Genomic DNA, 72089 nt, shown 5'->3' on the forward strand with positions numbered 1-72089 from the left:
GGCCCTGTATAATGTGTCACCTGCTATTACTTGTTCAGTGCAGAAGCATTAGGTGGATTTAGAAATTTTCCCTGTGTGTATTCTGTGCTGTTGTGTAGTAGGGCACTGTATATGCAGAGAGTCACAGGACATACCTGTATCTCCTCACTGAGTGATTAAGTTAGTGGAGATATCTGGAGGTAACCTCCTGCCCTCACAGCAAGAGATGCACAAATCTGCCTTGTGGCAGTAGTGGTGGTCTGAAAAGTCAGCGATGTGAACTTTAGTTTGTTAAGAAAAATTACTTTTGTGCTCAGGACTTTGATGGCTTCACTTACTTGAGTGTTGAGTGAAAAGGGGCACTGTCTTTTCCTGCTTCAGCTGCACTTTTTGCATGGCTTGCTTTGGTTATGTTCTCAGAGTGTGCAAATATAAATACAATCGACCTCGTGGTAGTAGGAAAAAACTGATTAGTGGATTCTAGAGGCAAAGGCTCAAAGAAGGACCCATGTGGTTAGCTTGTCCAAGATATGGGCAGTTCTAAATAAAGCATTCAAAGCAGATCTAAGGTACTGTAAGGCTCTGCTAAGGTACTCCAGACTAGGCAGTGACTAAGAAGTGTTGCTAAATAGCTAAAGGCAAAGTGCTTTTTGGGTACCTAGCCCCGTAGTGGACTACTTTGATAAAAGCTGGAAAAGCTCCACATTCTAGAATACTTGGAGGTGAATGGATTTCTTTAAGCTGTAACCTAAACTAAACTTTAATTTGGGACTACTCTTATGTTGAGATAAAATTAATCAATTTTCAGGCTTTTATGGCCTTGACTTGAAGGGCTCCTCACAACAGTGATTAGTGCATGAGCTGGAGCAGAGTGGGAAGCCAGCTTCTGGATCTCTGCTAATAAAATCAAACAGTGGTCCTGCTCTTGTGAGTGAATACATTTTCCCTACTCTCTCCAACAAACTGTCTTTAATAAGTTTCCTTCTGTTATTCACACTTCTTCTGAGTCACAACATTGCAAGTAAATTATTTAAAAATCAAAAACCTCCACCACACTGTGAAATGTAATCTGAGTTTTTGAAATTTGGTTGGACATTTCAATTTCAAGATTAAACCTGGCAATCAAGCAGAGGAGAGATGATCATAGATAATGCAAAATTCGCCATTTCTGTGTGGTGCTGAAACCAGGGAATGCATTTATCCTGTGGGACTTTCATGTATAAGCTATTAACTTCAGGTAAAAATGTAGAGTTTAGAAATATTTGTCTCTGCCATCCATCAATGCCTACTTCATTAAGGTATTCAGAAGGATCTTTATAAATAGCAACTTATCTCCTTGTTGCATATGGATCTGAGGTTTACGAAGAGGCTCTTTTTCAGGTGGTACATTCCTTTTAAGTGTTGTATTATTGTTTGAAATGAAAGCTGCGTGTTGCTGATACGTTGACCTGAGGAAAGGAATCCTTATTAGTGCAAAAAAACACAGTTTGCAGAGCTGCACTGAAATGACCGAGCTTGCGTAGGAGTTCACCTAGGCAAAGGGGCCTTGTGGGGGCCAGTAGAAGCCTTTCCTGTTGAGAAATTGGGCTAAGCTGAAGCAAGGCAGATAATGATATGTCCTTGTGCATAGAAAGTCCTCACACCACCATTTGGAACGCGGACATGGCTTGTTTTAAATGCTGCGTTGTGTAAGTTTTGATTTTCAGTGCTCTTCCAGGAGCTGCTTTGTAGACCAAGCGGATATTTTTGACATTTTGTTTCTTGCTTCCAAGGTTTCTTTGCATTTTTCAAGAAAACTACTCAGCTTGCTGTATAAAATGAAGGGCTAGAAGTTGAAGATTGGGCTGCTGAAGCAGGAACAGGACCAGCACTGAATGTGGCTGAACCTTGGGTGCACAAACACATGAGCTGAGAAGATGGGATGAGCAAGAATCTGAGAGTGCACTGAAAATAAAGTTTTCTAAAGTGAATCCACTACCTTATCATGATTACAAGTCTGCAGAAGAGTGTGATGGGTCTGGCTCATACTCCAAGACAGACCTCTCTGCTGACTTGGAGCATCAGCCTGAAAAGCCCTTCTGATGACTTGCAGCTCATCTTTCCTTTGTACCCTCCTCCTCTCCAAAAAGTTAGTGGAAATGGTCCTTTTTCATGAAATGCACTCAGAAGGCAGAGTGACATTAGCCATCCTCACGTAAAAATGTTAGCAATTGGATTCAATTGTACAGTAAATTGCCATGAAATAAGGTGGAGAAACTAAAAATACCAAAAAAAAAAAAAGGCGAAATCCAGACTTTAGCAAACACAAAAGAAAGCTTCAGCCATGGGTCTACTATAAAAGAAAATTAACTCTATCCCAGCTGAAACCAGGATAGTATGCTTATAGCACACTGTAAGCATGGTATGTTTATTTCTGCCCTATCCGTATCACTGAGTTACAAAATTATTTTCCATACGGTTCCCTAATTTCACAGGCTAAAAGCAGCCTGGTAGGTTTAGAGTGGGTAGGTCCAAAGTAGGAACAGGAGGACAGAACTCAAACTTTCTTCCTAAAGGAGGTAAATTGAATCTGGGGCACGTAAATTTTGGGCTATTTTATTATCATGGTTCTGTTTTAATCATAATTTTTTAAACTTTCTTTGAAATGTGCTTGATGGCAAGAAGAATGGTCCTGTTAGTATACAGCAGTACCAATCTGAATATGTTTTGTTGGATCAAACTGTCAGAGATATGGGCATAGAAATGTTGAGCCTTAATTAGATTTAGGTATGGCTGAGCACTGAGCTGCTTCAGTATTGTGACTATTCTTTCACATGTGCAGAGGTAATTTAAAGTCTGAGAAACTTCACCTCCAACACCAGCTAGAGCAGATGTCTTCAGAACTGCAGGGCTGGAGGCAGTGCCTGAAGCCTGATTGGTTCCCTTTTGTACCAAATGATTTCTGCAAATGTTTTCTCTTTGTGGACAAAATTTTTTTCCTCTACTTAAATTTGTGATGTACGGATGCTTGACATGCATAAATCATGGGCAGAATTTACTTTTCTGTTAAATGAGGATGTGGACCCAAGAATAGGAAAATAAAAAGGTGAACTAAGGGCAGAAAACAAGATAGAAAGGGATGGGAAATTTGGCTTGGTTTTAGTGAAAAAATTGTGAAAGTTGCCTGTAGCTGTTTGCTGTGTCCTTCAAGTGTTCACATAGGTGCTTAGCTCGGGTGCTGGCTTCCTGGCTGTCTCATCTGTGCTCCTGTGCTTCTATTGAGCAGCTCATCTTCTGCCAAAACAGCTTGTCTTGGTGGTTTCAGTTTTTCTTTTCATGTAACTGCCCATTCAAAGTAGTTTATACCCAAAAGGACTCAAATCAGCAGTGGTAATGCAAGGTAAAGGAATTTGTCTAATATTGTGAACTGGTGGCAAGGTCCCTGGCTCTTTTGGGACATTTTTTGTCCAAAGAGGTCCTATGGCCTCTCAGGTATGTTTATCTCATCTAGCTGAGCCGTTCCATGAAACGTGAACTGTCGTGGTCCTCCCTCAATTACATGCTTCAAAACCCAGCATCTTCAGAGGGCTTGCGAGTAAATAATTGATGTGCATTAAGCTTTGTAAAACTGCTTTGAAAATTCAATGAAACAGCTGAAATGTTCCTGACACATTCAAGAGCTCATCAGGGTTTGATGGCGGTGTGCTATGGCACTTATCAAGTAAAGTTTTTGTTGCCATTAGTGTCTCAATCTTAAAACTCACCTCATTTCATGACAGAGACAAGGATCCTGAATGCGCTTGTTGGTAGTACCTGAAAAATTGTTGAACTTCCTAAGCATTTTTGAGCATAGAAAATGCAGCAAGTAATATCCATAGATGGCATTAGTTCCATTCTGTTCTGACACCAGGCAATATCTTCTGGTGTCTTATTGAAGTATACTGGAGGAAAAAGATCATTACTCTCATTCATGCCCATCTGCTCATTGTAAACTCCAAATGGAAGATCCTTTGGTGCATAAAATAAATCTCTTCTGCCTGGCATCAGTCAGTGAGGGTTCAGTACAAATAAATGAATGCAAATAATGCTTACATGTTCTGCTATAGTCTCAGATTTGCCTTGCAGATTTGTAGCAGACAATCCTTTGTAAAACCCTAAAATATTCATGATTTGGGGTTTGTTTGTTTTGTTGTTGTTGTGTTTTTCCACACTGAAATACCTTACAATTCTCTCTCTACCTGTAAGCAGAGTCCTTTATTTCCTTTACCATCAACTTAACTAAATACCTTCAGAATAAAAATGAAAGTGGAACTGGAAGAGTATGGCAAAATAATGGCCTCAGGCATGCCACCACTGCAAACCATACATGCTTCGATTAGATGTGAGTTTTGTGTGCTGCCACATTGGTAGGAAAATCATTCCTAAAATACAAATATACCCAATTCTCTTATTGCAACAACTTGAATTTGCAAGCTGGTTGTCAGGGCTAGCTTAATTTTCAGATACTGTGTAAAATGCATACACTTATTTTTAGCACTCATAAGGATGCATTAAGAACTCATTAAGCTTTTTAAACAGGGAAAACATTTTGAAACAGTACCTTGAGTTGAATCTAATGTCCTTAGCTGGAAAGAGAGGAAGAGATCTCTTAAGCTGTCAGTAAAATATGGGCTTGTTTTACGATGAATGAACAGCAAAGATGAGAAGGAAGAGCAGAAAACTTAAAGGGACCCCTGAGCTTACTGAGATGCTGCAGACACAGTACAAGGCTTGACTGTCTGGCTCAATAGATCATCTATTCCAATAGAATTTCCTTTCTAGCAGCAGGATAAGGAAGTGGAACAACTCCTTTTCCCCCAGCACTGGGTCAAGGCCTCTGGTAAACATGGGACCTGTGTCCACAACTGGCAATACAGGGGTGGACTGGGCTGAAAGCTGGTGCTCCAGCCCTCTTTCATCTTTGTGGCTCTCCTTTGGACCACTCCAATTCCATGCCTTTCTTGTACTGAATTTTCCTTGATCCCATGTTAACTATACTCATTTTGCACTGTTCTGATGGCTATTTTAGGCGTCTATGGGATTAAAGTGATATCACATCTACTTTAATCAGATTTTTTTTTCTCAAACTGCCTTACAAAACCTTAATACTTGTCTTATTTGGAAAGTGGAATTTGTCTTTAGTGAATCTGAAAACCTCCTACTTTTAGTGATGTTGAACATTACACGTGTCACTGTGGAGCTGCAAAATTATTCCACTGTGGCTAAATTTCTGTTTCTGAAAATGGAATTGTAATCTGAAGAATGCCAGAAAAGGAAAGCATGTACTTGAAAAAAGGCCAGATACTGAAGTAGCCTCAGCAAACAGTGTATAAGGATGCAGAAATGCATCAGGTAACATAGAGGAAGGTAAAAGCAGAACACTGTGTGTCATATGTCTCCACAGTTTATTAGCTGATTATTGGGAGTTTCCTCCAGAAGAGGCTTTCCTTCAAGACAAGATCACATCACAGTGACCAGTACAATAATAAACCCATTGAGTACTCTTAAATGATGTGTGGGAAGGGAAGGGAGGAAGGGAACTTTGTTCTTTAAGTGGTGATTTCTTAAACAAAATACCAAAATAATAGGGAGAACTGATTGAATTTAGACAGCTGTTAAGTCGCCATAGCAACAATACATGATAGCACCACACTGGAAGTAACTGGTTTTTTTTCAGGGATTATGATGTTGTTTCTTTTTATTTGAGAAAAAGAAAGAAAAAAAGCAGATGTACCAAAGTCTTGCATTTAAAGGAAGAATTAGTTTTGTTTTCTTCTAAATATTGTGATGAGCAGAAAAGATGTTGATGCTTTGTGCACTGCATTGGCAGAGTTTCCTATATGGCCATATGTTATCTTCAGCAGGAGCATAGAGAAAGCAAAACAATTGCACACTGCCTAACTAGGAAAAAAGGAAGTCTTGACAGCCATTACTATTTTTATTTATTTATTTATTTATTTATTTATTTATATTTAACCTTTTACACTTAGGGGTCATGGACCTAAACCAGCAGTCAGTTAGGCTGGACTCTTTCTACTGACTTACTGTGTTTTCTTTAGTTAGGTTAAAAAGCTACGGCTAAGCTACTCTTTTTATGATGCGATAAATGGAATAAAAATGTCGCTGATATTTAAAATGTTCCTACTGCTACAGTGAGCTATGGAGGCATCAAGAGTCAGAAAAGGGCCCAGTAAACTAATCAAATGAAAATGCCTTACCTAATTTGATGTCTTCATTTGAGGAAACTGTCCCAGAAATTGGGTAGTAATAAAGTGTTGGCAGTGGACCAGTATGAGACAATTTCACACATCTGTCTATTGCCTATTTTTGTATGACAAATGCAGTTCTTACTGCTGGCAGCAAACACTGGTTTCTTTACAGTATTTTAGTAACTTTCGTCTAGACTAGGAAAAATTATTTTAATACAGAACAATAACCACTTTTAATCAGCTGTATTTATCTTCTAGAGAGAAAACCTTTAGCAGTTACTTTTGGAAAGAAGACTAAATCCTTTATAGCTAAGAGGTATATTTGTATGTATTTTGTACTGTAGTCAGAGCAAATGCTCCTTTTTTTTCTTCACTAAGCAGGTTGTCACAAGGCTTTTTGAGCAGCATTTATAAAGAATAACATGAGAGAATAACTTTGTAGCAAGGTCTGGGAAAAGGCTGTTCAGAAAACCACAGTGGAACTTGGAGGGGCGCTGTGGGCTCCCCTGAGGATGTACAAGCTATTGATACCACTGAGCAAGACAGAGCAGAGCTAGGGGCAGGGAGAAGTCATGGTTCTGCTGCTGTAATGTTAAGCCTTTTGCTACCAAGCTTTGCTTCACCGCAATGCCATGCTGATGCTCTCCTTGAATACCACATTTGGCGGTGCTGGAGTTAGAGAGCTCTGCTTTACGGCACACAGTGTAGCCAATGCCTGTGAGACCATGGGCATGGTGTTAGCCAGACCAGCAAAGACAGCTGCTGATCGTCATTTGGAATTTCATGTGCTCTGTCGTTTGGGAAATGGACCATCGTGGAGATGATTAGGGGTCTCAAGTCCAGCCATGTCTGAAAACGTTGTCTGTTTACTTTAGCATCTTCATTAATAAAACATTGATACTAATAACAGGCTCCATCAGTGGGTCACAGATAAAAGGCAATCCCTGAAGCTTTGTATCTTCTTTCAAAATGCTCCCTCTGTCTCTGAATGATGGATTAGTTGCTGTACAGCCCTGTCAGTGCTACCTAGCAGTGAACTGATGATACCGCTTCCCCACAATAAATTCAAGTGTTGCAGCAAGGCTGACCTCGCTAATTAATGTGAAATAGCATTCAAATTACCACAAGTATATTAGCTATGGTCCATCTATCAAATTGATATCTCCTCAATTTAGAGACAAGGATGTCATATCACTTTGCACAAGTCGAACACTTTGCACAATCCAGGTAGATGACGTCAACTGCTCTGCCCCTGTCCATCAGCTCTGTAGCACCATCATAGAAGGCCACCAAATTGGGATGTTTCTCCCATGCAAAACACAGTATTCAGAAGATGATTTTGTGTTAATTGTTTAAATGACATTAGCCATAGGTGATAGCATGCAGGCACCTATGTAACAAGGTGAGAGACACCCTGTGAGCAAATACTCATGTGCGATTTCTCACTCTCATCCATTTGACTGGATTTTGCTGTGAATTTCTGGCAATCTGTATTTTTGCTCACAAAACGGACACAAAAGATGTTATCATCTAATAAATGCATTTGACAAAATGTGTGAATCAATAGGAAATTTTAGCAAGATGAGGGAAGTTGCTAAGTGAAAAGAGGTAGCTTTTTTGCAGGAGAAGACGGGGAGGTGGCTTTATTTGATTTTATTTTTTCCATTGCATCTCTAAAGTCTAACTACTTTCCCAATTGCTGCACCAAAATAATCAATCCAATTAATTAACTGCCTATAAATCCCTAATGTTTAACTGGATCAATAGTTTCCCATTTGCTGTCTGTTTTCACAGCATACCAAACACTATGATACCAACCTGTAAAGACCATCTGAAAAAAGCAAATGCCAGTGAGAGAAAACAGTATAATACACAAGTGATTGCTCTATGACACAGTGTTTGCTGTTGGTCTCTTAAGGGCTTTCCAGCTGCCCCTCAGCCATTCCTTACAGCTAATCTAGAGTAGCAGAGATTTCATCCACTGGCTCTTTTCTTATGTGTCCATAAAACCCACAAAGGTGGGGGGTTTCCCCTCAGCTTGCTTCTTTCCTTTCTCTTCAGTGATCTCCTTTATTCGAGATATAAAAACATTAGTGTGGGAATGGGAGAATTACTTTCTGTATGAGTAGCTTCAATAATTTTTAGATTAATATATTATGAAGTGCTACCATATGAACATAGAATTTTTTAGTATACCTTAACAGTTCAAGGGAATCTTATCTTGAATTTCCAGGAGACTTGAATCATGTTGCTAAGAAATACTAATTTTTAAGTAGCAGAGCTGATACTTTTTTGCAGTGATTCTTTCTAATCATCAATTGGGCAAATATCCTATTTAAAAAAAAATCAAACCAAAACCAAACCCATAAAATTGTTCTTATGCATAAATGAAACTTGTCTAGAAGGCTTCAAAAGTAGTTTTCATCATTAAAATAATTTCTGTATGCCCAGACAAATGTTTGATGCCTTTCTGTATTCGAGGCAGATACTTTAAGCTGGTGTTTATTTCCTGTTTGAAGTTTGGGTTATGGTATTTTTTCCTTTTCTTCTTTTTCAAAATTCATTGTGCAGAATGATAAAGAAGATGCCCTGGAGTAAAGCTTTTGTCCCTGTTTTTTTTCATTCTCATTTTGGCTGGACTAATCACTACATGTATAAGGGTGATTTACTTGTTTATTGTCAGGCCATGAAGAATGAAATTCTCTTGAGTATTTTCTTTTCAAATATGATGGCTTTTGCAGCAGCAACAGAAAGGCCTATCCTGAAGAGTAAACAGTGTTTAGTTTGTTAACACAATGATAGTGACTACAGCAATCATGTTTTATTCTTATCTGTTGCAGCCATCACTGAAAGTGCCTACAAGGCACATTGGCGTTAGGGAAGCAAGAACCTCTGCTCCCCGTATGTCTTTTTGGACATTCCCTATTAAGGACTCTAGCAAGTGTGAGAGACTGATCTGAAATCAGACTCCACTATCCATTGTCTCAAAGATTGGCCTGAGAAGCTGAGATGGAAATCCATCTATCTTTTTTTTCAGAGATGGGTGGGAGGAGTTGAGATAAGACTCCAATATCCATTGCCTAGGAGAAGGGTATGAGGAGCTGAACTGGGACTCCACCACCTGTTGCCTGAAGGGTGAGTGGGAAAGAGCTAAGACTCTTCTGTCCATTACCATGAGGACTGGTGTGAGGAATTGCTACCCATTATCCCAAGAATTGCTGCAGACACCTGTATGTGTGCAAACACTTGCAGCTGAAGAGCTGACTGCAAGACCAGGGAAACTGGTCTACCAGGAACATGTAAGACATGACATGAAGAACAGCGATACTTCCCCCACAACTCATTCTAAAATGGGAAAAAGGTAATCATCAAGAGACATTGCCAGGGAGCTATTGCCATGAGGATGACTCCAGAAGGACACCTCCATGAGCACGCTCTCCGCCTACAACTGCTACAGACCCTGAGAGACACCTTATATGAGACATGGCCATGAGACCAACTCCACGAGACACACTCCACGGGGTACCTTCAAAAGGACTCCAGAAGGATGCCTCCAAGAGGACACCCACCTCTGAGGGACTCTTAGGGGACATTCTGCTTCTATACCAACTACAAACCCTAAAGAACTCCCACCTATGACAATGACAACACATGACAACACATTCTTTCCTTGACTATGACAACACATCCCTGAGACACTGCTGGATCCACAGTGGTGACGCTCTCTTTCTCTCTCTCTCCGCACCCTGAATCCTTGCTTCATTTTCTACTTTTTTCCAAACTGTCCTATCACTATCCCCTTTATTACAATAATTTCCCTTTTTTTATAATAACTGTCTTTTTGTAATTTGTAACAAACTGTCCTATTACTGTACTTGACCTCTTTTGTGTCTTAATTTCACTCTTGGGATCACAAACTGAAACAGGGTCCAGCACTGGGGTTTTCTCTAATCGGACCCTGACAGCCTGTGAGGGCTTTTTTCCCAAATGCTACTGTGCTACAACTGATGCAAAGATGTCCCATATTGCAGTGCTCACTATGGTGCTCAAAATCTTGCATTTATAAAACTCACAAAATGCTGAACACATGGCCAAACTTTCCTGCTCATTGCAAGGAATTCCCACCCTTCCCCTGCTCTGTGTGTGCATTGGGCTGCACAGTTTTTCTGGGCAGCCCCCTGGGCCCTCCTTGGCATCTGCCTGAAAGAGAGTTGGACTTGGGAAGCCAGGGATGGCACAGATCCCCGACAGCTGCAGCACCCCCATGGTGGGTAACATCCATGGGGAAGGTCCTGGTAACCTGCAACACAGCTGTCTGGCACAAGCAGAACATCTCAACTCTTGTCTCAAGAGCCTCAAAATGGTACTCAGCATGCCTACTATGCTCTCCATTTCAGGTTAGGCTTGTTTTACTATTCTGCAAGTGCACTGCAGCTGATTTCAGCCAGGCTTTACCATGGGCAGTTAGAAGCTGCCATCTGTGATGGTTCCTCTTTGGTTCAGGAGAGCCCAGGTGGGCTCTGCTGGTTTTTAGAAGCTCTTGGCAGTGGGACTGTGAGACCACGTAGCTTCTTTCCCTACTTTGAGCAGTTTCCTTTTCAGATGGCTTTCTCTGGGATGCAGCAAGTAAATTGCTTGAAAGGAGCAAAAGCCACCGAGTTTGCTTAATCTTTATGCAATGGTGCCCACAGTTAGAGACAATTACAGAAAAAAAAAAAAAAAAATCCACCAGGGTTTTTGCTCTCCACTTCCATGATGAAAGCAATAGATAGAAACCTTATTGCAGTGCAGCACAGCTGCATCATTGGAAAAGCACAAGTTCACAATGCAGGAGTGAGCATCTACGGAAACACTAGTCTGTGGGGCTCCTTCTCCACCACCATAGGATCAGGTGCACCAGGCTGCCAAGAGCACACTGAGCTGGTTAAAGGGAGGAGTGCACCTTGCATGTCCCCTTCTCAAGCAATACCAACAGTATCTGAAAAATAGCATGGTGGGACTGCATTTTCCATGTTCCTGGGGATTAGGCAGGAAGAAGAGAGCCACTTTTGGGTAGTAATCAACGAGGAACACCGCATTTCTGACCTCTTCAAGAATATTTGTTGTGAAATGTTAAAAATTCCAAGTCTTTTTCTCTGCATGTCATATTTCTCCACCCACTCTCTCTTGCTTAGAGGTGTTTAAAAATGCTTGGAATGGAAACATATATGAAAAATATTTAATCACAGCAACAGCTCTGCGTGAAATGTTCTGTTTAGCAAAAAGTCTGTATAAACTTCGTATCAGCAACCACTTGGAGACGTTACATGGGCTGTTCTCTCTAATCATCCAGAGATGTTTTATAACTCAAAGGACAACACTGACAGCATTCCCTGGACCAACACAACATAGTCTATTTGCCACTTACACTATCTCTTGGAGTAGTGACAGAAGCATCACTGGGCCTGATGCTAAGATATGGTAGATGTTGGTTTTAATGGCAATCAGCATGCAGCTGTTTTCACAATTGTTTAAAAATCATATTCAGAGTGTCTAAAAGAAATGGAGCACGAATCAGTGTGATCCAATTTAGAATGCATAGCAACACTGGTGTACTAATTATAATTTTGCCACAAGCAATTGTCACAGTCATAAAACTGCCAGTCTGTTTGGTGGTGGGCAGCTTTCTATTTCACAGGCATCTGGCAAAATCAGCAGAGGACGATTAGCTTGCCAGACTGCCGGCTGTGTGCAAGAACAAAAAAATCTCAGTGTTGAGGTAGGCTGGAGAAACTAGTGAGCTCTGCAATGGAGATAGTGGGCTAAAGTGCTGCCAAATGGAATATCATTTGGCATTTAACAAACAAGGCTGCGAATGCATCATGTTGGTTCTTACAAAGCTTATTGTTGTGCTCAGGGTATTCTGTACCCTTCAGAACACAAATAGTTCTGATATTTTTATACCTGAAAAATACCTGAGGTGCTTTTGTAACAGGGAGGTAAGCTAACTTTGCCATGACTTTCACATATTGGAAAGCATACTTTTGAACTGTTAGTACAAGACTGAGGGCCAACACATAACTTCCACTTTCCTCCATCACAGAGATAAAGATATACCTCTGATAAGTCATATGAAGTCAGCTGGACTTTTTCCAGTGATACAGATTGGCACTAAGAAAATGTCATTTTGAAACAGGCGCAACATGAGAGCCTTGTTCTTTCACTGCAGAGCTTTCCATACCAGTTTCAGTATCTCATTTCAGAAATATGGCAAATTTTATTTCAGCTTTGTAAGAAAACATGAAAAACCCTTTGACCCTTTCCTAGGGCTTCAAAGTATTTAAATTCACAGAGAATTTTTTTTTTTCTTTAACATGGGGCAGAATTCTACTTCAAAATCTCTACATTTACCAGCTGATTCTTACTGCCAGGTGTAGCATAAGGACCTCCCTTTCCCACTCACCGCTGCTGCCTGAGCAGCCACGGGAAGCTTCCCCAGCCAGCAGCACTGTCGTCAACTTTTTGTTTACTTCTGCAGTAAAATGGTCTCTGAGTGGGGGGCAGACCTGAAGTATTCCATACCCTGTTTTTCCCTGGGATGCACGATGTTGTTTTCTCTATTATAGCAAATTAAGTATTGCAAACTTTACAGCAGTTCATATAAAGTTTTAATTTATTTTAGTGGATGAAAGTTATCTGAAGCAAGAGGTGGTTTATCTTACTGCATTTGTACACCTTGCTTCAGTGAAGGTTTTGATCTTTTAATTCTGTTGCCTATTGTATGCACATCATTTATGGAAATAAATCTTTCATTTTCAATGACTGAATTATGAGTGTTGATCCACTGTCTGTATCAACTGTATCTGTAAGCTAAATTTGAAATTGGGAATTTTCTCCCACATGTCATGGCATAAATAACTTCTTGAAAATATTTTGCGAATATGAATAAAGACAGGCAGGCTTTCACAGTAAGGTTACTGATGAGATGACTGACAGTAGGAGAAGGACTTTAGTCTGTTTTATTTGGCACAGAAGCATGATTTTCTAATTTTACAGGAATTTAAATGCCTCTTCTTTGCTTTCATCTGCTAGTACACATGATTTTAGCATGTTATAAAACTGTGGCTATTAATAAAGCAGCACACACACAAAAAATTCGCAGAATTGATTCATATGTGAAAAATAACATATCTTCAGAAAATCATGTTTAAACTTTTTTATATAAATAGCAGTAGATTATGGTAGATAAAAATCTGGGCAGTATTCAGTGGATACTTATGACATGCTTAAAAATAAGTACCTTACCAAAATAGCAACTTGATTCAAATACTTGTTAAAAAGCAATCGTCACACATGGATAATTACTTCAAATATTTTTTGCTTCTTCTATAGTTATAGAAATGAAAATAACTTCAGATATCTTAATACCTCTATGATTTAATATTCTATATTAAACTCAGATAATATATGTTACGTCCACAAACATTTGCAATTACCATTGTGTATGCTAGAGGAAACATTGGGGCACCCTTCCATCTCTCCTTCCCTTCCCCCAGCCTGTTTTTTGTGTTCATTCCTAGATAAAAAGTAAAGAAGGAGTGAGGCTTTCTGTGTTGTCATTGTGAATTGCAGTGCAGCTACAAAAAAACTCTTGTCCTTTAAATAACTGCTCCAAGTAGCGGACGGAAGTAGGGCTTGCTTTGAGCTAGGAACAGGCAGCGAGAGCAGAAAATAATGACAGAGGGCACAGATACTCTGCTGAAGGCAGCACTTGTCCTGCCCATATGCCCTCTAACAGTCAACAAATTATTTGGTGTGGAAAACACTGGCTACTCTTCCTGCATCATTTTCTCAGTGTAAGAGAGCAGATGTAAAGAATAACGTGATGTGGGGGAAGGGAGAAAAGGTCTTTGCAAAGCATTTTCCAGCATGCTGCCAGTGAGGGGAAAGGGAAAATATTTTGGGAAAATACTACTGCAGCTGAATAGGTACATTCAGGAAGATTGGAGTCTCTCTGAAAGATGTCCCTTTTCCTTCAGCCTTGCTCATCTTCACTGTATATTGGCTCCTAGAAAGTCATTTTCCATGGTGCAGGAATATAATTGCAAGTCCTTTCTGCCTCTCATGAAAAGACAGGCACAGAGTTTGTGACCAAGCAGCATACAGAAAAAGGTAGAAGAATTTCAAGGGGGAGGTCACGCCTTTTCCTTAGGCTCACTGGTAGAGCTCGAGCAAGGAAAGACCTTCTGCCTCAGGGTAACATTATCAGGGTCTTAAGGAACAGTGGCTGCAAGCTTGCCTTGTTTTTTCCAGCTGCTGTTACCTGCTGTTCCCTGTAAACTTTGATTTCCTTTTATCCTTAAGCCAGCACACTGCAAAACTACTGTTACATATTAAAAAGATCGCATTATATAGAGAAAAAAAAAAAAAACAAGATAAAGTCACATTCACTTTGGAATTTCAATAATGCTCAATCATCATCTGTTCCTCTTTCATGTCTCTTGCCTTTTATGGAGCAACTTTGAAAAGGACTATGGTCACTGCAGAGATTAAACCCAGCTAAACAGAATGTCAGCAGTGCATTAGGTCCTTGGCCTCTTTCTGGGCCGATTCTCTTATCATGAACCGGAGGTTTTTAACTAGTCCATCTACTGAGATGGCTTTTAGTCACATGTGTGAAGAGATATATTATTTGATGCTTGTCTTAGGTAAGTTATGTTAATCATTAAAATACTGTGTTAAATCATTTTCAAAAGGTTATATGAAAGTAAAATTTCCTCCACAGGTTCTCTGTCAGGAATGGTGAGAGAGATTTCAGTTAGAACAGGATATCAAAAGCATAAACTTTATATGACTTCAGATACTGTCTTTGGAGAAAAAAGTGGTAATGCATATGTCCTTCAGGAGTAGGGAGAAAGAGATTCCCTGAGATTTCCTTTTATTTTGCAAATAATATTGAAAGAGGCAAATGATGGCTTCTTTCAGATGTGGAGTCAGCAGTCTTGGCATTTGCATTAAGGAATTTGGGAACACCATCATGACTTGATTTCTATACATGGACAGTGAAGCACTAAAATATATCTTTGCTGTTATCATGGTGAAATTATTGATGTTAACTGACATGAGATCACAGGAATTTTAGAAAAGCACTTCTAAAGAGGCTGAGAAAGCTAGGTAGACTGATGGAGGGAAAGTATAGTTAGGACCAGTCAGGCACTTCCTGAGAGGTTTGATTGTAACCATTCAATAAAAATAACTAGACACCATCAAAGAAAATTGAAGATACTGTAACGTATAAAACCTGTTAATAAGAGTGGTGAAGGTATTATATAAAAATATATAACCCTTTCTTATTTGAAGTGGGTTTCTATAACCTTTCATAAAGGCACCGGGCCTTTCTATAACCTTTCATAAAGGCACCGGGCCTTTCTATAACCTTTCATAAAGATTGCCACTGGGCAATCTTTACTTTGAGTTAATGACTTCCTGGGGAAATGAGGAGCTTATCTGTGAAACTTAAAGCCATAAATTGCTGGGACAAAGAGTCTAGCTGGATTCAATCAAGAAGCAAAACCAAACAATCTGGCATTTTATAGACAGCTATCATGATACTTATATAATTTAGTTAACTTGTTATTGAGAAATTTTAAGTAAGTTTCATAAAAGGGCAGGAAAATAATGGAAGCAATGGAAAGTTTATACCCTTTCTCCTAATGGCAAAATTTTTATGTATACACCAAAAAGTTTTGGATTAAATGATCCCTGGGAAAAACACCTCTGGTTATGTGTTACAGTTCTACTGGAGTGCAATGGCATGCTTTTGGGAAGGTCCATGGTGTTTCATTTCAATCTTGCCTACACATTTCTGCAGTCTTTAGTACCCCACTGGCTGCATGGATTGAGCCATTTCTGTGAGTTAAGTTTTATAAAGGGCACATTTTTGTGAGACTATTTCCTGGCTTTCAGTGGTTTGAGAATGGCTGAATTTGAGGACACAAAGGAAATAATTTTAACTTTAGGTTAATGAATTTCTGGGGAAGTGTTTAACCGTGGACTTCAATGCCATGAAGTACTAGGACAAAAAGTCTAGTTAGCTTCAATGAAGAAATACTGTGTAAAATTCAGACCCTGGTAGGCAGCTACAGTGACATCTGCAAAAGCGTTCTTAATATAGGGACAGATACCTGTGAAATACTTAGCTTTGTCATTCTACAGAGTTTTTTATTAAATGTGGGTTTATTGTAAAAATATTTTTTTATATTTATACCTATGTGGAATATTTAACTGCATAAACATTTTCTTATGTTTCTTAGCTGATCAATAGATGTTTCCTTGTCCTGCAACCACTGCCTTTCCCAAAAGTCTCCTTCCTGCAGATTCTTGACAATAACTGCTGGATAATCCTCTATCTTCTCTGGAAGAGGCATGAGCATTGGAAGAAAGTAGGCAGGTCACTGGTATCCTTGTAAACTTAGCTCTTTCAGTTGGCCTACAAATATAGGTAACAAAGGATTTGCAGTGCCACTTAACAGAGATGTGTACACCTTCAATAGTGTGCAAGTTATTAACAAAAGTCAGCTTTCTTTTCCTACCTGTAAATGAAATCTAAGCATTCTTTTTTGCTTGTTTTAAAATTATGTGATAAAATTTGAAAACACATTTTAAAACAATGGAGCACTTGCTACTTACTCTCATGGTGTCTTCAACTACAGATTTGTTCATTAAACAGGAATTTCAGAGGTCAAAAATATTTAGATTGGGAGATAAGCATAGGATTAGGATCACTATCTGAGCTCTTACGGTAGGAGCGTTACTTACTTTTTTTTCCAATGGTTGCTGTAAACAAAACTCACTAATTCCAAAACAGATTCCAAAGGAAGTTTGAAAGGCCAAAAATACCATCAAGGAAATTTGTCATCATCGTCTTGAAAGGATGCTACAGCGTTAAGAATATTAAAAGCACCTAACTAAATAAAGAAGTTACTCAGCATGTATTTGTATTATTTTTTTGCACATGCTCCTCAGCATGTTAAGCAGCTACTGTGAACAGAGACTTCTTGGGTATTGCAGTAGAAGCAAAGAGCAGTGCTAGCAACTAAACAATGCAGGTAAAGAAACACTGCCCAAAGAGCTGCCTGTAAGCTTGCATTGGATATGGTGTCCAGTCTTACTGCACATGGGATTACCAAGCCTTGCTAAGTTTAAAGTATAGTAATCCTCTTTCATGCAGTGACACATGTAGATTCTTTATAACAGCTTAGATGGTAATTAGCGGGGGATTTTGGATTCATTGACTGGATACAAATATAGCATAGGGGAGGGAAAACCTAGGCAGCAGTTTTAAAACTAAGGGTCACTAATACAATAAGGGTGTAGCATTTATGGGGATAGGGATGAGCCAGCAGAATTTCAAGGAGGAGCATTTGGGGTTGCAAACATAGCAATGGAATCTTAACCAGAGATATAGACTGTCTTGACTGCGAGGAGTTTCTGATTAGATGTCTCCAGCATTTTGTAACCATAGATGTAAATCCTTTGGGCTGACTCTTCAGCTGGCTGCATCAGTGGTTAGTGTTCTGCTTTTGAAGTATTAGGAGAATTGTAGCTGTTGAATCAATCTCATTAATTTAATGTATTTTGGTATGCCTTACGAGAATGGGCCTGGCTGAAGTGAGAGAGAACATAGTGAGTTGAGCTATCTCCACCTGACCTTGTTTTACCTGCAGAGACATTGCCACCATAATTAACTGAAAGAAAATGAAAGATTTTAGAAATCTTAGTATTCAGCAGATCAGTGGAGTCACCAAATAAATCTTAGTGAAAATGCACTGGCTCTTTCTCTTTACAAGTTTTCTGCATTTTAAATATTCAGCTGGTAATAATGAAATAATATCACATCATTCGTCTGGTCTCACTGCCAGCTAGCAAAGTTGAGCAAACAGAAGAATTTGTGGGTTTAGGCTTTAAGGGTGTAATGAAAATCCTTTTAGCTTTCTTTTAGTACTTGGGAGAAATGCTATTTTCGTAAGAACAAGATTCATACGTTCAGATCCTAGAAATATAAGCTGAATTAACACCTTCATGTGACATTTATGAGTTCAGCTATTAGTTTGTGTCAGCTGTTGCATGTTCACTTTCTCATCAAAAAAGTAAAGGGCTGGAACATATAACCTTAGGTGAGAGCTCATTTTGAACAGTAGCTTGAATTTTAAGCAAAAATAGGGGCTTTATTTTGGCTTTTACTGACTTTCAGTGAGTTTATAAGTTTGTTTATCAAGAATGGGCAGTACTCCAGGTGGGATCTCGTGAGAGTGGAGTAGAGTTTTATATGGTCAGTAGGTCGAGAGAGGTTCTCCTTCCTCTCTACTCTGCCCTGGTGAGACCACATCTGGAATATTGTGTCCAGTTCTGGGCCCCTCAGTTCAAGGACAGGGACCTGCTGGAGAGAGCCCAGCGCAGGGCGACAAAGATGATTAAGGGAGTGGAGCACCTCCCTTATGAGGAAAGGCTGAGGGAGCTGGGTCTCTATAGTTTGGAGAAGAGGAGACTGAGGGGTGACCTCATTAATGTTTATAAATATATAAAGGGTGAGTGTCACGAGGATGGAGCCAGGCTCTTCTCAGTGACAACCAATGATAAGACAAGGAGTAGTGGGCTCAAACTGGAACACAAGAGGTTCCACTTAAACTTGAGAAGAAACTTCTTCTCAGTGAGGGTGACAGAACACTGGAACAGGCTGCCCAGGGGGGTTGTGGAGTCTCCTTCTCTGGAGACATTCAAAACCCGCCTGGACACATCCCTGTGTAACCTCATCTAGGTGTTCCTGCTCCGGCAGGGGGATTGGACTAGATGATCTTTTGAGGTCCCTTCCAATCTCTAACATACTGTGATTCTGTGATGTGCAGTCAGAAAAGCACACACTGAAATTTTACTTCTACATCAAATTGGCAAGCTGTATGCTGTCAGCAAAGGCTGGTGGCAGGGGGTCAGTGGTCAGGGACTCCCTCAAATGTGGAAGTGTTGGATTTCAACCTGTCTTTTCCCACGAGAGATTTAATTGTTGGCGCTGTGAGGGCTGGGGATTTGGGTTGGGGCTGTGGGCACCTGTTGTAGTGTCACAGCAGCAGCTTTCTCACGGGTGCCGAGCTTGGCCTGACTTTGAGTCCCAAGGGTGCAGGTTGAACTACTCAGGCAAATGCGAAGGTGCCTCCAGCTCCCAGCTTTTGCCTGTGTAAAGTCAGTGAGCAGCTGTTTCTTCTCTCTTCCTAAAGCAGATATAAACACTATGCAAGCCACCCACAAAGTTGTGCAGAAAATCACATCTCAGGTTGGTCTTTTTTCCTACTAAAGCTGTCTATCTTTTATGAAAAATGTGCAATATTAAATACTTTATTTCGTAAATCTGTAGCTCTTTGGTCAAAAGATGCATACATGCCTTGATCTACTTTTATTTTTTTATTTAGGTTTTATTCTGTCCAAAACTATTAATTTCATTTTATTTTTTTTTTTTTAAGATCCAGTCTCACAGATGGCTTCAAACCATCTGAAGTGGCATTTTTAGATCATGACCTATTTGTGGAATACTTTGACCTACTTCTGTAGATGAACTCAAAAAATTTGAAAAGAAAATAAATGTTGTCTCCAACGAATCTTAATATTGTCTATTGTGGAAGACATTATCTCTGTTTACAATTTATCTGTGAACTTTCTATTGAATACTGATAGAGGAGAAAAGCATAGAATGAAACTTCCCTTTCTCAAACTCTTCTGCAAAAAAATATTTGAATGCAAGGTGTAACTATTATGCTGATAAGTCCACTATGCATTTACCACTTTGCATTTGTATCTGTGCCACCGCTCACCATGTACCTAGTGCCTGTAACTTCCTTGGGATTTATTTCTAGGGACCAGAAGGCACACTAGTCTGTTGCACTGACAAGACATACTTGTATTATCTCATCCCTGATGAAATTCATAGCACCCTTACTATTTTTTTTTTTTTTTTGAATGCCTAAGAAACTTAATCTGTCATTGAAAATGTTCACTTTCTATCACGACTACCATGGTTCTCCTGAGACCCCTTCTTTGTGTGTTTTAATCACAATTAGGCATTCTATTTTTTCCTCACTGCCTTGTGTTCAGTTTATTTTCTTAATTAATGGATTTAAGCTAGCAAGCAAATAGAGAGGAGCAGGGCAAACTGTGGAGTAGTCATTTCTTTTGTTGCTGTACTAGTCTATTGTTCTCAGTTTCACATTAACTCTGGTTCATATATTCTTTTTTCTTACTCCATATGACTCACAGGCTAAACAGAGCAGATGGGGGAGTGATTTGAGACAGTGACCTCATTTCTGCACATACTACTTCTCAAAAAGAGACAGCAATCAACCAGTGTCTTACTTCTTTTACTGAATTATAGACATTAATAATTTTGAAGAGATAAAAGGACAAAGGGGTAAAGTCCGAGCTTCCAACACCACCAGTGTGTTCTGCTGTTCCAATCTGGTGGAAAGAGCACTGTCTGTCAAACCTTTTGGGTCAAGCTACCTAGAAATTTCCTCTCACACTATACTTTCAGTTCTTCTCTATGTGTGAAGTATCCAAAATACTATTAGTGAAATAATTTTGAATTTAAAACATTAAACTACTTTATAAGAGAGTCTGAAGTTAATCAGGTATTGGATTGGTTGCAGTGTTCATGTCTTAGCTGAAGACACTATTTCATCAGAATAATACATATATTGATTGCAAATTGCTATCAAAAAGTCTGAGTTCTCAAGAAAAAAAAAATAAATCAATGTCTGCAATGAATAATTGCTTGTTTTTTCCTGTGGTCTTTGTTGTGATGACTAGCCCCAGAGAAAACACAGCTGGATGAAACTAGTCCAAGAGAAAACACAGCTGGATGTAACCTGTAGGATAAAAATTCCCTTAATACTGGAAATGTTTGACAATTTCTATTTTCTGTAAATGCTACCCAATACATACATACAGAGCAGTGGTCAGTCTTGAAATCATACAGTGACATGTAAAACTGCAAGAGAAAGAAAAGAATACAGTTTCAGTAGCACCTTGGGTTTGATACTTACCTTTGCTCTAGAAGTACTTCCATTATTAAGCAGACAGCACCCCAGTTTTGGTGTTAAGCTGACTGTTGGGAGTATGTCCTTGAAGCTCACATTTTTGTATTGTCTTCAAACCTCTGACCAAATGACTCAAGGTTTTACAAAAAAGCCCTGCTTATCAAAAGAAAAATATTAATATACTCAGAGGAAATGTTTAAGGTTTAGAGTAAGGATAACCTGAAGCTCAAGAGATGAAGCAAATAAGTGCTTGCATTTTTAAGCATATTTAAAATGTTAATATATATGTTAACCTAGTCTTTTGAGTTTTGGAAGAGGCACAACATCATAAATCTAACATATCATCAATCTGAATAAGCTGTAACAGGAAGGAGCTAATTATTTTAATTTATTTAATTTCTCCCCATACAGCTACTTAAGGATACAAATATTAGTGAATATTGTGCTTAATTTGCTTAAACAGCAGATAGCATGGTAAAAACGATGACTCACTGCATTATCATCACAAATATTTGTATAAATATTTTTAAGTCATATTGGTTTATTTTAGATTAAAAAAATCTAGAAGTTATAAAATTATAGGAAGTATGACATCAGTGATAGTAAATTACCTTGTGTGAATCTGTAAGGAATAATTATCAGGAGTAACTACTACTACTCATAATTACTACGAGTAATTACTGACAGAAGAGAGGGTAGTTCTGGATTCCTGGCAAAATAATTACCTGATTCAATGACACATGAAAGTGTGTTAAGTCCTGTGAGTTGACATTGCCTCTGTTAAGGGTAACTTTTGTCAATATTTGGAGTTTTTTATTAGAGGTGATCTCTGTCAAAAGTCAGCCAAAAAAGGGGGAGACTTCTGACGAGGTAGATTTTATGAGTCTGCCCAGTTTGTTCTAGGAAAAAGTGACTTCCTAATTTCAATGAAAAATTAGTGTTCCTTTTGTTTTTCCTTTTACCGCTGAAGGTATTTCTCTCCTCTTGATATCTTTGTATTGTTCTCCATGGGAAGAATTTGTGGGTGAATAGTAAGACTTAGTCCTGACCAAGGCAAACAGAGACACATTTAGGCACTGACAACCTGCTCTCCACTTCCAACCTGTGCGGGGGCAAAGCACAGCCAAGAATTAAATCCTCTTTCTTACTTTATTTTCTTCTAAATGACCCCAAATACCTGAGAGGACTGGTGATTTTGTGTGGGTTTTTTTCTGCCCTAACCTTCAAACACCACAATCAGCCTGCAAGCTAGTTCCCCAGACGAGAGGAGAGCAATGCCTCGCCCTGCTGTGGGACACTAGTGTTGCCCAGGGCTACATGGCATGGCAAGATGTTTTCCGCACTTACCAGTCATCCTCATGACACATTTTTCCTAATCCCACTAAGGTTTGACTTGTACTGGAGGTGGAGTTTCTTACCTTCATATTAATTCCTTTGCAAGACTTTAGAGTAATTGTCTTTCCTCTCAGAAAATGAGAGAAAAATAGGGTGACTAATTTCAACACTAGACAACAAAGGAAAGTGTAGGTGATATATGATTTTATATAATTCTCAGAGTATGTGTGTGATGTTGGGTTTTGTGACCAGTAAGAAATATTTTCTTTTGCAAGAGGTAAACTTGTGTTCGAGAAGCACTGGAAAATTGATGAGTTATGAACTATTTTCTATTGGCAGTAAGTAGTTCATAAATAGTACATGGTTCTGCAAGTAACTTTATGAACGTACATCAAGCAAACAGATTTTTCAATTACTTGAGAATTGTTTAAACATCTTTAAATAGTTGAAAGCTATTTGTTGTGGTAGGGGAGGATGAAGAGCACTTTTATAGGGTAAGCAGGAAAACATCCCATTATATTTGTTATGTAAATACTGCAAAATCAAATTATAGCAAATAATATTAGAGAAGAGGGGGTGAGTAGAATATTAAGAATCTCATTTTCTTATAAAGCAGGTAAAATGCTTCATCAAGGATCTTCTCACCCAGTGAAATTCACCCTGATTATTTTAAATATGCAAAGATTAGTCTTTGCTTTATTTGTCTGAAATACCGCAATGATGGTACTGTCAGATTACAGAAGTACTAAGCATTTTACAGGAAGTCCTTCCTAAACCTTTGCTATGAACTCAGAAAATCAATGTATTACTGTAATATTTTTCATAGTGTAATTATTTTCTTAAAAAATAATGTTTCAGTAAATTAAATGGAGATAGCATTCACATTCTAACATGCAGATACTTCTCACATGGATCCATATTTTGTTTGATGTTAAAAGTAGTTTAAATTTTGTAAGCAGAAAAGACAATTTTATGACTGATGCAGTGTCAACAACAGCTTTTATACAAGCACTGACCAACTGAGGTACTTCAAAAACACTTTGCCTAACAGGAAGGCTGTACATATGACTCTGTCTGTTGGCACAAGCAGGGGCAAAATTGCCAGTTAGGGTCAGCGTTTGTATAGAATCATGTAACAAGGAGATTACTAGCAGCTGCTTATAGAAGGGGTTTATTCACCAGTAAGGACTCTTATATAAAAACATCTGCAGTCTTTCACCACAAAGCCCAAGAGAAAGCCAGTTTCAATGGGGAAGATGCTGAGACTGGCTACTGGGAAGTGGGAATCTTGTGCTTGATTTTTGTGCCGTGATAGTGTCAGATCTGACATCCCCAAGAGGTAAGTTTCTACATGTGAGAGCTGCTTATCTGTGCTTATGCCCCCACTTGAGTATTTGTACTTATGCAAATATTTGTACTTGCTGCCAAAAAAAAAAAAAAAGAAATTATTTGTACTTGCTTATGACAGTAACAGAAGATCAAATCCTCCCACTGGAAAGCTCTCGGGGTCAGAGTACAGCAAGGCAGCCTGCTCCCCACCTGCTCTGCACTCATTCCCTTGGGCTTTGCCTTATGGGCCTCATTTTCCTGGTTTTGTAAAACTATTTTCTGCTCTCCTGGTTAGAATTGTGTAAACATATACACATGCATCTCAGTAATGACCAGATATTCCTTAAGGTTAAGTGTTAAAAATAATAGAGAACTAAAGAGATTCCTGTGGCAAATAAAAATTACACTAGAGAAAAATTTCATTTTATGGTCCCCAGGGCTTAAAATATGAAGATTGTCTAAATAATAGCTATAAGGCACAGATTCACAGCACTTTTGACTAGAAACATAGCCTTTTGCATCACAGTGTCCTTTCTTCAGGCATAAGGGATTAATAAGCTTTTTGTGAGTAATGCCTCTTTCATGCAGGAACATTTGGATTCATAACAGCTTACATTATAATTACAGAGTCATTTAGATTCATTGACTGTATACAATGGCAGCTTTCCCTTGTCTGATTTCTCTGACCTATGCTTTAGGTTATACTTTACAATGGACCTCCTACATTAACCATCATTATAATTCCCACTGACTACTGATGTATTTTCCATGGTATTTCAGAGATTTCTCAAGGGAATACTGCAAATCCTGTAAGTAAAAAAATACCACAATGCAATAAATAGCCATTTTAATGGTATCCATTATGTAATGTCTCAGGGGGCCTGAGTCCAGCAGAGACTCTGATTAGCCCAAAGTCCTTTATAAATCTGCCTCCACTTGTTACGTATCACTCTCACCCTCACAGGCATTTGAGATTCTTCCTCACTTAACACAGCAGCTCGGCACAAAAGCTCCTTCCATTTGGTTTTATCTCGAAGTCCTGGGAGAGTTTCCTGATTGATGGTAGTGTGTTCAGGCAGTGGACATTAGCATGTTGAATTATTGCCACTAGTGCGTTAGCTTTCAGAAAAGGTTAGGTTAATGGTTATCTTTGGCTGTAATAATATTTCTTTTTATTGTAATCTGTTCTTCTAACCCTGTGTTATTTCAGTCAAATCTAAGATTAATGTTACAATCTGCTTTTGTGTTCTGTTATTGCCTGAACACACTAAGTAGGAGCATATGACAAATACTGCTCTAGAAAACTCCTAAGCAATAGCTAGCTCTTGTTAGCCTAGTTAGGGGGAGTAAATACATCAGTTGCATGGGGAATCTTATGAGTCATTTATGAGAAGATAGTTTTTAAAGTGCTTGAAAAAGTTGGAGATCATTGAGGTAATGAAGATATAAAATCCAACTCCAGGCTTTGGTATCCTGCAATGAACATCATAGTGCAATAACCAAATGATATGTCACAGATGTATTGGTGGATACAGAATAACAGGAGAACTCCAGTCATAGCAAGAGGGGAAAAAAGAACTGAGGATGTTAACACATCATTCAGTGCTGTTCTATGACTCATTTTTCACCCCATGATACTTAATCACAATGAAATGCCATAAAGATACACTGAAAAAGTGGGACAATAGCTTACTTTCACCAATTTTTCAGGTAGCTTTTACTGGAAGCAAAACTTAAATATTGGATAAAAATTAAAAATAAAACTCCCTGAGTTTCTTTAGAGACTGCTAAGACTCTAAGTAAAATTGAACAATCCTTTTACATTTCAAATCTTCAGTCTCCTGTGAAAAACTTTAGTGCATCTGGCACAATTCTTGTGTCAAGTACAAACTCTTTCTCATTTCTGGATGCCTTCTCATAATCACTCTGAATTCACAGTAGATTGGCAGAATGGGGGTTTACAGTGGAGAGAAGGGTGGAGAGAAGTGTTGTAATCTCCGTGTGATCATCTCTTAATATACAGTCAAGATTGTTTCTAAAAGACAGAGCCTATCACTGAACACTGATGTATAATTACCTTAGACTATGAGGCCAAAATAGAGCACAGGAGGAAAATGCCAATGAGGTTGGGTGGTATGACAGAGGAGAAGAACACTTTCTATTTCTTGGATGAAAAAAAAAAAAACAAAATCTGATTACAAAGGAGCTTTCTCTGCACAGGAGGCATAAAGTGTCCGCAATTTCATAGACAGAAAGAGAAATTTGTATATTTATTATCTCTTGTGTAACCTCTACAAGAGATGACCATAGAACAGGCCGAGAAACATAACTTATTTTTAAAGCCACTGCTGGTGCATTGGATAGCAAGTGTATCAATAGTGCTTTTAAAACTACTTGAAAGAGTGGAGAAGAAGGAATCTCCTTTCTGCTTCCTTGAGAAATGATAGCAAACTAAAGGTGTTGGGGGAACAATTTAAGCTTTTAAAAAGCTGAATTAGTATTCCAATGATATGTCTACACTTCAGGGTTTTGATCTTATTGGCTGTCACTGCACTTCCAGGATTCTCTTTTTTATATATTTAATCATTTAGGTAGATGGGTGACTTGGCAAATAACAAGAGACAGTTTAAATTAATACCCTGAAAGGTGCACTTGTGTTGAATACAATACTTAGCAGATAATACAGGTGCTAGAGGATAAACTGGAAACAGAGAGTAAAGAATCAAGGTAGGAGTCTTAAAAATTTTTAAGGTTATACTTTTTTCCACACATGAGCAGTATCACTGTGACTAAGGCAGTATGTATTTTCAAAACAAGGACCTTAACTACTTTCCGTAGCCTCAGGAAGGTAGGAAAACCAAATTTCTCCTCAAAAATTTTGAAAAGAAAATATGACATAAGAAGAAATCTGAAAAAAAAAAAAAAATCCATCTAGATGTATTATTTTTTCCTTAATTGGTAGAATTGATCAGTGTTAGAAACCAGTATTTTGCATACAAAATGATACATCCATTGATTGCTTTGAAAAATAAGTATTCTAAATGAATAAGTGTACATAACTCCAGACTTTGAATTATTTACTATACACAGAGAAGAAAATCCCCAGGAGGGACTGGAACAGTTGTTGTCTGAAGGTTCATTTCACTCAGTTAATAAGAGCTTCTGGTGATTTGTTTGTTGCCCAAAGAAATGGTAAATGCTCCATCCTTGGCAGTGTTCAAGGCCAGGTCGGACAGAGCCTCGGGCAACATCGTCTAGTGTGAGGCGTTCCTGCCTATGGCAGAGGGGTTGGAACTAGGTGATCTTAAGGTCCTTTCCAAACCAAACTGTTTTATGGTTCTATGATCTGCTAGATATTTGGAGGAAAGTAGATCTGGCAACAAGCCTGAAGACATCTCTTTAGCTTTGGGCTGCAAGAAACGTGGCACATTAATTTACAAAGCAGGGAGTGAGAGAGAGACTGTTAAAAAAAATATATCAAAAAAAGTAGATAAGCTAACGCTTCATTTTCAGCATCTCACAGCTTGAAATATAGTGAAGCACATAATGTCCCTGTAGCTGCAGTAGGCTTCCTCATAAATATTGGTGACATGCTGAATCCTTTAAGAAAAGGAATGGAAGCCATTAGACTTCTCATTAATGGCATAGCTCTTGGGTAAGAGTCCTAATGACTGTCAAAGCATGAAAATACACCCTGGCAACTGCTGATTTGCCAAAGGATTTCTTCCTCCCCTGCTATTTCCATTGGATCTTTCCTTTACAGAGAGGAGTTTGAAATGTATGATGTGAACCATGATGTGAAAGGTGCAAGACCTAAGTATGTATATTAAGCAAAGGCCTCGTGAAAGTAGGAGCTTCTTTGCTGATACCTTTCCATTTGTAACACGGTGCTTTTTGTCTTAATTATATGTGCAAGCCTACAGAAACTGTTAAGCATGAAAACCAGAATGCTTTAAAAATCGTTTTTATGATCTTTGATTTAAGTAATTTTTTCTCATGCCTGTGACAGATGGTGAAAACTGAGATAACACCACAACTGTGTGAGGCAGAAGTAAATGTGGATCTAAAATGACTGAAAGCACTTGCAAGGATTAATTACAGTAGAGGGATATGCATGCCGTAGCTGGCACAGTCTCTCTATATGATACGTAAGTATATTTGATTATATAAGTTCAAAAATAGCTTTTGTGCAATGACTCAGATGCCTTTTTATTTTTGATATACATTAACTTTCATGAATTCCTTTGATGTAAACCAAACTCCACATTCTCTGCATCATCAGTATGACTTCTTTCGATACTCTGTTGTAAAATTTAAGAAAGAGAATAAGCTGCCCCAGCTGCTCTTTAACTGGATCATTCTTTATGGCCTTGCTTATAAACAACTTTCATGTGACAGAAAGATGAAAAACTAGTACATTTTAACAGAAACAGGGGCACCATTCTCCCACCTTCTGCATCAGAAAAGCAGGTAGATTGCCTAGGAGAAGACTGAGGATACAAAATATTCAATGTTACTGAAGGGTATGAATTTGTAATAAATCAGATGTTCTAGGATTAGTGTTTAGTCATGTTCTGCCTCCTATATGTAATGCAACTTACTCATTAGAAAGAAGGGACTGACAGCTGGATTTGCATTTATGTTAGGGTAATAGCATGGACATCATGGAAGTAATTTTAGAATAGATTCTGGAAAAGTAAAATAAATACCCTTGGCTACTGATTAATAGCTTTCTATTTGAAAGGAAAGCATCTATTTCAAAGATGCCAGGTATGAAAATACAAAGAACAGTTGGAAGCAGTACGAGGACATAAAATCTTTGGGACTAGCCAGGATGTTAACTTTGAAAAGCAAATCTTGCAGTCTCTGTATTTTCTTTTGTTCTTGCATGGTCAGCTTTTTGTTTCCCTCACCTCTGAGAAATACACCAAAGGGTGGCTGTATCTAAGTTACAGTGAAAGCACCTTGGAGAAATGAAAATGAACTGCTTCTGCTTGGCGAGGGCGCCTTTGCCTTGCCAACAGCACTAGCTAGCTGGAGAATGAGTGTCTGATATTTCTGGGCTTCTGCTCTTGGGTGAGGGAAAAGGAGATTGCTCTATTCTACCAATTGTAGGTCTAATGCATGACAGAAAATGGATCTATTCTCAAAGATCTGGCCTAGTGGTACAGTTTTGCAATATGCAAACATCTGTTGTTGCCCAAGATTCTGCTCAGTAGGAAGTTGTTCTTCTGTTCAGGATTTCAAAGAAGGTACTGTCAGTACCCTCAGAGGGGAAACTTGAGAAAGCTGCAGATGATGATTATTATTATTAATAATAATAATTATTATTATTGTCATAATTATTATTCTTACTATTTCTGCCATTATTGCTAAAATGCAAGACTCACTGCCAATGGTATTTTTGGAGTGGGATGAAGAAAAAAATAGTAGAATTATAGAGGTTGTAGAAAGACCACTTTCCAGTCAGTTTTCAGCGTAGCACCTGCATGCCTGCATGGAAACTTTGTTCAGTTCTTCCTGTGCATATGATACTTCTCATATCACTTTCCTTCCTAAAAAAAAGAAAAAAAATATTTATATCTTGATGCATCAGAAATTAGTACATTCTTTTTCTTTCATTTGGAAAACTATTTACTGATTTTGATGAACATATAATTAAAGTTGCTAACAAAATTATTGTGCTAAACTTATCTAATTCATACAAAATTCCTGTATATGTTTTACCTCTAATAGGCTTTATTTTCCTCAAAGCTGAAGGCTGTACACTCTGTCGAATACAATTCCTGCACTCTTCTTTTTTTTTTTTCATCTTTTCTTTGCTTGCTACTATAGTGTAGAAAGAAACAAATGTTTCCTCCTTTTTGCAGGTTGATGATTAAAGACCCTTTTGTATGCATTTATTTTAGCATAAACACGGTTGCCAAACAGGGATACAGGAAGCCCATTAACTATAACTCTATTTTGTTATTAAAGCAAAAGATAGAGACTCTACAGCCTCCCTAGGCAACCTGTTCTCATGTTTAACCACCCTTACAATAAAAAGATATTTTTTTTTCTTCTGTTTAAATAGAACTTCCTGTATTTCAGTTTGTGCCCATTGTTTCTTGTCCTATCAATGGCACCACTGAGGCCACTGAGAAGAGTCTGGGTCTATCTTCTTTAGATCCTCTTCAGGTATTTGTTCATATTGATAAGATCTCCCCTCAGCCTTCTGCAGGCTGAAGAGACCCATCTCTCTTATCCTCACCTCATATGTCACATACTTAAATTTCTTAGTCACTTTCATTGCCCTTTTTTGTACTCTCTCCAATATGTCCATGTCTTTTTTCTACTGAGGAGTCCAGAAATAAGCCTAAAGTTGACCCTCTGTCATATGCACCACATAGATAACCTCTCAGATATTGTATTAATTTAAATCAACCAGACTTCACTAAGTGAACTAAGTTCACTAAGTGAAGAAAAAGACTGCCTTTTACAATGGCTACAAAAATGGCAGGTCTTCTGGTCTGGAAGACTGGGAGATATAATAGTGAAATATTGGTCTGAAAACCAATGGAGGCAAACTTGGAATGTTGCCTTAAATTGCCTACTCATCAGAAATCAGATGGATAATAAACAGAACGGGGTGGACTAGACATAACTGGTAATTTTGATATCTCAGAATAATTTTACTGAACAGTGATGATGGAAGTGAGTTATTTTGCTCACTATGACTCAAATATGTTTCATATAAAATCAAGGTCTATAATCTCTCTGCCTAGTGTAAATTATATTTGAATGACAATAGAAAGAGAAATGCTATTTATAAAGATGAGTGAAATCAGTTAGTATGCTGATTGGATATTTAAAAAAAAAAAAATCAAAATGGAGATTAATCTCTGAAAATTTACACAGCTTAGAAGAAATATCTTTCAGTGTAGTGCCATGGAATACTGTGTACCAATAGTATGAGCTATAGATGCCATAGGTCTCTTTCCCTTCTACTTTGTACCTGCAAGAGAAATGTACGTCTGGAAGATGTCTGCTAACTTGCTTCTAAACTAGAAAAGTAGGTTTTACTCATTTTCTATTGAATTAAAGAATTCAGCTAAACTCCTTGCACATGGATGTGCCCATTGCAGGGCATATTCCATATTACAAGAATTTTCAAGCAGAAAAAAAGTTGTGCAATGGAATTGTCTTTTCCCAGTGCAACAATGTCGTGATTTAAGCTCAGTCGTAAATCAGCCACGCAGTCCTTGCTCACTCCCCCCACCCTTTTCTCCCCCGCTTCCAGAGGGATGGGGAGGAGAATCGAAAGAATGTAACTCCTATGAGTTGAGATAAGAGCAGTCCAGTAACTAAGGTACAACACAGACCACTACTGCTACCAGCAATAATAATAATAATGATAAGGGAAATAACAGGGGAAGAGAATACAATACCACCCGCCGGCTGATACCCAGCCCAACTGAGCAGTGAACTAGCCCTTCTGGGTAACCCTCAGTTTACATCCTGGGCATCCTGTGGTATGGAATACCTCTTTGGCTAGTTTGGGTCAGGAGTCCTGTCTCTGCTTCCTGACGGCTTCCCCTCCTCCCTGGAAGAGCATGAGACTCACAAAGTCCTTGGTCAGACTAGACATTTGAGCAGTAATTAAAAACATTGGTGCTATCAGTGCTGTTCCCAGGCCAAAAGTCAAAAACACAGCACAGCACCAGCTACTAAGGAGAAAAAAATGACTGCTGAACCCAGGACAAGCAAAAAAGAATATAGCAAAGATCTGCAGTAGAGCAGTTACTTCTTACTGCTGTGCTGGTGGTAATGTGTGCCATTACTCTGAGGTTATTTCTAGGACCATAATTAGATCCTTGCACCTTGATTTTGACAGCGCATTTAGACCTCTTCAGTATGAGTTTAAAGGAATTGTGCCTGGGTGCAGTGTCTCATTTACTCACTACCACCACTGCTGTTTTTTCCTGAAGTAAAGGATAAGAAAGACAGACGTATTTCATTATAAATTGAGGTAACGTGTTGAGCAGAGAGGATTATCTATCTATTGCTTAAAGCCTTTGGCTGGATTTTCAGCAGAACACTTTCCTCCCAGATCTTCCAGTTTTTCCAGAACACTTCAGATTTTACCTGTTTGAAACTTTCCTCAGCAAGCTCTTTAAGAGAAGAAACATTTCTTCAGTTCATTGCTTTGTTTCCCCTCTTTTCCTCTCCTTTGTTTGGAAAGACCTTTTTCTTCAGAGAACAGAAACCCAGGGATGAGATCCAAAATGTAGCAAGATGGTCCCAAATTCTGCTTCACTAGTAGAATGAATGGGAAGAAAACTTCCAGGAAGAAAATATGGTGGAGTTTTCTTTCTCTCATTTTTCCCACACTGAGGTGTCCCATGGGAGATTATGATTGTGTTCAAGCCACCTTTTACATATGGGCAACACCATCCATGCTCATCCATTTGGTATATGGTCCAGAGCAGTTGAATTGGTATTAATTTTCAAATGATGGATATTAAATTTTTGAACTTACAACTTTAAATTAGTTAATGAAATATCAAAATTTATTCTTGAATGTCTACATATGAAATAATAAAAAAATATAAAATAAATCCAACTGTGCTCGTAACTTCTTTCTTCCCTCTTTGGCATGAAAACTCTACCAGATCATGCTGAAGTCTTCTCCTCTCCTAAGTGACTAGTATTTGCTTACATAAATGCTGAAATGATACTTTTGTTCTTTAGCTGTACTTCACGACAGAGTGAAAGGGACAGAGCATAGTTCAGTCTCTAAGGATTAGCAACCTAAGTAAGCATATATTATGTTGGAGTCAGAACCTTTCCACTGTATAATATCTGGAATATTGTGTCCAGTTCTGGGCCCCTCAGTTCAAGAAGGACAGGGACCTGCTGGAGAGAGTCCAGCGCAGGGCGACTAAGATGATTAAGGGAGTGGAGCATCTCCCTTATGAGGAAAGGCTGAGGGAGCTGGGTCTCTATAGTTTGGAGAAGAGGAGACTGCGGGGGGACCTTATTAGTGTATATAAATATATAAAGGGGGAGTGTCATGAGGATGGAGCCAGGCTCTTCTCAATGGCAAACTATGATAAGACAAGGGGTAATGGGTATAAACTGGAACACAAGAGGTTCCACTTAAACTTGAGAAGAAACTTCTTCTCAGTGAGGGTGACAGAACACTGGAACAGGCTGCCCAGGGAGGTTGTGGAGTCTCCTTCTTTGGAGACATTCAAAACCCGCCTGGACACATTCCTGTGTAACCTTATCTAGGTGTTCCTGCTCTGGCAGGGGGATTGGACTAGATGATCTCTTGAGGTCCCTTCCAATCTCTAACATACTGTGATACTGTGATACTGTGATAAGCAACACAATTACTGCTTTCAGAAAACATGTGGTGTGAAAGATAAACCTTTAAAGTAATTTTTTAAATCCAATTCCATCTGTTCTTTGTCATTGTTATTCATTCATCCATACCGTCTCACACTTTGGAAGGTGATGGGAATTTTTTTCTTCTTTTTTTCTTTTTTCTTTTCTGCAAAGATTTTGTAGAGGTGCTGTAATAGCATGGTCATAAAACATACTGGATCTTGACACTTCTCATAAAGACCATTCTGTAGTCCCTGTATAGTTGCTCCAAAAGGACTGCTTGTAGATGAATTCTATTGTTCCCCAGCTTAAGTGGGACTAACTCTGAAATAAAGTGGTAAATCTTGCCTGCAAGCACTTATACAAATGTATTGGGGTCTTTTTAATTTAGAATTATTCAATTTACATATTTCTATTCTGGCAATAACCATTCTATTCCAAGTGAAATAATTCAGATTAAGGTCACTAGATGTTATATTTTGAGCAGCTGTGAGTTACTAAATCATGTATCTGCTATACCAATTTTAGATAAAATCCCATGACAGATATTCCTTATTTTGATGCAGAGACACACTTGGTAAAAATTGTGTAAGTAAATTAGGTTTGGCCATTAAAGAGGTTCTGTTTTTATTTAAAAGTCTGTATTTTTCTGGAGACTGAATATCATGGAGTATATAATTATCTTTAACAAAGAGAATGCATTAAAAGAAGCATGACCAGCAGATCAAAAGAAGTGATCCTATCCCGCTACTCAGCTCTTCTGAGACCTCACTTGGAGTACTGTGTGCAGTTCTGGTGTCCTCAACATAAAAAGGACATGGAACTGTTGGAACAAGTCCAGAGGAGGGCCACGAGGATGATCAGGGGACTGGAGCACCTCCCGTATGAAGACAGGCTGAGAAAGTTGGGGCTGTTCAGCCTGGAGAAGAGAAGGCTGCGTGGAGACCTGATAGCAGCCTTCCAGTATCTGAAGGCGGCCTATAAGCATGATGGGGAGGGACTCTTCATTAGGGACTGTAGTGACAGGACAAAGGGTAATGGGTTCAAACTTAAATAAGGGAAGTTCAGGTTAGATATAAGGAAGAAGTTCTTTACTGAGAGGGTGGTGAGGCACTGAAACAGGTTGCCTGAAGAAGTGGTAAATGCTTCATCCCTGGCAGTGTTCAAGGCCAGGCTGGACAGAGCCCTGTGTGATATGGTTTAGTGTGAGGCATTGCTGCCCATGGCAGATGATTTTAAGGTCCTTTCCAACCCTAACCATTCTATGGTTCTATGATTCTGTGATTTTCATTCCCCCTCCCATAATATCCATAACTTGCACTGTTAGACTTCAGAGTGGAAAATTATTCTGCTCTTACTATATAGAATAATTTACCACTAGAATCACCATATATTGCAAAAAGATATGCTTTGCCAAGATGGCATCATTAAGTTATTAATCATTAATTAATTAATTAATCATCAAATTCCTGGAAAATCTCACAGGAGTCTAGGAAGTTTGCAGGGATGCCTGGCATATAGTCATAAAATTACAGCAATATTGAAGTGAGAATGCAATGTCCTAACTGTGGAGGTGCCATATTTTGTTTGACCCTATAACTCTAGTCCACCTCCTGTTCCAAGTATTTTCTGTCTGTGTGATCACTTAATTTCCCGGTTCTGATCAGCAAGGATTAAATTGCTGCCATCAGAGTACTTTTCAGAACCCACAGTGAAAGTTATTAGAAAAATGAATCGGATTGATGGGCAAGTGCTCCCAATCAAAATGCAACTAATCTGTTGATTTTCCTTGGCAGAAGGAAGTAAGAGAGAAAGCCAAGCCTGCAGCATTAGCATGCTATTAAATCATGTCTGTGCTAGGGCAGGTCCAGTCCCTCCACCATCCATTTTACAGCATCCCCACATTCATATGAAGGACAGCACCCTGGTCCCCTGGCTACAGAAGCTGGTCAGATGTGAAGTGCAGTCAGAACAACAGGTTCTCTGACCTGCACTAGCCTGAACCAAGTTGGTCAGGTGCAGAGCTGCTCAGAGGGATCTAGAGCAGACCTGACTTCATGGTTTGCTCTGCCTTTTTCCCATCTCATAAATAATTAGCCTAAGCTTATTTTACACTTTCCCCCACTAGCCCTGTATTTGCTGATTTTTACACCCTTATTAGCTAATTCTGACTTGGGAAGAACCCCTGCTAAGCCAGAACCCCCTTTCACTGTACTTCGATGTTATTCATCCAAGGGGAGTTTCGGATGCTTCCCTTTAACTTTGTTAGTTTATCCCACTATTCACTATTGTTTTAATAGTTTTAGAACACTTCAAGTTTTCCAGCTACTTACCTTCTTTTTTTGTTTTTACCTTCTTTGATTTTGTACAGTGTCCAACAAGCTCTCACATTTATTCCTTGGCAATTTGACCTCAGGCCAGGGCTTTCCATCTGCCTGTATACCTGTGTGAACTGTGTGATCACATTTGGATTACAAACAACTACTTGTGTACAATCTCATGATTAGGGGTCATTAATAAAACCTTGGTTTACCGTCTGCCTGTTTGCCCATACTTGTATATTGTACCCTGTTGGTGATACTGGGATAGTGATTGCAGACTGGCTGGCTGAGCACACGAAGAAAATACTGATCCTAGAACTGAAGAAGGGTTCACATTCACAAAGGTCCTGTCGCTAGAAGACAGCAGGTATTTCTCCTTTGGCCTGACCTGGAAATTGACAGATATTTTACAGCACATGGCCCATGGTCATGTCTTTTGCTGCCTTCCTCTGTACACACACTTGCACTGCATATGTACACATTTGACTGTTAAAGATTACTGAATTATAAATCAGAGTAATTAGGAACTAAGGGAATTAGTTACTGCTGCAGCGGTGGAGGGGTCTGTTGCATTTCAGGAATTTTATAAACCTAGGGTAGTGTAAGCTCATGTTTCTTCCACCTTTTTGCGCATCCTGTAGGAATGCCTGAATTACAGCAGTGAATCAAACCAAAGACACACCCACTTCACTACTTCGTGCATCTAACAGTTTCAAAATGATAGGTGTTTCAGAGAAATGTGCTGAATGAGATGCCTGTGCCAAGTGTCTTAAGATGCCTTTAAGCCTTATGCACAAATAGCTGTTTCAAGCCTATAGATGACCACTTCAGCAAGCTCACAGCTGATACACCCCTTTTCTGCTGCCTCCCATCTTTCAGAAATGGGGAACATCAGAGCTGAAAGCAGTATCCTGGAAACCAGACAGTGCATTACCAGACCAATTTCTTCCTTTCTCTTGACTTGCATCTATGAATGGCATTTGGTAGTTCGGTATTTCAGTCAGTCATCCCATGGTATATATGGCAGAACTTTAAATAAAAGTTCTCCTAAATAATGTCTTTGAAGTTCATCATACTCTTCATGTTTGTCTTTGAACTTGCAATTAGTTCATCAGTGTCTTGAAGTTGTTTTGGTATCTATTTTTCAGAGCAGTTTTACCCTGGATACATGTATTAACTGAACTATCCACAGCGCCAGCTTTTCCCCTCTACTAGCTGGAAAAGCTAGGAGATAAAATTAAACCTGACTGAAAAAGCTGATGCATTATTGTTTGGGTGCCTTTGAGAAGCTGTGATAGGGTTGCAGCGAAATAACAAAATTTTCCCCTGCTGTGGCCTGCCCTATTTCTAATGATTATTCTTCAACGCTTTGAGCACTGATTATCACCACTTTGCCTCTGCAAGAATGGATGACTTTGAGAGAGGCGAGGTGAGGACATTTAACTGTATACTAGCACAAAGTTTTGCTGCTATCTGCCACAGCAGAAGTGGGCGTAGTCCAACCCAGTATTCTGATTCTCACTGGAGTCATGTTTTTCACCCAAGGCAGGTCATCAGCAGTGGATCCTTAGGACAGAGAAGAAGCACTTTTTACAGAAATGTTACATTCCTCAGGGTGACTGTGACAGGCAAATGCTTTTGTTTCTGAGGACTTGGTTTGTGATGAAACAGGTGTGCAACTTTCTGAGAGTTTAAAGGAAAAATTAGTTCCAACAAAATCCTGTCTCTCATTAGCACAATCAAGAGTTGCACTAGCATTGACAAAGAGGATTAAAAAGTAAACCAACCCGTGTCAGCACATGACAAAGAAGTTGATATCCTTATCAGAAGAGCAAAGTAAGCACCCCAAAGGCTACAGTAAGTGAAGAGGCAAACTGGACTTATTTGGAAAAACCTGTTTCTGGAGGGAACAGTCTTTCTTTTCACATACATTTCCCTTATCACTAGAAAGCTGACTAGACTAGCTTTTCTTTACATAAAGAAGGCAATACTCCTGCATTTAATAAGGTTTAAGCATTTTGCTATGACCAGGTGAGAAATTTCTTGTTGGGATAGCCGCACTAGCACAGCTTTTGCTTACAAGAAAGAAAAAAAACAAAAGCAAACAAATAAACAAACAAAAATGAAACAAAAACAAACAAATAAATAAACATCAGGAGAGAACTAATTAATTCTAAGAGACAGAAAAGTAATTTAAGGCTTAAGTAAAAAATAACCTGCTTTAAAACTTACTGAGAAAATTGCTGCAACCTGATTCATCTTAATATGGGCATAGCTACATTGTACACTCACTTGATGCAAACAGGTTTCAGATTGAAGTAGGTGGGAATCTTCCCCCTGGGCTAGTAGTGAATTCGTGTTCTGGCAGAGTGGGTTACCCCACATCCCAAATCTGTAGTTTTCTTTCTCCTAAGTACCACTAACACAACTGGGTATTCGTGCCCTCTCAGTAGTCATATATTTACCGTCATCCTTTGCATCTCCCAAACTGTCAGTCTCTGATATTTCAGACACAGGGAAGCACAGATTGATTCTCTTTAGCCTACTAGTTAGAATGCTCACCTTGAGATGTGAAGATTCCAGGAACAGACACCGCTCTTGGTGTCTCTTTTGTAATGTTGAACAGATCCAACAGAGGGTACCGAGGAAAGAGAGGTCTGTTCCCCACATATATAACCTAATAACCGAGCAGCTCTAAATTGAGTGTCTTCCTGTGTCTATTTTTATAGTTACAGATAACAAAAAATGATCCCTGAAATGTGATGATGGTGTCCTAATAGAAGAGGATTTTTTAAAAAATTCCTAATCCTTGAGGAAGATTTCTCCAGCTAAAGTCGTCTGTATTTTCTTGCACGCTGTTTATCACAAACACAAACTTTGCTGGTTTATAAACAGAAAGAATGCTGTGAACAGTTTAAATCTTTGGGATCTGCAGAGATTTCTACATATCTCAAGGAATTTGGTTTAAAAATAGAAGTCTCCAGTAATCTCCAGATGTAAAGCTTAAAGAGACACAAATGCAACAAATAATTATTACCAGGCAATCTTGTGCTTTTCAGTAGCAGCCAGCTTTGGATTGTTGCATCTTTTTTTGTTAGGCAATCACAAATTCACAATTAGATGCAGTTCTAAAGAGATTGTGCGGTCGAATACCTTCTGCTGCAAAAAGTGGAAAAGAAATATTCAACAATGTTAAAATATTCTAATATCTGAACATTTGAAATACATTTTTTAAAAGAAATAGTTCATATTCTTATGTGAAAATGGCCTTTTATTTTGAAAATAAGAAACTGAAAAATAGTGAGAGTTAGAAAAAAGGTTAAATAACCCTGAGACAAAACCAAAGGCTTATCTTCGAACAAAATCTAAACTTTAACTTGACCTGAATTATTATTTCTTTCTTGCGTGGTTTTCATTTTCCCTGAAAGCTCTTTTTCTTTTCCTTTCTCTGATCCCTCTTCCAATTCAACTGAACAAAAAAGGTCTCTTGGCAATCAAGCAGGCTGCTTTACTATGGGTACAAAATGAAGAAATCAGATTAATAACTCCATGAGCATTTTCCAAGTTCAGCCAATTGTGAGTTCTGTTCACCGGGGAAATGATCTGGAAGGTGTAGGACTGGAGCAGAAAAAATATTTTGTTCCAGTTTTAGATTTCTTCACACAAAGTTTGTCTTAATACTGCTTAAAATAACTCCTTTTCCCTTTCCTTTTCCTGATCTGACTGTGAAGTTCTGGGCTGCATCAAACCCTGAAGGAAAAATAGGGAAGGTGTTGCTTCATACGGCTCCTTAGGGTGTCCTCTGCCTGTCACTGGAGCACACTAATAGCTTCTGAAAGCATTATTCTAGTTGAATGCTTCAGCACTAATTTAAAATTATGTTAAATTGAACCTGAGACATGCTTCTAGTTCTGCCATCCTTTCTCTGCTCTCTCATTGGCTTCAGCATTTCACTGCACTTCATGTTCCTTCTGAATGCTGGGTTGTGCCTGGGACTTAGCAAAGATCTTTCAAAATGTTTCAGTGCTGGAACCGGTGTCATTGGCTTCCAAACTGTTTTCTTCATAGTTTACATAAATAAAATGTTCTTCACAGAGTGAGCTTTAATTGAATGATAAGGAAAACAGTAAATAGTACTAATATGTTGCATGCTTAATTTTTGTTATATAAATGTATAGTAAGTGATCATAGTTATTTAGCCATTGTATCATGTTTAAAAACTAATTTGCTTGTTTTCAAATGTCTTGCTTTTATGCACCAGAGTTATATATTAAAATTATTCTGTATTCTAGCAGTGCATATCTGATTATATATCTTGCTGTTCTAAATACCTACTAAAGTGGATTAAATTTATGTCCTAAGCATTTACACATATATGCAGTCAGTAAGTTAAACATAGCAAATAAATAACTGATTTGAGTTATCCAACAAGTCTGATAGATAATTAATGCAAAAAACTACTTTAATTCAGTCTTTATGATTAAAAAATAAAATGCTGCCACAAAAGTAATTTATCACACAGTGATGCATAAAGAAGGAATTACAGGAACTAACAATCTATGGCCAATAGAATACCATAAACAGAAAGCAGTTTATTGATTCTTCCCTCATCACTGCTGGTATTTTATTATGGGACACATGACTGTGGTGTTGGAGGTACACATACATATATCATCAGTTGAATTACTGAAATATTGGCATGCATATCTACTAAATATTTCAGTTTAGTTTAACTAACAGGGATAATAACTAGCAGAGAAAATGTAACAGCAGAACCTTCATCACTAATTAGTAGTCAGAATAGGCACCTGGGTTTCTGGCAGGCTTGACTTACTTGCACTACAGCCTGAGTGGCCTGTGTCATCAGTAGCTAGATGAAGGACAATATAGGTATGAATGTCTGGTTGCATATGCTATGACTGTATTGCACAGCCAGGAAGAATTGTTTTGGAGGCAAATCTTGCAACAGTTATAAAACCAGTTAAAATTGGATGGGTTATCTCACAAGTATATTCCATGAGGATGCAATATCAGATTTTAAAACCTTTATGATAAGTCTGTAAGTAGCGCTTCCAAGACAGTATTATCAAAAAACCACAGAGTGGTAGAATTCAGACTACAGCATAAAAAAATTGTGGTTTACAGCATAAGGCTCTAACCCGAAAAACGTCTCCCTCCCCTGTGAATGAATACTTCCTGGCATACACTGAAAATTTGCTCTGGCCCTGCCTTCAGTATAGCAGCACCATTTTAAATCTGCAGTATAAAGCACTGGAACAGATTGCCCAAAAAAGTGGCAAATACTCCATCCCTGGCAGTGTTCAAGGCAAGGTTGGACAGACCCTTGGGTGACATGTTGTAGGGTGAAGTGTCCCTGACTGTGGAAGGGGGGTTGGAACAAGATGATCTTTAAGGTCCCTTGCAACCCAAACCGTGAAGAAAAAACCCAAACAAACCCTAGAATGAATAACAATATCAAATATTTGTACTCATCTAGAAGATAAGAAAAACATGAGTAACCGCTAACTGGATTAATATTAGCAAGTCAGATCAAACCAATCTGATTTCCTTTTATAACAGACCCTGTGTTCCTTTCCATATCTTAGCTATAGTAAGGCTCTTCACAAAGTTTCCTATGATATTCTCATAGGGAAGGTGAAGAAAAATGATCTGCAGTGAAGAGCTGATCAGATAACAGTACCTGAACCATAGAATCACAGAATCATGGAGTCAGAGAATAGTTAGGGTTGGAAAGGACCTTAAGATCATCTAGTTCCAACCCCCCTGCCATGGGCAGGGACACCTCACACTAAACCATGCCACCCAAGGCTCTGTCCAACCTGGCCTTGAACACCGCCAAGGATGGAGCACTCACAACGTCCCTGGGCAACCCATTCCAGTGCCTCACCACCCTCTCAGTAAAGAACTTCCTCCTTAGATCCAATCTAAACTTCCCCTGTTTAAGTTTGAACCCGTTACCCTTTGTCCTGTCACTACAGTCCCTGATGAATAGTCCATCCCCAGCATCCTTGTAGGCCCCCTTCAGATACTGGAAGGCTGCTATGAGGTCTCCACGCAGCCTTCTCTTCTCCAGGCTGAACAGCCCCAACTTTCTCAGCCTGTCTTCATACGGGAGGTGCTCCAGTCCCCTGATCATCCTCGTGGCCCTCCTCTGGACTTGTTCCAACAGTTCCATGTCCTTTTTATGTTGAGGACACCAGAACTGCACACAATACTCCAAGTGAGGTCTCAGAAGAGCAGAGTAGAGGGGCAGGATCACCTCCTTTGACCTCCTGGTCAAGCTCCTCTTGATGCAGCCCAGGATATGGTTGGCTTTCTGGGCTGCAAGCTCACACTGCCAGCTCATGTTCATTTTCTCATCGACCAACACCCCGAAGTCCTTCTCCACAGGGCTGCTCTGAATCTCTTCTCTGCCCAACCTGTAGCTGTGCCTGGCATTGCTCCGACCCAGGTGTAGGACCTTGCACTTGGCATGGTTAAACTTCATAAGGTTGACATCAGCCCACCTCACAAGTGTGTCGAGGTCCCTCTGGATGGCATTCCTTCCCTCCAGCGTTATCAATCGAACAACACAGCTTGGTGTCATCGGCAAACTTGCTGAGGGCGCACTCAATCCCACTGTCCATGTGACCGACAAAGATGTTGACCAAGACCGGTCCCAACACCGATCCCTGAGGGACACCACTCGTTACCGGTCTCCAGCCGGACATCGAGCCATTGACCACAACTCTTTGCGTGCGGCCATCCAGCCAGTTCTTTATCCACCAAGTGGTCCACCCATCAAATTGATGTCTCTCCAGTTTAGAGACAAGGATGTCGTGTGGGACAGTGTCGAACGCTTTGCACAAGTCCAGGTAGATGACGTCAACTGCTCTACCCCTGTCCATCAGTTTCGTAGCCCCATCATAGATGGCCACCAAATTGGTCAGGCAGGATTTCCCCTTAGTGAAGCCATGCTGGCTGTCACCAAGCACCTCCTTGTTTTTCATGTGCCTTAGCATGCCTTCCAGAAGAATCTGCTCCAAGATTTTGCCAGGCACGGAGGTGAGACTGACTGGTCTCTAATTCCCTGGGTCATCCATTTTCCCCTTCTTGAAAATGAGGGTTATATTTCCCTTTTTCCAGTTGTCGGGAACCTCACCTGACTGCCACGATTTTTCAAATATGATGGACAGTGGCTTAGCAACTTCATTCGCCAGCTCCTTCAGGACCAACAGATGGATTTCGTCCGGTCCCACGGACTTGCGTACGTTTAGGTTTTTAAGATGGTCTTGAAGCAGATCCTCTCCTACAGTGGGCCTAGGGTCTTCATTCTCACAGTCCCTGCATTCGCCTTCCAAGACTTGAGTGGTGCAGTCAGAGCCTTTGCCAGTGAAGGCCGAGGCAAAGAAGTCATTGAGAACCTCAGCCTTCTCCAAATCCAGGGTGGTCAGTTCTCCCAGTATCTTCCTAAGGGGGCCTACGTTGTCCCTAGTCTGTCTTTTATTCGCTACGTACCTATAGAATCCCTTCCTGTTGAGAAGAATAGATACTAGTGGGTTTACTTTCAATGTGGAAAGAAGCATCTAGTCAAATTCAGCAGATGTGTCTTACTGGTAAGGTCTTTTATGTTCAGTGGTTTTACTAGTGATGGGGAAAAAGGAAAGCATTAAATTTAACATCAACCCAAATCTGGGAAGTTAGAGCACATTTTATAATTCAAAATTATATTTGCAGATGGTTTGAACAAAACTCTTTGACATCAAAAAAAAAAAAAAGAAAATAAGAAAATCAGTGAAAGAGGTAGGAGTAATCAGGTTCACAGGAACAGATGCAAACCAACAAGGTAGGTAGCTGCTCTGAGGAGAAACTCTGGGAATTACTGTGGATCACAAGCCAAATGAACCTTTTTATGTCACGTGGGTACACAGAAAATCATCGTACTGGAATGTGTGTGCCAGACAAGTGGAATAATTCTTTAGTAAGATTTCTCATTGCTGAGACCTCACCCCATTTGATGTTTCAAGAAGCACCTCAGGAAGATGTAGAGCAATCGGGAGTTCACTGAGAAAAGCACAATTGTTTGCTTAGAGATCTGGAAGACATTATTTATGAGAAAAGAAAAAGAGCTGCAGCTGTTTTGTTAAAAGGTAGAAGAATCTGAGGGGGATGTAACAACAGGCTTCCAATATGAATAAGCTGTTGCAAAGAAAAGGGAATAATCTATGATTCATGTCCAAAATGAGTAGAGACTAGATGCAATAGGTTTAAGTTGCACAAAGAAAGATCCATGTCAAATGTGAGGAAAACTTTTAATCTGTTCAGTGAGGCTGTCCAGTAAGCCTGCAGGGTCTCCATCACTCAAGGTTTGTGAGTGCAGGTAATGAAAGAATTAGGGATGGATGATCCTTTCTCAGGGATTGAGGATGAACTAAATGACCTCTCAAAGGCCCTTCCATCTTTATAAAGGCCCTGATTATAATTTTTTATGAGCCTTTGAGGATTCTTTATTTTGTTTTTCCAAAGCAAGGAGCATATTCATCATGTAAATTAACATTTCCAGTTTATGGTTTTGCCTTAGGGAGGAAGGTGTTAGCTGAGGTTCTGACAGTGTCTCATATTTGTTGACATAAAAGTTTATGATGATTTGACTTCTTCCCTTCCATTCATATCAATCATAGGAGAGACATTCGGGCTTTAATTATGGCACCTTCACTGGAGAGTGAGACCTTAGAATTGTCTGCTGACTTAAGACTCCTAGATTTCAAAAATCTATGAACAGTATCATCTCCATGGGATATTTAATTTTTTTTTAACTTTTGATTCAATGAAGTTCTTTGCCACACTATCAATCACAAATGTTTGCCTTCCAGAAAATTTTGTATATCTAGCTCCAAATTTAAAATTAAAACTACAGTAGAAACGTCTTGTTTCTCTGATTGTTTTTTGCAAAAGCAGTCCCATATGGCAACCTGCAACTTAAGACAATAAGAGTGCACCTGCTTTTAGGTATGCTCAGTGTCAATGAAGATAATGGGGTCCATTTGTAACTGGGCTAAAAATAGTCTCTTATAAGACAAAATAACCCCCAAATGAAAATAACTGGATTTAAAAAAAAAAAAAAAAAAAAAAAAAAAAAAAAAAAAAAAAAAGAAGAAGTAAAACACAACAAGTATAACTACTTACAAGTTGATGTAAGACTAATCAGATTTGAGACCAAGGTTCAGCTGTTCATGCATTGTTATACTCTCAATTATTCTTTCTTTCAAATATCTTACTGCTCCACTTATTTATTTTGTGATACTTTTGTGACTTTCATATAACAGACAACATCCAGAGAAATTTTTCAGGCTATAAACAAGAAAATCCTAAGTCAGTGTTCTTAATGTGCAGCATTTAATAGTAACTTTCTCATGTAATTAAATAGATGCCAAAGGGTAATTACTTTATTTTATCTTATCTTATTAATGTTCTGCACAATATTACAGCTGGCAATAAATGTCCTCTTTTTATTGTTTAGTGTTTATGTGTCGTTGAAGACAATGTCCTACAGACTGCAGTAAAGATTCCTGATTATTTTGGGGTCTGTCCATCAGAAATGAAAAGGAAGAAAGGGAGGTGGGAAGAGAAGGGGAGAGAACTGTTGTATCTTACAGGCAGTCATAAAAATTCTCATCCAACAATCTCAAGTAGTAGATACAATTTTGCTTTTCTATTATAGCATAAAGTTTTCTAGTTGTACAAAAGCACTTTCAGGTGCTGTTGTACAATGACAGATAAATACTGCTATTAGATCAATGAGGCCAAGCTGATATCCAAGGTTCTAAAGGTACTTGAATTTGCAGCTACCAGTGCTGACTGGTTTATGGAAAGCAGTTAAAGGGAAATAAACATATATTCAGGACACTTTGATGGGCAAGTGCTTTTTGTAAAATCCTCTCTGTGCTCCCTGTATTTCCGTCAGCCAGTTTGATTGCCACTTGGCTTCCTTTCTCCCAAATCCCTGGCTAATCTCTTCTATATAGGTTCTTTTGCCACCCTTATCACTGTAGAATCCAAGCGGCTGCCAGTAGCACATTAAGCTACACCGTAAGTTGTCACATGCGTCTTACGGTCTCTTTCAACTGCTTTCCAGGGGAAAAAAGAACCTACATGGACAACAGGGTGTTGTGGTAGGGGATTTTATTTTTTTTCTTTCCCATAATGTATGGGAAATCTTGGCAGAAAAAAGCACATCTTGCATTTGAGGTGGAAGTGGGAATGATCACGCAAGTTGATGAATTGATATGGGTAGTTTCTTCAGTATTGATGGTCTCTACCCTCCCCTCAGAAGTGGCAAAGATAATTAAAGCTGAAATATCATCCACCAGGATGAAACAGAATGTATTTCCAGACAAGGATGGCTGGAGCCTTCCCTTCTGTCTTTCTGTGAACCAGAGTAAATCCATTAGCATTTCTATGACAAGAAAGCCAGCTGACGAAAGGCATTTGCTCTGTGCCCTTTGAGAAGCGCAGCTCAGTTCTGTGATGTGTCCTGGCCACAACCAACATGAAAATTTAAGCTTCAAAATATCAAACTTTAGATGGTGTTTTTAATTTTTTGCTTTAGAGTGATCTTTTAAGGCCAACCAGATCCACCGTAGTCACATATTTCAGCTGGTTTTTACGATTTTACAATTACAATACTAAGAAAAATGTCTTCAAAAATAGAAGTAAAAAACATCATATAACCATTGAGATTGGGGAACTTGGACTGTTGTGAGAACAGGTATCATTCCATGAAAACATTACAAGTAGTTATGCACCCCAGTATTTGTCTGTAAGTAAATTCCTGGGTACTTTGGAGCTGTAGATAGAAACAAAGCAGTATTCCTACTTCAGGCTGTTGTTCCAAGGTCACATCCTGTAGCTCACGACTGCCTGTCACATTTGGAGATTTCCTACCTATGCAAAAAAAGCCCTCTGTGGGATTTCTTAATTATTCTGGATCTGTGACTGCTTTCAGAGGTACTGAGATTTAACTAACGGAAGAGGATGTGGATCTATGCACCACTACACCTAAGGAGAGACTGCACAGAAGACTTATAGCAATTTAAGGGCTGAAGTAGTAGCTTACTTGTGCTCAATACCTTGCGAAGTTTCTACAGTGATCACTAGGTGACAACCTACTACTTGAAAGAAAAATCAATAAAAATAGGTACCTTTGTTATCTCTGTGGATTAGCACCTGTCATAATAAAGTTTATAGCCTAACACCTTAGAAGACACTGAAATTGCTTCCATTACACTTATTCCTGTCATCCGTGGTGAGTCAAACTTACACTTCAGCTAGGACAACTTTCTCTCATAGCTTTGTGGAATTTAATTGTAAAGTTTTAGACACAGGGAAATTGGCCCCATGAAGAACAACCCCAAAGTGTGTTTTCTTAATGGCTATCATATCTTGTTTAAAAAGGAAGAGTTACCACTTGTACCATCATTCACAGGTGATAAAGCTACACCATCACACAGTCACTGGTCTGTCTGTGTTTTTGTTGTTGGTTTGGGGGTTTATTTTTATGAGCAATGACATTTCTGAAGTACAGGTAAAGCTTCAACAATATTTGGTGGCTTTAACTGACTTCTGTGAAAAGTAATTGCACAATTTCCCTTTTCCATACATCATTCCCTATAAGCAAATGGGAAAGGAGAGTCTTTTCTAACTATGATTCTTTTAAGGATCTATTTTGCTGATGAGGATTTCTGGAAGAAATCTTCTCTTCAATGAAAAATAGTTATGGGTTATTAACATACTCCAATTCACTTTCAATTAGTTCTGCATTCATCTTTGGGATTACTGTTAATGACTTACATGTTAACATAGTGAATAGTAAAGTGTGAACTTTACTGGGTGCCAATACAAAGCTGCTGTTTCTAGAAAAGGCTTAGCTGAATATGAAGTGTTTCTCTGTCATTTAGTAGCTCACGTAAATATACATAATCTTTAACAAAAGACTCTCAAGATACAGAAGCCAAGATTTGAATTTGTCCTTATTTACGAGAGTTGAACAAAGCTGCCACATTTAATTCATTATTCCTAACAAAGATGATTGAACAACAGTTCACGTGCATTAAACTTGTTTTTCATCTGTTTCAGTTTCTCAGGTTAATATGATCAAGTGTGTTGAAGATCTGTTTCTGTAATAAAAAGTTTAAAACATCCTGATGAAAGCAGTATTATGAAGGATTTGGGTCAAGCAAACAGAGGTAAGATATGTCATGGGGCTGACTTCTCCAAAAGATCAAATGCATTATTTCACTGTCTAAGACTAAAGTAACCACACACACATAACCAAAGGATTAAAGACACCTGGAGATTAAATTAAATCACCCTTGTTCAAAAATGGAGCACAACAGCAACAAGGTTACTCTACAGAATTCCTAACCTCAGTAAGATAGCAAGAATGCAGAAACAAAACTTATTTAGAAGAAAACTATGGGTGAAAATCATAAGTCAGAGAAACAGCAATTCTCTATCAAGTAATATTTCTTGATGTCCAGAAGTATGGCATTGTAATACCTTTTTCTAAAATGACTGTTGTTAAATGTCCTGGGTTCAGCAGCAGCAGTCAGTTTTTCTCCTTCTTAGTAGCTGGTGTAGCGATGTGGTTTTGACTTTCGGCCTGGGAATAATACTGATAAAGCCGATGTTTTCAGTTGCTGGTCAGAATGTTTACCCTGACCAAGGACTTTGTGAGTCTCATGCTCTGCCAGGGAGGAGGAGAAGCCGGGAGGAAGCAGGGACAAGACACTTGACCCAAACTAACCAAAGAGGTATTCCATACCACAGCACGTCATGCCCGGGGATGTAACTGGGAGTTGCCCAGAAGGGCACCTCCTCTTCTCTGTCAGGCTCATTTCCGGCGGGTGGTATCATATTCTCTTCCCTTGTTATTTCTCTTATCATTATTATTATTGGTGGTAGCAGTAGTGGTTTGTGTTATACCTTAGTTACTGGACTGTTCTTATCTCAACCTGTGGGAGTTACATTCTTTCAATTCTCCTCCCCATCCCTCTTGGGCAGGCGGGGGGAGTAGAAACTGCGTGGCTGACTTGCTGACTGGCTTAAACCACGACATTAAAATATGCTTAAAATAAACATGAGCCGAAGTGAAGGGACTTTTACTTCTGGCAAGCTACAGAAAGATATTTTGTACCTTTGTCTAGGTTTTATGTCATATTGCATTAATTCTCAATCCGTGTCAAAATCTAGTATCAGATATTTTCTAATTTTCCATGTGCATGTTAGCTTTATTGTATTCATCAAGCCTTTTTGGTTTTCCAAATATCAGAATTTTCCATATTGTAGTTCTCTAATGTCTTCAGTGCAGGTTTGCACCTTTAATTTAGAGGCTGGTTTAAGCCTTACTTTGGAGTTAGACTTTTTAATGTTGTTAGGCACAATCATTCTACTGTGGTCATTCATGATGAACTGGAAATAGGATATATCAAAGGTCATCATAAGTAGTTCTATTCCAACATGTGGGATACCTCACGGAGATTCTTTTTTAAAATATCAATGCCATTTCTAGGTTTCATTAAGGTAGCCAACACATTTACATGGTGATTTTTATGCTTACAGGGCAAAAATACTATTCCACAATGTGACTAGATAAAATTCAATACATAACATTAGTTTAGGAAGAATGGAGTTTTTTACAAAAAAAAACAAACAAAAAAAAAAAAACAACAAAAAAAAAAACCAAACAAACCCACACACACAAAAAAAAGAAACTATACCATTTCCTTATCTATATTTTCAAAAGAAATAGTATTCTTGAAGTAGCAATGTTTTTCAAGAAACTCATCTTCAGTCTCCCTTTTCATCATCTTAATTAGAATGATTCAAAATGAAATCTGTTGAAATGAACTAATTAAGCATGTTAACACCTTTGGTTCCATATGCTAAATTGAAGGTCTTCTTGCCCTTGTCTTTGCTAGTCAGGAGGTTCGTTATTATACTTTGCAACCATTAAATGTTTTTCTAATTATTTTTATTTCTTCAAGACTTTGTAGATGCTATTGTCAGTTATGCACATATGTTTAACAAAATAAAAATTTTTTTTTGTCTTTTTTTTCAACTAAAATTCTCATTTTTTCAATCAACAGGTCAATGTTTCGTATGGGTCAACTTCTTCTCTTCTGCATTGCCCACTCATCTGTTTGTGAGTTTTTAGGCTTTAAAGGATATAAAACAGATTTGATCAGCTGGGCTTGTATTTCTAATCTACCAATTTGCATCTATCCCTTGTATACCGCTAAACGTTACCAAAACCCATCTAAATTTAAACCAACTTTATGTTTTCTCTGAGTTACCCAGTCACGCATCAGCCTCTTCAAAATATTTATGAGCTTTAAAAGAAGGGCATATAAAGTACTCAGGTGACATAATTTGTTGGTTTGAAGTGTAAAACACTTTCATAATGCAGATCTTAACCCAGAAGGCTTCACTGACTATTGCATAGCATCCTCTTACAAGAGTAGTTTAAGTAGAAAAGGTAATACTGAGAAAACGCTTATTTCCGAGCCCTTAACTTCTCTATTCATGCTTTTAGTCCAACCTCCTATTGGCTACGAACCTTCTTCACTTCTCCCTGTGCTCCTTTTCTTGTTGCCTCCTGAACTCTTCCCTTCATCCTAGATTGTATAATTTAATCTCTGCATCCTTTTCTAAACCTACTCCTGTTTCCAGCTATTGACACATGGCTCTAAGTTCCAAGTGCTTATTAACAGTTGTTACTTCAAATACCTCTCTCCTAAACCCACTCTGGGTACCCTTACCTTTTGCACCTTTCCTTCAAATCAGTGGAATTGTTTTTCTTCTACGAATTAAAACGCACAAATCATCAGTTCTGTCATCTCCTTTGACCTGCTTCTTATCTGTGTTTGCATAAGTGAGCATTGTCATGAAACTATTCTTTCCTGGGGTTTTCAGCCTCCTTTAATACAGTATGTTCTCTTCTGAAGTTCTTGTTCTGAAGTGCCAGGAAGACACATGCTGTCTTTTCTATATGGAACTGTCATAAGCTGCCCTTATCTAGGGGAACCACATGGCCTGAGGATTTTGGCTGTTGATAGGTTATGCCATGATTTGCATGTCTTCCAGCTTACAAAAGTTTTCCAGAATTACCGCCTAGCTACGGCTTTCCTAAATCAGGATGAAAAAGAAGGGAGGCTTTTCTTGGGAAATGTTTTGTCTGAGGTGCAGTGAACAACCAGAAGTCTACAGGAAAATTAACAAAAGCAGTAGAATTCCAAGTGGCAGTTCTTCTCTCTTTGCCTTCGTTTCCCAGCTTTTTCCTGTTTTAAAAATATACTGTGTGAGTTACTGGAAACATTAATGACTACAGGATTTACCCTACAGGTAAGATACTCTTGCTCTTTTATGGTGCTATGACTTGGACACAATAGAGAGGATTTTTTTGTGCTTAATATTTTAAAAATGCATTTTAAAATGTATTATGAAGCTGCCCATAATATCACATCTTTAATATGTTTCATTATTTTGAATTTGTATATTTTACCAATAATTTAAAATCTGCTAACAAAGTTACTTTTATAAGTCTCCATGCAGCCTTCCAGTATCTGAAGGGGGACTATAAGGATGATGGTGAGGGACTCTTCATTAGGGACTGTAGTGGTAGGACAAGGGGTAACGGTTTCAAACTTAAACCGGGGAAGTTTAGATTGGATATAAGGAAGAAGTTCTTTACTGTAAGGGCACTGGAATGGGTTGCCCAGGGAAGTTGTGAATGCTCCATCCCTGGCGGTGTTCAAGGTCAGGTTGGATGAGGCCTTGGGTGACATGGTTTAGTGTGAGGTGTCCCTGCCTATGGCAGGGGGGTTGGAACTAGATGATCTTAAGGTCCTTTCCAACCCTAACTGATTCTATGGTTCTATGATTCTATGATAATTAGCTGATTAAGCTTAGTACAGGGAATTTTTAACATTTATTTCTACCTTTTCTAAAATATACCTCCCAAGATAAATGTGATCACAGGTTTCAATTTTTCATATTTCCTTTGCCTATTTTCTTACCTTTTAATACAATACTTTAAGGTGCCTGTAACTCAAGGGTTTTTGGTTGTCAGGTACTGATTTTAAGATTAATTTCCCAAACAAATACAACATGACTTAACTTTGTACAGTAAGAGTCTCCACTAATCCGCTTAGTCACTCAGACCATCTAATCTTTGCCAGAACTTTGCAACAGCACATTTAAGAAGAAGAAAGAATTATGTAGGTTGTAAACAACAAGTATTGCGAGGAATAAGAAAGAGGAACAGATCACTGTGGAGACTAGGGGACGGCCATTCCAAGCCTCAGAGTTATCTTATAGGTGAATTCTGATTCTTTTCCTGACCCAAATATTTATCAACAGAAGTGTCTTAGATAATATGAAAAAAAAAAAATTGAAGATTAATTTAAGCACATATCCTTTGATGGAAAACAGAACGAATGCACATTGCTAGGTGCATCTTTCATCTCTAACAAAAGGCTAAGCTTTTCTGTAGATATTTTGCTTCAGAAAATTCAATAATGTCTTTGATTTCACACTTGCAAATATGAGCAAACGCTCATATCATAGCTAATTTTCGCATTAGAAAAGTGTTCAAACCAGAGAAGGAGTTATAATCCAATGAAAAGTGCTTGCCATTTACAATATTCAGGAGATGTACTTTGAGATAACAGCCATGGCAATAGGAATAGGGAACGTGACTGGAATTTGAGTCAGCTGTATGGCTTAATATTTAAATAATACCTAACACTATTGGCATATACAAGAAAACAAAATACCCTACTATCCCTACACATGAAATATAAAGAAGTTTGTGATTATGTCTACTCAGGTATAGAAAATTAGATTATTGTCCAATAACAGTAGAGAACCTGTGCAGTTCCTATCTGCTTTCATGGGATTATCGGCACTTTGTTCCCCACAGAGGAAATCCCAAATGTGACTCTAGATTTCAGGTTCCTTGTGAAAAATAAGGGAACAGTTTGTGAGAAATCCTTGCAGCTTGTGCTTAGGTCATGTAAATTAGTCTGACACGTATCAACAGAAATGTTTGAAATCATAAATGGTGTGATGTTTTCAGAATCTAGCTTAAAATTGTAATTGGCAGAACCAATCCTGGTTGCAAAACTCCTAGCCTGAAGTATTATGGATCCAAACTATACCAAGACTGATTATATATAAAATTGAAAATAGCAAGGGAAACTTTACAAAGTTTGAAGAACTACTGGCAGTGGTCTGTGACCCCCAAAGGAAGCCTATTACTAATAACTATAACTCACTTGGCCTATTCCAGATATAATACTGATGTAAGTCACCTGCTGGTGTTGTCAGGCTATTTTAAGTAATGTATTAGACAGTATACTTTTGATAGAAGGTGAATGTCAGCTTAAACACATTTACTTGGTTTTCAACAGATAACTTCTCAATTATCTGGAAAGCATATTCATTACACTGTTTTAAATTAGTTCCCTCAACTTGTCACTATTTTCCATGTTGCCAGAATTCAGAAACAGTTCTCTGTGGAAACACATGCAAACAGTACAGATATACAAGATAAATGTAGTAATGACAAAAATTAAGCACTTTGAAGGTACAGATTTAAGGCAGGTAGCTTTCCCTCTGTTGCTGCAGCTGCTGCTGCTGCTTCCTTCACCAGCAGCACCAACTGACATCAGAGGGGGCAGGAGATAGAAAAAGAGGATCTGCAGTTCTGAGAAAGGAGTATCCAAAAGGTATGTGACTGTTTTCTGTAGGGGGCTCTCAAACCTGGGCATATCTCATTGCTATCAGCCAGTGTTTTGTGTGAATAAGATTCATACAGCAGGTTCCTTTAGAGAAGCAGAAACAGTCAGAACCATACGATATTGTAAAAGAGAAACCAGTGAGTAATTAAGTACATACTGAGCTTTAAATACACCAATAGCTTTGATTATTTTTTTAAATTAATCTAATCACATGTGTGTTTGCAATAGTATGTTTTAAAATAGAAAGATATTATGTTTTACTGCTACCTTTGAACATTAGCTTGGTATTTATAGTTGCCTTTTAAAATAGAAGCTCTCTAGGATTTAACAAGTGTTAATGGGCAAATATATCAAGTGTTAATGGGCAAATATATCATTAAAGTGATATATGGAACAACACCATCAAGTAGGAGAAGAAACTGTAAATCAAGGGGTGAATTACACAATATACACTGGCCCAACTGAAGTCTAATTTTACCAGTTCACAGTCAAACTGAGTCACTGTGAAACTAGAAACGGTGAGTAAGATTTGTACTTCTCAATAAGCAGTTTGATTGCAACTCAGAATTTAAAAACAAATAGAAAAAAATTACCTTTCTGAAACACTTCTGGCATTACCTATCTAAATCAGCTTTTGAACTATGCCATTTAATGTTTCTGTTAATGATATGAAAAAACCCCCACAAAAAGTCATTACTGAAGGAGGTGAAAATCACAATAAGGACAGATCACTAATATAAAGCATACAGGTAACTTGATTCATAGATGCAGGAAACCACTATGTGCTTCAACAGGGGACATATGGTGCAGACAATCATATATGACAGGAGGCTCTACCCCAGGGAGCAATGACTCTAAACAAGGTATTATGATGATGGTGATAGCTAACTGTAATTCCAAAGAGAAACTTGGACTAATGTGGATCTTCAGGTTGTAGCTTTATGCTACCGATGTAAATGTTATTGAAATATGTTTTGCAATTTGGGTGTCCATATTTCAAGAAGGATGTTGAGAAATTAAACTAGGTTTGGAAAAGAGCCCAGGCATCATGGAAGAGATGGAAGCTATAGCTTACAGGTACAGATTTGAGGATCTCAATCAATTCAGCTTATCAAACAGAAGATTGAGAAGTAGTATTATCAATCTTTTAAGTGTTGCAAATCAGATAAAGGATAATTCTGTTTAGAAAAGAAAAAGTAATAAAAAAAATTAAATATCTGGAAGTGAACTTAAACATAATGATCTAGAAATTTCTGCCATAAAACTGACATGAAACTAATGTGCCAATTTCCTAATTCACAGATGTTCCATTGTTTGTGTTCATTAATTAATGCTTGGTGCTGAAGTTAAACTTTTATGTTCTAGAATCTATGATTCTATGGATATATGGATATATGATCTACTTCTAAATTCAGTGATTCTGTTTCCTGGGACTTGTTACTGAGGCCTGTGATGGGCACGGTACAAACAGTAGTTCTGAAATCTACTAAAAATGCTAGTGAAAGCACACACTAACACATCAATTCTCTGTCATATACTCAAATTTATCTCTATGGAAATTTCTAGATGTTGATCACATACTGATTCAGGACAAAGGTTTAAAATACAGAATTTGTCTCCCTGATACATGGGCGACCATAAGTGCCCACAGAAGCAGTTCCATGTTTAAAATGGCTGGAAACCTGAAAAGTACAACAGGTATTATTGAGCTCAGAAATGTGCTAGGGCTTCATTTCAGTGTTTGCAATGGGCTTCTTCCTCTCAAAGAACTGACAGAGAAAATACAAACTTTCAGAGAGGAACTAAGATTAGATTTTTAAAACTGCATGTGTAACTTAATTGTGTGGAAATCTCTTGTCCACAGAGATTAACTGGGAGGACTTCAAACACTAATTCCTCAGCCTTCCACCTTTTTTCAGAAAGTTATAACAAGATATTTTCTAATTTTACCCCTCCCAAAAGAGCAGAGGAATACTCTGGCTGGCCAGAGTATATATAGGTGAATATAATTTGCTTATATTGTAAAGGTCAGCTCTTGGAAAATCCCATGGAACTGAAGTACAGTTAATATTACAGTTCTAATATATAGAAGCATACTGAAGAATTACAAATACAGTTTAGGAATTAATACTTATGAATAAATAATTTTATTTCAAAATATATTTGTAGATAGAAGCTTCCCAAAAGATGGACAAATCAGGCATAAATTACAGGTTTCGTTATCAGTCTATGGTAAGACAAAGCTTCTGAAGCAAAAAGGAACTGACAGCCTGAACTTGTGTGAGAGCATTACAGGCTAACTCATCCATACCAGATCTCATATGAAGTAGTTACTATAACACAGCAACAAAAAAAAAAAAAAGAAAAAGAAATACACAGCTCTCGGCAAATAATGTAAAGTTTATACCCATGAGATCAGTGTTGAACAAGGACTGATTTCTTCATTCCACTTTTCTTTCCATAAAGACCAACAAGAAAATGTTGATGGTCATAATAATACTCATTATGTAGGATATCATCCAACACACCCTTCCTCCATCACTCTTGCTTTAATCCTGTGTCTGGATGTCAGGATCTAGAAACTCAGTAGAAAGCTATATATATACATTCATGACATAACCAGCACGAAGTTATCTCTAAAGCTTGCATGGCACTTAGTTGCTTAACTGGGATTTGCCCAAAGTATTTTGATTCACTTAACTCCTATATGAAGACCTGGAAAACAGACTTGCATATAGACGTTAGAAGCAGAAGGTAAGGGCAATTCTTTTTGCCACTGCCACCTAAGGACTTTAGAGCAAACATATCACAGGTATCTCACCTATGAGCTTACTGGCACATTTCCTCTTCTGTAAATGTCCACATTTTTACTGCCTCAAATATCTTCTTTCGCATGGATGCAGAAGAGATCAAAGTTTTGTTCTGGCTTTTTTTCGGGGGGGGGGGGGGGGGGCTTGGGGTTTTTTGGTTGTTTGTTTGGGGTTTTTTTAGTTTTTTATCTGGGGTGAATAATTTATTTCAGAGTTCTCTCTGTCCATGCTCTCTCCCAGAACACAGTGGTGGTGTTCACTTTTGGAATAAGGCTAGATCAGTATGAAACTATCCCTGTTATATTTACATCATGAAATGGTGCCTTATTAAGATACTGATTCAAATCTGGACAACCTGAAAACAAAATATTATTATTAGTAGTAATAGTAGTTGTTATTATTATCATTAATGTTGTTGCTGTTACTGCAAAGACCCCTAACCCAGCAAAACATTGATTTTTTTTTTTTTTGTTTGCACTCATATTACAGAGTTTTGTATGTTAATGGATATTGAGATCCGAAAATGGTTTAAGTTCTCTCCTTTGAACTTTCTTACTAACTGGAAAAGATAAAGAATAAAAATTCAGATATTTTCAACCCAGGTGAGATGAGTTAGGTTTAGTTGGATATTCAACATTTCTATGAAAAGTGCAGCTATTTCCAATGCTAACATTGTGTCAAAATGTATTTTAAATCACTTCAGTGTGCCAGGAAACTCCAACTTTTTATTCACTGCCATGAGCTATGTTTGCTCAAATCTTTTTCAGATAAGAGTTCTTCAGTGTTCTCTAACGAGGTAAAGACCACCTGGAAAACTTTCTGGTTCACTAGGCAAGCCATCCAGGTCCAAGATACATTGATGGGTTCATTGTACTCATAGACAGATGACGTTATAAGAACTGATTTCTTTCTCAGAATACTTTACTCAGAACATCTTTTCTTATTCAGAACTTGCACACCATCTAGACTCATATATCATGCTATAGTTAATACTATCCAAGTTGAAATTATTTAAGTTCCCAGCCATTACACTGGGTAAATCTGCACTTGCAAAAATATCTGCTGGAGGCCATCATTAGTTGAACTCCTCTTATAGGTAGATAGATCATATACAGAATGCCATAATGTTGTATATGTCAGAGAAATAAGGTGGGCAAATCGTACACCCTGAAAACCAAGAATGGCATGAACAGATGTCAATTTTGTTGGGTTTGTGGGGGGTTTTTTTGGGTAGTGGTGGGATGGGAGGTGGTGGTGCAGATAGCATTCTTAATTATAGGCAGACAAAGTCAGCAAATGTGAATCTCAGTGTGCCAGAAAATTGCTTTTACATTAGATTTTCTTTCTAAGTATTTCTTCCATTATTCCTATATTTATTAGATAAAAATTTCTTTTTACCTATATTCTTTCAAATGTACACCTATTGTTCAAATCCCCTAATAGTCTATGAAAAGCTAAATGTAATTTCAAATATGTTCTGCTACCAGCTTGAGATATATTAATACAAGATTTTGATCTAGTAAGTTTAAAAATTAATAAATGTTCAATATGATACTTCCCATTTATTGCATATATATTTTCCAGTTTAATTTTTCATGCCATGTAAATTTTAGTTTATTTTTTTAACTATTAGCAACCCTCCTGGTCAATGAATACTCTGGAAATCATCCTCACATGATTGGTACTAATTCATACCCTTTCAATGTGAAAACACACTTCTAAAATGTGTGCACATGTAGATCTACTAACAGAAAATATAGTTAGATGTACTAACTACACATATAGGTGTACTAACAGTGTACTGGAGGTGTACTGGACATGTTATTCTGTAGCTTCCCCATGCTCTTCCATTTCTAGTTGTCTTTATTTCTGTTTTTAATATGCTTTTTGTAAGTAGTGCGCAGTTATACTTTAATTTTCTTTCATCGCACAGCTGATTTTTCCCATAAAGTCACTGCTGAATATTCTAATGGTAAAACCGAGACTGGTAACTCTGCCTTTTGACTGTAGAGGAAATGCTGTACACAAGCGCAATTGCACATTTCGTCTTTCCCCTGCAGAGTAGCAACATTCTAATTTACTCTGCTGTTTGGTTGTGGGTGGCTTGGATTTTTTTCCAAATTTAGCAAGAATGCTAATGATGCTTTGCAATGATATCTTTGTATTTAAATTATGAACTTAGAATAATCTTCCTTATGAGATACCATTAGCTGACACATTTCTGCAAAGTCAGAAAGCTTACTTCCTGTGCTTGGTTTAAAAAAACCAGTAAATTAAATGCCTTGTTGTAGCTGTTTACAGAATCAGAGAAAGCTATTCCTCTCTGAATGATTTAAACTATTGGGTTTAGCCTACTGGTTTTATGTACCTGGTGAATATGCATCACCGACCTAGTTTGAATAGAGGTCTGAATACGCTACATAAATGAGCTTTGATGACTCTTCCAAATTATCCCTGATTGCCCTTGTTTCTATTTGCATGGATCTACCACATTTGCTTTCAGACACAGTCTACTAGGGCTTATACTACCGCCTGAATGACAAAACCGTTCCAGGGAAAATGCTTTTTTGACATTAGCAGTGTGAATTTCTCAAAATACAAACCAATCGGAAAGATACACTTTTGCTACATAAACACAAGGACAGTTTTAACATACGCTCTTCCTCTGTGTTTGTTAAATACCACTTAAACAAATTACTGAATAAATTACTGAATAATTCTTGCCTGTTTATTTTATACATTGTAAAGACCACTGTAATGTTTTAGCACTCTTTGTTCAGTAGAACAAGGAATTGCAGAATTATCACACAGGATGATTTGTCAAATAATTTTATAATAGGACTCCCCTGTTTAGCCTCCATGCCCCTGTTAGTTATAAAAGAAAATTGTTCAAGGTCACTGGTGTTAGAAATCACAGGAATGAACAAATAAATCTGTCTGTGAGAAAACATATTCATGGCATTGTTTCTCTTTCTGCATCTCCCTTTCTTAATTTCAATTGAAACTTTTTTTGTCTGAATAGAATATTTTTGACATGCTCAAATTCAAGCGTTATTATCTGCAACCTAATCATGCAGAACTGTTCTCCACCTTTGCTGCTCCACATGCAGTGGAATGAATGACCCAGTGTTTAACAGAGGCTGAGGTTTGGGTGAAAGCTATCTGGTAGGGCTAAAAATGAAAAACATTAGAATGAAGCCTGAAGTTGAAGAAGGGCACTAGAAGTATGGTATGAGTTATAACATTGGTTTTCCTGAGGATGCAGATTCTTTCTAAAACAGCTAAATAGGTCAGGAGTTCAAAATTTTATATCAAAGTGCTCTGTTTCAGATGAAGGTATGAATTTGGTGAGGGATTTCATGTGTTTGTATAGAGTTTTAGGGCTTCACATTACTTTAGTACAGTAGGAGTTAGTGGTTTGGTACTAAAGACCTAGAAAGCCATTTACAGTCTAAGTGAATGGAGCATGACATATGTTGCAAGATTTCAAAGCATAAATCATTATTTTCTCCTCTTTCAGTATTGGCTTACTGCAAGAAAGGCCAGTTTAATTTTTTTCTTGGCCCTGGTGGTGTTCATATGCATATGGAGAAACAGACCTTGCAGTCTCCACATCAGTTATTGCCAGTAAAAAGAACAGCATTTCTTCCTCTCCAGCCAATTCAGCACCTTTCAACAGCTCCCTGGAGCAACCATCCTCATGTCTGCTCAAATTGGCACCTTGCTTCCATGGAGGTGACAGGTCCAGTCACCTCCTGAGTTCCTCTGGAATGAGATGTTCTGCACTGTAGATCCAGCCCTGGCCACAGACACAAGATTTTGGAGGTTCAAAAATATATATTAAGCCTTACAGATAAGTTGCTTAGGTGAGGAGAGGAAATAAATGTAATGTTAAGTTAGCTAAGCACCAAGGAACTCTAGTTATGAGCTAGAAGCGTGGAGTATTAGCTATTGTCTAAACATGTGGTGAAAAGACTGTCCTATTATATTTTGTAAAGTATCTGCATATGTCCAGAATTACTTAAAAATATGTATTTATCTTCTTACTTTCATTTTTTTTCACCTACTTGCTCACCACATAAAAGCTGAATAACGTCCATAGAAATTGAACAGTGTTAAAAGTTTAAGGGTTAGCACTTCAAAGGGTATTTATTCTCCTCTTTTGACACAGCCTTTTGACATACAGATACGCATTTTGTCTAAGAGAAAATAGAGCTAACAAAGCGTCAATGAAGCCAGCTAGGGAATGGCAAGTTGATGAACTACGTTTCGAATAGTGGTACAAGGATCTTCTCAGAGGGCAGTATTTAAAACTGCAAATACTAAATCGAGAGTGTATGCTCCAGCATAGAGAACAAAAATGTAACTCTATAAATGTTTATGTGTGTGTTCCATCCTACCCTTTTGAGTAACCTTGCTGGCTGTCACTGTACTAAGAACCTTCATCTGGAACACACTGAGCCCTGGGTGCTCACAGCTTCAAACTCTCAGAGAAATAATGGTACTTTATGGGTTGTATTCTTCTTCTATCTACCTAGGAGGGAGACTTGTATGTGCTTCAGTGTATAAAGAAAACATTCTTTTATTACACAGGAAAATGCTTTTATCATTTTACTAATCGTATGAAGAAAGCACCTCAGCTTAGGGCAATAAGGTTACATCTAAAATCTTACACAATTTTCTCCCTATCCTACTACCTCCTGCCTATGTGTCCTGCTCTTGAGCATACACACTGTATAGTTTTTACCTTCACCGTCACACTTATTAGGTGTTATTGACACATTTGAAGATGTAGAGAGGTCCCTCCCCAGATATGTGAGCCCCTGTGGTAAAACCATTCCAGAGAAGGATAAGTTTGGCCATATATACCACTTTCTGTTTGCTTTACACTTGATTAATGTGATGCCTGTAAGAGCGTATGCAAGCATTAATTCTGATTAATTTTTATTGCACTGCTAGCATGTCCTTAACTTTTAAAACTAATTGGCCTTGTTCTTGCATGTAGGTGTGTTTTACAAAGCATGGCTGTCCGTGACTCATTTTAGCCTTTTCAGACACGCGGATGACGCAAAATTTTCAGAACAATCACCCAGTCACTTCCCCAGATCAAATTCTTGTTCAACTAGAGAAAATTCTAAGATGCACAGGTTTTTGACACCTTTCCACATAATGCATTTTGTAAATGCATTTTCTAAGTGAATTTTGGACAGTTTCACCCATATTTAGAAGCTGGAACGGATGCCCTGAACTTGGTTAACAAATTCTCAATGATAATATTAATAACATGTCTAATACGAAAAGACTCTTCCATTAGTTCAAAGCATAAGTTGTCCTTAAGCCTGCCATCTTTCCACTTGGGTATACAGCTAGCTGCAGAGCTAGGCTTTTGTTGCCTTGGCTAGCTTCAACTTCATTCTTTCCTTGCACTGTCCTACTTGTCTGTGTGCATCTTCTGTCTCTTGTTCTCACTTTATTCGCTCTCTGAAAGATAGCCTTTTGTTCTGTATTTGCAAAACACATGGCAGAAGAGAACTGATGATCCTGAACATGGTTCCCAGGCATTAAAGCAATATGAATATTAAAATCACTTTTCTTGAAAGCCATCTACTATACTGGGGTGCACTCTATCTGTGCAGAGAGCTGTTTTGATTACAGTGGATGCAGAGGGATGAAATTTGCAATATATTGTCCATATTATGTTCACAGAAATGTTAGAAAATAAGCAGGCACAGCATCACAAGCAATTGAGAATATATTTCTCAGGATTCATGCTACCCTAAAGTGGCACTTGTTATCTTACCTTATGGTGTGTAATTCCAGGAGGATGAGAATGTATGTGTTTTTACTGTCTGCTGACAGCAGGAGATAATTCATCATCCAGTAAAGCTCTTTCCATCCTAGGTCTTGGCCTAAATCCAGATTGTCCTAGGTCCAGAATACACTGGCTTTAGCTAGATCAGCTTGTAATTGGCCTTTGGCTAACTCCTCTATGAGCCCAGTCTGATACTGCGTTGTAACTATTCAAAGCTGGTTTACTTGATGCTGGTTAGGTTAGCTTGTTTTCATGGAAAAGGAGAACAATCATTCATTTCCTAAGCACGTTTCAGGTGATGTTGATCTTCTTAAAAACTAAATCAAGTTATTAGACCTTGTATAGAAGAAAAAAAAAAAAAAGTGATAAATAGGAGAACACCTTAACAGCTCTTTTTACCTGTATAACTTTCATCCCTGAATGAAACTCTGTCTACTTCAAATAAGCACTACTTGATTCTGTCCGTGAAGATGAGAATATGGTTGCTGTCCCTGGGTTCAGAGTCACCCAAGGGATTTAGAACAGCTCATCTATGACGAACAGTTTAAAGACAGCCTGCTGTTGGTCCCTATAGTCTGCTACTTTCCATCAAAGAATACTGGATAATAATCAGACTATAGGGAGAAAACGAAGTACTAAATTGTGTTGAAGGAGTAACATCATGCCCATCTGCCACAAAAATATTGATAATAGCATTTTACAATCTCTAGAATTTCAGCCTTTATTTTAAGGCTGCAAATTTATCCATTTAAATATGAGTGAAAATCAATACCAAAATAATCTTTGTGTTTGAATAGGCCTATTTAGCTACTTTGCAGAACAATAAAATCACGAGTGTTTTCTCCAAAATAGTATTTAAAGATGAAGAAAGGAGACTCTCAGTTTCCCTCAGGAATCTGTTCCAGAGACTAACAAAAACCAGTACAGGTGAACTAACAGGTCAGATTGGTAACTTTCATTTTATTTCATCTATTTCCATGTAAAACTTCCTCCCTTCCTTTCCCAGGCCTTTTTTTCCATAGCATTTATGGTAGAAAATGACATATGATGCAATTAAAACTGTGGCACTTTCTTACAAAAGAATTTATTCTTCAAAACTATAACTCTTATCCTTTTTAAAGACAAAAGCATATATTACCACTTTTTATTCTTGTTAACCCTGCAGAAGCAATGTATCAGTGATAGAAGTGGTTTATGCCTGGCTCAAAAGCAACATTATTAAGTACTAAGTCAATGGCATGCTCCTGAGACTTCCTATCCCTCAGTGACACAGAAATAACACCTGGGTTTCAACCTCAGCTTCAGTTTTCAAGGAAGGCTGTTCAAAAACTCTTTGAATAAATAAATGGAGGAAGTATTGAGAAGAAATTAACACGGTACCCTACAATGTTATCGGTAGGAATGTATTTTGACACTTTACCCGTGCTTAGAATATTCTTTCCCCATTATTGATCACTGGTCATGCTGGTTGATTTTGAATCCTTTTGATCACAGCAGTACATTTAATTAGCAAATATTTCATGATGTAGTTCCTTTACAAACAAATTCAAAATGGCACTTTTTCTTGCCTTCAGGTTTCCCCTGTGGTAGTCAGTTTTACTATCTCTCTGGCTGTTCTGTGACACTGAAGCAGTACAGAGAAGCTATACAGCAGAAGGTCCTCCCCAGGGTCCAACTAATCACCAAATCGCTTACTAAGCTGTGCTGTGTTACTTTTCGTAAGTTGAGGAATCTTGACTGCTAGTCATTGGCCAAACTCTTTTTCTTTAGAACACAGAGTTGGACACCATGCAATTTGCTAGTCTTGGCTTTGCCAAGAGCTTCTGTCTTCAGAAATGCTGCATTCTGCATGCATGGTGATTTATTCATGGTAGTTTGCTGTCCTTTACTGAATGTCATTTTAATGTTAAAGTGAAATTTAATGGGTATTAAAAAAGCAGAAAATTGGGCTTTTCATTTTTATTTACAGGCTTCTAGAAATGAAATGTCACCAGGTCAGATCAAAGCTTTCAGTGTTGGCGCTCTTTTGTGCAGGAATGATTTATATAAGAATGCTGTCAGTTACACTTTATTGCAGCCTCCAAACAACTTCATAAAATATGCTGAGCTGCACAGCACTTTACAGGCACTTGCAGATTTCCAAGACTGTGCAAGCTCAGCTGAAGACTAATTACAGACTAGTTTGCTGATTATTAGAAAACAAAAATTTCTGGATAGCTGGTAGCTAGAATTGTGGAATTGAAGAAGCTCATAAAGATGATCAGAGAGCTGGAGCACCTCTCCTATGAAGACAGGGTAAAAGAGCTGGGCTTGTTCAGCCTGGAGAAGAGAAAGCTCCAGGCAGACCTTATAGCAGCCTTCCAGTACCTGAAGGGAGCCTACAAGAGTGATGGAGAGGGACTTTTTTAGCAGGGCATGTAGTAACAGAACAAGCAGGAATAGCTTTAATTGGAAAGAGGGTAGATTTAGATTAGATATCAGGAAGAAATTCTTTTCTCTGGAAGATACTGGCACAGAGAAGTTGTGGCTGGTCCATACCTGGCAATGCTCAAGGCCAGGTTAGATGGGACTTTGAGCAACCTAATCTAGTGGAAGGTGTCTCTGCTCATGGCAGCGGGGTTGGCACTATGTGATCTTTAAGGCTGCTTCTAACCCATTCCATGATTCTATGATTTCCTCTTACAGGAGTTATAAACTTCGTATCTTCCCACACATATTAAAAGTCTGTGGGTTTTGTGAATTCCGAAGGCTGCTTCAGCTGTTTGGAAGTAAGCACGGATTATCAGAAATGCACTGACAAAACTAACATTGGATGGCTGCTAGGAATGGGAAAGGATGCTGCCAACAGAATACTGTTCATGGGGACAGCAGCAGTGCCATTCAACAGCTGTTGGCTTTCTGATGAGGAGTAAAATCTTTGAGGAGCCTTTATTCAAGCACATTGCATCAACTGTCCTCCTTGCTTTTGAGGGGTAAACACCACCCCCCCAAATACCTGGCAAGAAACTGCCACAGAGAATGCAGAAGAGAGTCACTTGGTGTTAATACGTACTTCTTTCCATATTCACTAATAGAGAACTTTTGAAAGAGATGCACATGATCTTTCATAATGCCTGTAGTAACTGCAACTATATATGCATGCTTCAACAAGAAAGGACTGTTCTGGAATAGTGTGGGTAGAATTCAATTGATGAAACTCAAAAGTGTGGGGATTTCATGAGATCTGACAAGCCATCACTTCTTAAATTGCTAATACTAACCCAAAACTTTAATCACAGCCTTCCATACCAGGACCCTGTTTTGTGAACTGTTGAATTGTACCACTACCTGAAAACTTTTTTCTACTTGAGAAAGAAGTATGTTGGAATATGTTCTCATACATTTTTAAAAATATCATAAGTAGCTTCTTCCTGTGTAGTCCTTGATTTGTCTTTAACTACAGACCTTCCATGAAAGATGATGCTTAATTATAATTACATTGTAACTGTTATATGCATGCAGTACTTTGCAGATCACAGATGGAAAATAGGAAATAGTATTTCCTATAACCTGACTTCCATGGGAGGAGAAACAAGCCTGAAATATCCATGTATGTTACCTTCATTGACGTTATCAGCTCTTTATAGTGCCTTAAAATAATTAAAATAATTCCTTTCCCATACTTGACTGACACCTTTATTGATGTAAGTCTTAATTATCGGTCTTTCTGGAATCTAACTGTTAGAAGTTCCTGTTAAAAGCTCTTCTCAGGAACACCCTGTGAGACAGCAGCGTATCTTCCAGGCACAAAGCGAAAAAGAACTGAATACTTTGTAAAAACTTGAGTTTAATCTTGAATATTGGGACCTTTTGAAAGTTGTGTAGTGCTTACTACTTATTTATTTAGATTCACACGAAAGGATAGTGAAAAACAGTTAACAAATGAAACTGTTGCCTATTTTTTCCATAAAGTAAAAAAAAAAAAAAAAACAACAAAAACCCAAACAAAACCCCACATCAACCACAACAAAAAACACACACAAAAATACCCAAAACAACAACGACAACAAAACCCTAACAAAAAAACTCCAAATTTCAGTAAAACTAATAGTTCCATCTCTAAAGCTTTGGCTGTCTTCCTGTTTGCTTTAATGCACATTTTATGCGCAATTCCTCTCACCCTGGGATAGGCTTAATAAGAATGCAGACAACTGCTATCACCCCACTTCTTACCATATAAATTACAAGATTATTACACATTAGATCTAGAAAAATCTAGCTATCACTCTTTTATACCCAGCCATTGCAGGAGAGAGAGGGAGTTGAGCTATCATATCAGAAAGCCCTGTTGAATGTTTTTAGAACTTCTCTCCAGGACACCGGTGCTTCACGTGAAGGTCTTCATCTTAAAAATCTTTTGGTCACTAAAATGGACCACTCTAGATACAAATGATAACCCTACTGTTAAAATCGAAACCCAGAATATAGGAGTCCAGCTCTTGTTTCTTCTTCTATTGTTACTCAACTTTCCACCTGCAATACAGAAGTGATAAGTTTTCTTTTTCCCATCATGCTTCATGCTGTACATTATTAAATTATTAATGAACTTATTTATTAAGAAGATTGCTTTCAATAGTCTTTTATCCTCAACAATGTTTGAACTGATAGCATCATTAGGAAAATTAAGCCACGGTCTCAGTTTCGATCTCAGTTGATTGTTGTGGGCTTTTTGATGTGCAGTTGGTCTGAGTAGAGCACAGTATCTTCTCCTATTACCTGTTGTAAGAAAGGAGTTCTTACCTAGTTCACATGGTAGAGAATCACAGTTTCTGTACAAACTAGTTATGGTAGTTTTCAGCTGGCTCTGAATTCTTTGTGCTATTTGTGCTGCCTCTTCAGGAATTGATGCAAATATAAAATAAATTTTTTTATCTAAAAATACCCCACTTAAAATCCTGAGTGAGAGACAGTTTTCTACATAATTTCTAGTCTTCTCATTCATATAAAGTTCCTAAAAAGCCTTCCCTGTTTCCCCACTTTTCTGTCAAAAGGAGCAAAAATACTCCCATGGTTGTATTGCACTTCACTTTAGAACTATATGCTTGTATTTAAAAAACATGATATCCTAAATTATTATAACCCACCTTACTTAACAAATTGAATGTACTTTCTTGATGCAGATGTTTACAAACTGATTTGCACTTCGCTCAGGGCTTTGCTATATCTCAATGTATGGAAAAGTATTATCATTCTACTGAAGGAATTTCATTGCTTTATTGGTTTGAAATATTTTTTTTCTCCTCTCTATGCTTATTCAGAATACTTCTGTTGATACCAGAGAAATATCTCCTGATACCTGAAAATCTCAGCAACTTGCTTGTTTCTAATACCAAACAAAGATTTGGCATGTGGGAGGGAAGATGTCATTCTCAAATCTTCTATTTTACAGCTTCCAAAACAGAGACCCCTTTGAGAAGCCTCCCAAGACTTCTGCCTTATTTCCTGATACAGGTTGAAAGTCACAAGTTTTGTGGAATTTTATTTGATAGCCTAAAGGTCACAAGAATAACCTTTAACAAAGTACTTATTTTACTTCCAAATTATAGAGGAATATGTATTAATTGTAAACCCATGATAATCTTGAAGGGGTTTTTTCTCTGTAGTAAGTAGTTATTCTGGAATGACACTGTATTTGGATTACTTGCTACTCTTTTCCAATTTTTCTGGATGAGTAACCAGTGGCTCTCCAGGCTTTCTTATCATCCATCTTTAAGGGACCAGTCAATAGTCAATGCGGTTATACAAGGTCAGCCTGTTTACATTTTCCTTGGCATACATCTGTCATTTAGGAGTTACTCACTGGGAACAACTCCACTCCATGCTCTATTAATTCCTCCATGTTATCCATTAGGCCAGGGAATGGAATTTTCTGCTGTGCTTTTTATAGCAAATAATTAGGCAACATGAAATGAGGCAACCCACACAATTCATTCACCTAGGACATTACTGCCTTCAGTACAACACAACAAAATACTACAAACAGACCTGCAATGGCTGTGGTGGACACTAACCCTTTTCAGTGAAAGCCATTTATAGTATTAGGAAAGCTGAAATATTTTAAATAAAATTTTATAGGCAGATGTCTGCTTCAGGGTACTCTGAGGCGGAGGAGAAAGCACAGGTTAAATGGCTCTGCCATTAATCATATTAAGGGTAGAAACCACCAAAGCTGTTCTTTTGGCCATGCTGAAGATACCCTTACAGTCACACTCAGAATGCTATCTTGAAGCACTAGCTGATGCCACAAGTGAATGAGAAGAGCACACATGTGATCTTCATCTTTGTAAATCTGACCTAGATGTGTAGTTAAAAATTAGCATAGAAACTACTAGCACCTACAGCTTAGAGGGCATATTTTGAGTTAGATACCAAAACTTTCTTTACTGTACACTCTGATCAGGCCTCATTATTCCCAGCTCTCAGTGTGCCTTGGCAATGTGTGTGCCCGCCCAGCTGGAAAACTCACTGTGTTCCAACGGAAACTGCTCTCGATGTGCATGAGTTGTTGTAACAGTAGGTGGAGGAAATGGCACATGGGGGAACTAGGAGAATATCACTGCTGTGCTCTCCATGTTTCAGTTGTTCTGCTACTGCCCAGACTGTGAGGAAAGTGAAAATAAAACAACAAATATGTGATAGCCTGGCAGTATTGATATAGACAGAGAAAGGTAAGTAGAGAGGCATGAAAGGCCAGAGTAGAAAAAGAGATGGAGGGAAATCTTGTTGTAATGCTATGGAGAATGAGCCAAAGGATTTAGATACGAAACTTGATGAGGTTATCTACAAAGTTACAGGCAAATACTATCAAATCAGCACTGCTCAAGATTTTCAGCATATCTGCAATGCCTCTTCCCCAGAAGTTAATGGAAGACATATATCTTAAAATCTTAACCATTGCTCAGTCATCAGTTTGCCCAAGTCAATTAACTGCAGACAGCAGATTGCATGATCAATTATTTGAACTCCCAGAGAAAAAAGAAATCTTTTTATGAACGCTGGCCTTCCACACCTTCACACTTGTAAACTTCATTCATAGAAAGGCGATTCACCAACAAATGAGGACAACCACCAACTGCCATGGCTTTAAGTACGTACTAAGACCTCACGGAGTGGTTCTGACCTGCTCTCCAGTAGAGGGCAGTGACACACAAAACTAACCGTATTTTCAAACTCTTAAATAAAGGTGGTAAGGTGGTAAATACCAGCATGTGTTAGAAGTTCATGTAAGCATGCATATAGTTTAATTATGTAGTAATGACAGTTGATAAGATGACCTCTTTCACTATCAGTCAAAGCAAAGAGAACTTCCTCCAACAAGAAAGAAATCAAAGTGTAAGGATAGCATATAATAAGGACATTTGCATTGGAGGTAATTTGATAAATTGCAGATGGTTGAAGATTTTAATACTGAACCTCATCTCCACTGTTTAAAAAGTTCCCTTCTGATTCCTACTTTTCTGATCTAAAATCTATTTCGGAACATTTTTCTTCCAGGCTTTGCCATCTTCTTTATTTTGGGTTCACCTGCATTTTTTTATCCTCCTTACTGAAATCCCCTGCCTCTTCTAAGTTTCGATTGTGCCATCTCTCACAGAGCCAATGAAGAATATTTGCTCCCACCTTGGAAAACTCCTCTCCAAGTTGCATGTCTTCTGAAACACTTCACAAGTACTAGGACTACCATTACAGACAAGTGTTACGCCTAAGATCAAAATACTTATGGCCCACAAAGACCATCTATGTCACTATGTAAAGCAGCTTGAATTTCTTATTCCTCCAAAATGCAGTTTCCTCCAGATCAGCTGAGGAGAGAATTCATAACAAGACTTCTCTCTTCTACCCTTGTGGCCCAGTCAGACTGAAGTCAGACAAACAAGGAGCATGCAAGAAAGCGATTAAATGGTTAAGATTTTATTTTGAAGTTGGCTAATTTTATGCACAAATCATCTTTCCTTCTTACTCTTCAATCTTCAAAGGAAAGTGGGTCTATTTCATTTTCTGGAAGATTGCATGAAGCCTGAAAAATACATGTTACATCTTTTCCATTACTATCTTGTTCTACTAAGTAATGTAATCAACCTATTTGGTAAAAATATTTTCACAGAACTATCACAATGACTAAATCTGCTTTACAACTTCACAGGCCTACGGAGGGCAGGCTAAATCTTCACATAATTACATCGGAAAGATTACATAAATTCTACGATAAGGTTTTCACAGATCATCGTATTTTAAACAGCAGATTATACCAGATTTGAAACTAGCTTGAAAATACAGTTCATGATGAGAAGCCAAAAAATTCTTGCTAAGAGACAAAGTAATATGCTGCATAGAATAGTGCTGTATACGTAAACACCAAAAAGAACAATAAGCCCTGTACTATTTAGCTTTTGTACCTGACTTAGCTCAGATTCAGCATCTCTGTTTCAGTTGAAGAACTAAAAGGGTATGTGTACCTTAATTTTATATAAACAAAACAAACAAACATGATATGGCTTTGGGGTGCAGTTTGTTTTTTTAATGATGTCATGCTGACTTGATTTATACAACTTAGTAGCAACAAATTTGGCCTTTCTGATTTTATGGCAGGGCTTTTGGGAAGTCTCAAAATATTTTATCGTGAACTGCTAAATCTTAACAAGATGGACAATCTTTTCAGCTATTTCCTCTCTACCCTGCCTATTATGTTTATAGCTAGAAAAAACTCCCAACAATTGTTTTTAAACAGATTGACCATTTTTTTTCTCCCACTCAGCTGGTTGCTTGCCTGTTAATTAATGCAATTACCAGTCATCAGAATTCCCTAGCCTACCTAGCTTGTAGATGTGACCTACATTTGTCATTAAAATGTCAACACTTCCTGTCCTCCTTGTTTTACCCCGATAAGGTTTACATTGTCCACTACAAGTAACAAAAAATTAGTAGAAACAGTATACCTGACATCCTCATGAAAGCTTTTTCCATCCTTGTCATTTAATAAACCTTTTTCCACTACTAAGAGTAACTTTTGGTCCATAGAGATTATGCATTTTGTATAAAGAGTAAAATATCAAGGACATCTCTCACAAACTTGCTGGCTTGGGGCTTAAAGAAAGCACATCCCGAAACTTGCTGGCATGGCCTACTAGTAAATTTAGGGCTATAACAATAATTTGCTCATTTTATTTTAGCTCGTTCATGAATTGTATGTCAAAACCTCATTTATATGCATAGACGTGGCCATATATCCAAAAGTTGGATATAATATTTAATATGTAGCAAATAACTGATTAGAACGTATCACCACGGTTTAAATACCTTTTAGCCAGTCATATACTGCCGTTGAAGTTTGAATGTACCTGAGAGGACACGCAAGTATCGGGGTATCTGCACTGTGGCATGGCTCAGCACAACCTTTCCCCGCGTTAGCATTCCCAGTGCCCGCAAACGCACCTATTTACAGTTACATCTATAGCACCCACAAACCCCCTCCCGACGCACAACCGTGCCGCCGGGCACCCCTCTCGGACGAGGACCGATCCACGGGCTTTTCTGGGGGATCCGCTCGTCACCTTTCTGCCTCAGGCTGCAGCGGCATCCCCGGGGACACGCCGCGTACCCCACCGCGGTGCTGCCGGCAGCCCCTGTCCCTCCGGGGGGCACGGCTCGGCCTGCCTCCCTCTCGGGATGTGCCGCAGCCCTGTCCCCCGCGGAGGCTGCGGAGACGCGCCGGGCGGTATTTTGGGGGCAGAAAGAGGGGGATGGTTTTTTTTCTAACTGCTTCCAGCTTGTCTCGGGCAGCGCGGGGTGCAGAAGAACCCCGGGGACAGGGGCCCTGAGGGGTTTCTCCCGCAGGCACGTCCTTGCCAGCAGGAAGGGAAGGGCAGGCGTACGGAGCCGGCTGTTTGCGGGGCCCTGCCGCCGCCGTAGTAGCGAGCGGCTCCAGTGGCGGTTGGGCTGGGGAGCACTGGGCTCCTCCTCCTCCCCCCAGCAGCGCACAGCCGGGCGTGTGACTGACTGACTGAC

Source organism: Psittacula echo, assembly GCF_963264785.1.
Source record: "Psittacula echo genome assembly, chromosome: 2".
In the NCBI taxonomy this organism is placed as follows: domain Eukaryota; kingdom Metazoa; phylum Chordata; class Aves; order Psittaciformes; family Psittacidae; genus Psittacula; species Psittacula echo.